Genomic DNA, 72089 nt, shown 5'->3' with positions numbered 1-72089 from the left:
AAAAAGACACCTCATGGTATTATGCGGTGCTGATCAGCATTTCTTCCAGGGGCTGTGAAATGATTGGTTCATGATGTAAATAACTTAGGAGACATCCCACAGACATTCTCTGGTAGAATCATAGCACAGAGATGCCCTGTGTTCTTTGAAAGCTCACTCTTTAACTATCCCCTGTCTCTGAAATACTAGAGCTATATAAAGAAAAATAAACCACCTTTCCATTGTGCAATAAAAGGTAAGTCTATTGTTCTACAATATGCCTCTTTTCTACTTTGGGTATAAGGTTTCCTTTATTATTATTTGGGAAAAAGAGACATTGATTATTCCTTACAGCCTCCATCATATGAGGTCTGACAATTAGCCAGGACAGGCTTTTTAAAAGAAGGAAAACACTCCATTAGGCTATAAAAATTGGACATAATATGCATTCATAAATAATTTCAATGTTCACCAAAAAGTGCTTTGTCTTAAATATTCTTTCTTATTTCCTCCATGAAGAGAACAAGAGTATCTCCTTGTGATTTATTTTGCAAAATGTAAGTCATTGCCCTTCACAATGGAAGAAAAAGATGTATTAAAAAAAAGCCATGAACACTATTCAAATTCATTGCCTCTTCCAGGTGTTTGTAATTGAGTTGCCTCAAGATCAATATGAAACTGCCTAGGATACAGAAAGTCAATAGCTACTTCCAAAGTCAGGCCTGTCTAGTGTAGGTGTCTGAAAAGAAAATTCCAGCTGCTGCTTTGGAGGGAACCTACATTTGCATACCAAAATTTGGAGGTGAATTTTATAAAGCTTTGGGTCTATAAAAATCTGAATTTTACACAAAGATACATCTTAGAAGACACCTGTGAAGCAAAAAATGATATTTGGATGCATTTGAGAATCTATGGAGAGACTGAATGAACTACATATTTGATTTCATCTAAAATGTAAAATTAGAAGGAAGAACTTCACCCAAGGTTAGCATCAATATGTTCTAGAATACTGGACACTGACTGATGGTTAAGGAAGCTCATGAAAGTCTGCCTTATTGTTCATGAAAATTAGTTACTTCATCTTATCTTAATGTCAGAAATATTACATTTTAGCATCTATCTTTTTAAACTAGAAGTTGAGAATGAATGTGACATTTTGAGCATCCAAAGAAAGATCTTGAAACTCTGATATTTGCTAAAAATTGGGTCATTTCTAAATATAAGGATACCACCACCTTCTTAATAAAAGGCATTCATCTTTGCAGGAAAAGCAAATCATTTCAAATGTGCAGTGATAATTTCACTCTGAAGTTATCATTTTGGGTCTTCTTGTGAACCATCGTCTTCTCTGTAAAGAGAGGAGATAAACAGCTGGTGTGTTTGTGTGTCTGCGTCCTGTGTTTTCAGAGACAGTCCTAATTCCCCAGTGGAGTCATACTTTTACAAAAGACAAGTCAGAAAACAAAGCAATGGGCCCACACTGTGACAGTATATACAGGCCCAACTACTGAGCTCCCTTTGGAGGCCCTTTGTTTCTATCTGCCTCTAATTTCTTACCTGAAGCTACACAGTCATGATAAAATATCACACTTTACTTTTTAAGTGTATCTCTGAAAGACACATGAGATTTTTCAAGTGACATATTTTATTCTTTTTTTGGAATGTTTATTGCATTATTACTTTTCTTCAGCCTAGGACTATCCTTTTTATTTTGTATTGCTTTAGCTTACGCTGACTTACAATATTACTTGAGGCTGCCATGGAAATCCTGAGTCTTCTGTCTCAATCTTCCTTGTTCTATATAATAGGTGAATATCATCAAACCGAGCTTCTATTCTCTCGGTTTTTGACACAATAGTTTCAGGCCTGTTTATGTATTTATTCCTTATATGTACCTTTCTTTATCGTGATACCTGTCTTGTATATGTTAATTTACTGTTTGAAGTAACAACTTTAAGCAATCAGGTTTTTACCTGTTAAAAGAGATACCATTATCAATGAGAACTACAGGCCTCTTTACTCTCCCATTCCTGGGAATAGATAAACCATGTCATCCAAGCTTAAGTGCCTTCTGCATTATAGTAAGGGCATCAAAGACAAAAATAGTTGTGATTAAGAGTTTTGAAGTAAATTGGGAGCATGGGTTCAGGGGCAGCAATGAAAGGGGAGAGAAGAGGAGGGAAGGGGTATGGGGATATGTATACAGTTCAATAAAATATAAATATGAGACCAATCTGTCTAAATATTTTGAAACAATTTTTGCTTTTAGCAACACATATGAGCATAGACTTTCCCTGTAATTTAATTGTAGTCAACATGGCATTATGAATTTTCATAATAATACTAATAACATACAAAATAGTTTTCCGTATTTACCTGCCTGAACAATAATTTGCATTACATTTATGTTTCTATTCAAAATAAAAGCATACTTTCATGGCAAAACATAAAGAGTTGTGGAGATGAATTAGTGAGTAAAGCCCTTGCTGCATAAGCACAAAGTGCTGGGTTCAGATGTACATAAAACATCAGGATGTGTACATAAAGCAACAGGACGGACATATTCATGCAATCCTGGTACATGATGGAGGAGATGGAGAGACAAGCAGGCTTCAGCATGCTGGCTATTCAGCAGAGCCGTTCTGTGAGTTACTGATTTAATGAGAAACATTGTCTCTAAACACTAAGCCTGATAGCAGTAGAGAGAGATACGCTGCTTTGGTAAGATATCCTACATTGACATCTATCATCCTTCCCTGTAAGCATGGTCACATGTTCCCGCACACAACTGTGTACACATTCCAAAACCACGCACACAAACACATACAAACTCACACACATACATACTCATAGACATACACACACACTCACATACAAACACACGATTCCTTTTGCAGTTTTTACTTTCCTGCCTCTTTACATATTACCTGAAAATAACAAGGAACAGTCGGAAGAGAAGACATTGCTTGGTATGAATCTTTGTGCATCAAAAATATTAATTTAAAATTGAATCATGAAAGCTCATTTGCTTTATTAGTTGGACTTAAATTAAAAAAATGCATCCTGAGTTTTTCGCCTAAATTACGAAGTAATATTAGGGAACAACAAAGTTGAGCTTAAAGGCAGCCTTTTTTGGGGATAAGAAAGACACACTAATGAGTTCTGGAATATAAGGGTGTTTTGGGAATATAATAAGAATCAAATTATCTTCATATTGTCTGACATGTGGGAGCCTAGTTATAAACTATGCTGAAAATACAGTGCCCTTTCAGGGGAGATGAGCCACTATAGCTACTCTTCTTTTTTCTCCTTTTTCTTTTTATTCTTTAATCGATACATTCTGACTGCATCCTCCTCTCCCTCCACTCCTCTCAGATCTCCCATCTCCCTTCTCCCCAAGACCCACTGCTCTTCCATTTCCTTTCAGAAAAGAGCAAGGCTCACAGTGATATCAACCAAGCTCTGCATAGCAAGATGCAATAATTCTAGTCACAAACACTCATATCAAGGATGGAGGAGGCAACCGAGTAGGAGAAAGGGGGTCCCCAGATCAGGCAAAAGAGTCAGAGATGGTCTCCAATCCCACTGTGAGTAGTCTCATTAAAACCCTAAACTGACCTATCGTTATGCATACGGAAGACATGCTACAGACCCATGGAGGTTCCATGGCTCTTGTTTCAGCCTCTGTGAGTGCCTATGAGCCCTGCTTATTTGATTCTGTGGACCATGTTTTCCTTGTGTCCTTGACCTCTCTGGCTCCACAATTCTTCCTTTGCTCTTCCACAATGTCCCCAAAGCTCAGCCTAATGTCTGGCAGTAGGACTCTTCATCTGAAAGCTTCTGTGATGACAATTGAGCTAGGCACAGCTTTATGAGCATAGCAGAATATCCTTAGGGATCATTTCATTGATTTTTTTTTGGTCAGTTGTGTTTAGTTCGACCCTTGGTCTCTGGAACATCCAACTTGTACTTCCTGACCATCGAGGTAGAGCTGGAACAATTAAACATCCACACAACACAAAACAGCTCAGTACAAACCTGCATTAGTGTTGCACATATATTCGTGAACAATCCAGGCTTGCTCTTGGGGAAGGGATCCAGGGGAAGTCACTTGTGAAACAGCACTATTAGAACACAAAGGATGACAATATCTATTAAATAAATTCCTCAGACTTCTCTCAGAATACCATGTTTCATGAGGTATAGGTCACTCTACTAGACTTTTTTCTGCTTTAATGATTAGCAGTTTATCCTCTTTGATAGACCCTGCCTATTATTTCATCTAACTTGAAGCTCTTAAACATGTTTTGATTTTCACACAAAAGTATAATGTTAAAAAATAATATCGTGTTTGGCTTTAGTGAGACAAATGGGTCATAAGACTGTAAAACAAAATAGAAACAATTATAAGAGACAAATGAAATAAAAGGAAGAAACATAATTAAATAATAAAATTTAAAATATTATAATATGAAGACAGTAGGCCTACTTTCCAATATAAACATTTACAGTAAATTATAATTTTTCAAAGACATTTTAAAAATAAATGACATAATTTTGTTGTATTATTGTATAATTTGATTTGAAAATTTTATCGCCAATATGAATCAGAAAGAGACAAAATTCCCTTCTTTATTGACATTATTCTTAATTCTTACTTCATTCTGTCAACCACACAGGAAACCCTAGAGACTATATTATCTTAAATATATATAATTAAAGGCCATTACTTTATCTATTAATTAACAAAATTAGGATTTATCAATACTGCAGTAAACATGATGTCTTTTTCTGAGGTTTTTACATTTGAATATTATTCATTTAAATCTCATGTATTGTAATTTTTATCGAATGTTAAACTCTTCTCTAGTTCCAACCCATATTTCAGAAAGAACAATGACCCACTGGTCCAAGAAATATCCTTCTCCTTCCACTCCATAGCATGGCAGTTGGTATTTTACCAAATTGTCTACATGAGAAATATACTTTGAGAGAAATATTAAGTTCAAGTATAATTCATATGTCTCATTTTTCCAGTACTGTGCTAATATACACAATATTTCAATAACTTATATTCCAAATAAGATAAGTGATCTACCAAGAAGCCATGAAAGCTGTTTCAGTCTGAGAATCAGAGGTTACCCATCTTTCCATATCACCCATTGCATGTCTAAGTTACCATCATTGGACTACATACAGGTAACACAGGGTTCTAGAACTCCAGGCAAAGCACTGTCCCAGCTAAGGGGAAGAACGATCTCAGCACCATTTTCATGGTAGCAGTTATGTGTCTCCATTTGTATTTCTTTACTGAACTGCCTCTGATGTGTTTTATGCTATTTCCACTGAAAGGTACTTCAGTATTTTAAAGCATATGATAAAATCCTCGCCTTGCAGCAATTTATTGACTTTTTAGTGAAATGATGCTTACATACTCATAGCCTGTAGGGAACAGCAGTGTCTTCTCTGATCTCGTTGCCACCTTTCTCTCATGGCCTGAATCCCCTTCACATTCTTCCCACAAAATCCATCTTCTTAAATACACCTTTCTCCCTGTCATTCTTCCCTTCAAAAACCTTCAGTCATTCTCTGGTGCCTAGAGCACTTTCTCCCCAGAGTGTTACAAAGGATTGTAAATCCAATGTAGACACCATGTACTGAAGATAGACTAAACAAATGTCTTGAACAAATGACATTACTACAGTCCAAGTAAATGCAATGGCATTAATTTAATATTAATTCTTTAAAACTGCCTAATTTTTATGTTTTTATTAGATATTACAATTTCCTCCAAAAGGAAAATTATTATTTGGGGTCTTTTATTTATTGAATGTTTGACAAGTCGTTTTTACACAGATTATCTGAATCTTCAACAAAACACACAAACTCAGACAGAAATATACCCTCTTAACACATGTCCAGGCAGACACAGCATACAGATATATACACAGTAGAATTGCAGCTGAGAAAGTGTTGCAAAGAAGTATAAGGATCACTTTGTTTCTCATATTGGTAGAAAAATCACTATGAACTTGTAGGTAATGCAAAAACTTAGGAGGGTTACATAATTATTTGTTTGACATTGGCCATGTATGCTATTAGCTTAACCTAAGGTCTTTGCATCATGAGTTAAGAATGTTTCAATTGTGACATGAATGAAAACACAAATAAAATTGTATTCTTTTGAAAATCAATACTATACCATAATCATAATTTAAATAAAAATCACAATATCTTAATTTGAATGGAAGTTTGCTTTCGTGTTAATTTAAAAAGTGTTCTATTTGCTAACATGTTTATTTGAATAAAATATTAGTCCTCTTATCATTAGGGGTGGGAGAAATTCTGAGAACCAGAAAGCAAGAGTATGCTCTAAGCCTCTGTCTCTTATAAATGATGTTGAAGCTCTACTGACTATACTTCATAATATGCCTGCATAAACAAGACAAGAGAACATGGGAAGGGAAAGCTTTACAGTGTTCCACTCCTAAACAAAGAAGTGTAGCTAGGGAATGCTGAGAGTAGTACAAACAGTTTTTCCCTAATTGGTTATCCAACACTCATTGAACAATACAGAATATAGACCAGCGATTCTTAACCTGTGGGCTGTGACCCCTTTGAGACCATCAGAAAACACAGATGTTTACAATACGATGTATACCAAACAGTCCAAGACTAAGTTAAGAAATAGGAACAAAATGTATGATTTATGGTCACCACAACATGAGGAATTGTATTAAAGTGTCACAGCACTAGGAAGGTTGAGAACCCCTGTCATAGATTAAAGAGATTGAGAAAGTTGTATTAATATATTTATGCAAATATTTAGATAGACACATGATAGATAAATGGTTGGTAGATGACTAATGATAAATGATAGATAGATAGATAGATAGATAGATAGGTAGGTAGATAGAGAGACAGACAACAGCATCAATTAAAGAAAAAGAGGCCATGATATTGAAAGGGAGCAAAGTGGAGAGGGACACATAAGGGACTATAGGGAGAAAAAGAGAGGAGGAAATAATGTATCTTTTAATTTAAAAAAATAAAAAATAAAGAAATAGACATGAAAATACTTATTTACATTTTACTTTCTAAATTTTGCATTATAATTGTCATAGGTGTAGTTTTTCCTATTCCATGAAACAAAAACTACCTGGTTTTCCCTTTCACTTTGCGCATTAACTAGGGGCTACCCTATGTAGCCCAGGCTAGCCTTGTACTTCTGCTGCTCCTCCTGCCTAGATCTCCCTGGCATTGGAATTTCAGGCACATACTCTTACCTATGGCTTCACTACTTCACATAATATATATTCAGTTTTTTTAAGCAAATAATTTTCTACTTAGATATGTTGATGGTAATATCTTATCAAAATGTTTACTGATGAGATGTTAAACAATATATGATTAATTTAATAAAGTCAGTGTTTCACCTCTTTTTTGTCGTTGATAGAATTTCAATTTAATTTGTTAGCACCTCAAATCTTTGGGATAAATTGATGAAATCTAATAACTATAGTACATCATAGCCAGTATGATAAGTAAAAACCATAAAGAAATGATGAAAACACCTTGATATTTTTGTTTATTTCAGATATCAGAATTTTCTTTTTTACTTTCAATGTAACTGATGCAATATAATTCCTTGAATACATTGGGTAAACCTATATTTTTCCTAAGAAAACACATTTAAAAGGCTATTGAAGCCTTTTCCTTTGTTGTTTCAATGTTGTGGGTAATAGCAGGCTTATATTGAAAAGCCTCTTAATACTTAAATCTAAGGAGACAGCAAATGGTCACTCTCTGCTTTCAGATTAATAGACGGTCTTTGCATGAAGAGGGAAATGCCACCCACATGCTATTGTCTTTTGCCTGCAGACTAATCACTCACTTGCATTGTCTTTCCTGATTGATTTGTCATTTGGTGGCAGTTGAACTGTGTGTTTGAAGCTCTTTTGTATAGATTTAATCAGGAGATGGAAATCGCACCTTTGATTGACACTAATAATTTATAATCATTTGCACTCCCTGGAACAGCTGCATCTCTTTAAGTTTATGAAAGGAAAAAAACCCTTTACATTTCCTGATCCTATTCATTTCAAATCAATTCAGGCAGGTAGCCATAGGGGAAGAGCTGACAATTTGGAATTACATATTACTGCATTTTAAAATTTCTAAATATCAATGTAGAAAACATTTCAATGCTAAGCATCAACATGACTTAAATTATTCCATTGAAATTTCAAAGTAAAATTTAAGGCTACAGTATTTGGGTGCAGGCTGCTAAAGAGTGCTTGAGAGTACAATATAAGGACAGTTTCAAGCTTCTAAAAGGTTGATATATATTGCAACTTGTTGTGGGTAAATAAAATGCAGACAAAATATAGACTGTTCCTAATGACCAAAATGTAACATGAAATTACCATTGATCAGTCAAAATGTACAACAAAATATTCTGCTAGGTATTTGCAAACTTCAGGTTTTTTTCTTTGTTTAGTAATTTTCCAGATGTTGAAATTGTCTTTATTTGTTCACTCACATATGCATAGTAAGTATATTTTTGATGGAATACAATGCTATATTAGGGTAGTATACATGAATCTGTTTGTCCTAGGAGTGTCTAGTTTAATCCAATGCAAATTGTCTTTGCTCTTTTGAGATTATAAGTGCATCTTTCACCCCTCCAAACCCTATGATTTAGCCCTCCTTCCTCTCTTTCATAGCCACTTTCTTCATTAATTATTTTATATGAACATATATGTGTGCATATTCATATATTTGTAAATATGTAAATTCAATATTATTGGTATGTTAAATGGTTTTGTATGTATGTTTTAAGTACTGACAATTTGGTATTGGATAACCAAATGGTATGCTTCCCTGAAGAAGATTGTCTCTCAATCTCAGCTTTCCTCAGGTCTATAATTATTTGTGGAGTGTTGTCATTTACTTTCAAGTTTATCAGAAAAATCCAGTTGTGTGGATTTTTGTGTGAGTTGTTTTTACAATGGTTTCTCCCAAATTTACAAATTAAGGGAGTTGTGAAATGAATGTCAATTTTATTATTTTTATTTTCCAGTTCACACTAATGCTATTTTTAAAGTAAGCTGATCTCTTAAGTTTTCCATTACACATTTTCTCTAGTGACATTTTCACGTGGCTGCACGCTGTCTCTGCAGATATTTGGAAGTCAATCTCTCTTCTGCTTCAAGGAACCAAGCACGTGTTTGGTTTAGTTTTGACTCTTTCAAGTAACATAACAGAGTCCTCTGAATACTGCAGGTTGGAGATACATAAATTTAAGCAATGATAACATCAATAATTCTGCAACAACTTGAAGGTTTGGAAATTTCCAGATTTCCAGATACAGTTGTGCAAAATCATAACAGCCCATGTCACCAGAAAGCTACATTAAATTGGACTAAATCCACTGCTTGTCAGCCCACACTGGTTGTCATTCCACACACAATTTAGAAGAGAATAAAGACTTTCTTATTTATTATGTACATGTTAGAATATGTCAGTACATATGCAGAAGGTACTCACCCTAACGTGAGAAGTAGAACCAATCTCTCTTCTTCTTTGGTCTTTCTTATTAAAAGATGAAAGATTAGCTGCCAAACAATGAGCAGGCAGGCATGATAAATTTGAGAATTGAAAGTGAATGCTAAAAATGCTTTCTATACTACAGGTGTAAGGAAATGTAATAAACAGTCACATACTTCAAAGTAACCATACACTCCATTCAAAAACCTTGTCAAAAGTTGCTTTTACTTAAATAAATTGAGGATATATGAAACATTAATAATTTTAATACATTTCTGGGTGTTTTCCAGACCTCTGTATCTGTGTTTCCATCTTTATCCTCTTTTCTCCTTGAAAGTATTTTTTTTTTTGCTTGAGAGAGAATGAAAGTCACACCTCATCTTTAATTCACAGATCCAGCTCAATCCAACAAATGTTTGGACTTAACAAAAATTATTCTTAGGTCCCCAGGCCTCTTTTCCACAGGGATTTGGGACAAATCTTTTAAGTTTCTGTATAAAGTCAATCACTTTTACAGTTTCAGGCAGTTTCTTTTTTTTTTTAATCTTTATTTCTCAGATAGAGAGTGTCTGGGTGATTTTCACCTAGTAATGTGAAGACAAAGCTATAAGAAAACAACCCATAAAAATACAGTTCAATAACTTGTACCAGCCTTCCAACCATCTTTCAAAAAACACCCAGTTGCCAGGAAATGAAATCGAGCTTAGCTGGATGTCGTTTTCAAGCCTTCCTTAATTAAGTATCATGTAAAAGCAGAGTATGATGGCACAAGAAGTAAACTGATATTAAAACATTTGAATGCAAAAAAAATCACGTCAGTGCTATGACCGTGATGCTGTTCTCTCCCAGCTGCCCTCATCTCTTTGCCCATCATTCACTTTTGTAAAAAATATTAAATATTAATTATTTCAGGATTTTATGTGTTATAGTTTGAGTCTTTTTACCCAATTTCAATGTATCCTACCAAATCTACCCTTGTATCATACCTACCCTACTTTGGGTCTTTGTTTTTAAACTGATTGAATTTGTTAGTGTACCTCACACACTCTTAGGCACATGAGCCCCACCTTGGCATGTACTAACCCTAACACAGGCTGCACCTTTTAAAACAATAATTCATTACTATCCCTATCAAGGGTAAACTTGAATCTCTTTCCATGTCTGACAATGTGAGAGTGTCACATAAATAACACCTTGTAGTTAATGACATTTTGAGCTGACTTTTCTGTACATATCATCTTTCCTGGAAGAGGCTCAACCTTAGGAATCGCTCTTTCAATTGTTCTTTCATATCTTGTTGCCCAAAATCCCTTCCTTTACTATTTCTTGTCTTGCATGAGGAATCCACAGGGTAGGTCTCTTACTACTGAATTCTATATTTTTTTCTTTATAGTGATAACCATATTTCCCAATTGCTTCTCAAAGACACTTTCTCTACTTACAGACTCCATGATTGTGACTTCTTTTCTTTCAATACTGGAAAAAATTTGTTTATTTGGGAAATCAGACATCTTGCTTTCCAACTGTACTGGCCTGTCCTTGGGGGTTCTGACAGGACACACCCTCAGCTGCAACCACCAAGAGCACCACCTGTGCACATTCACTAAGTTCCCTTTTCAAAGGGCCCTGCCCACCTCTCATCCTCTGCTCATTCTTTCTCTCCCTCTCTCCGTCTCTGCCTCTCTCTGCCTTTCTTCCCTATCTCTGTCTGCTTCTATCCCTAGATGCTTTTTCGCCTCCCCTTCCCCTTCTTATGATCTCTTTCCCTAATAAAGCATCCTTTAACTTGAATTCTATTCATGGCCTCTTTTCCTCTCACACTGCTTTTTAAAAATTACAACAACAGTACCCTTCCCAAGTATACACAAGGACTTTGGACTCCCATGAAACAATGTGAGGTGCACTCTCACCCTGAACTCTTGGGGAAGGGTCTAGGCCCTGCCCTATATGAAATGAAAGACTATGGACACCCCCATGGAGGGCCTCACCCTCCCTGGGGGAATGAGGGGATAACGGGGGGGGTTGGGGGCAGGGCACGGGAGGAGGGGAGAGAATGGGAGAGGGACCTGGAACTGACTTGTGAAGCAAGTCGTTTCTTATCTAAATTTAAACTGGAAAATAAAATATAAAAAAATTACAACAACAAACATCATTCATTGGAAATATATTTGCCTGCCCCACGCCTTCTACTTTCCTCTTGAACTTCTGGAGTGTTGAGAACTTCTTGATTTTCCTACAATAATACTCTCCATATACATACAATATGCACACACACACACACACACACACACACACACACACACACACACTTATAAACTCCCAACAGTGAAGAGAAAATTACACCCTTTCTACTCCTTCTTAACATCATTTATCTTTACTTATTTCCAAAATTGTTTATCCATGTGTTTTTGCAGAGTGAACATGTTTTCCTTATGTCTGTTGTCTTTTGAATATATATTTTACAAATTGTTTATGTAGAGAATCTATTGTCTTTCTAAAATTCACCAATATGTATATGTGTGATTATTCATGTATACTGTTAAGTTTCCAGAATTTTCTTATGTATTGTAGAAATAATCAAAGATTGTTTCCAAATATTTTCTACCTCTTTGTAGACACTGTGTTAAGGATGCTGAGACCTATCTCTTGGGTGTTTACTTCTCCATTGTTGTTATACAACACCATGGCCAAGACAACTATAGAAGAAAGAATATATTCTGCATTTTCACTTCCAGAGAGATAGAGTCCACTGTGATGGTGAAGCATAGGCGCCCGTCAGTAGCAAGTGACTGGTGGGAACAGCAGCAGGAAGGTTCCCATGTCAAACCCCAAATAGGAGGGAGAGAACTAACTGGAAATGGCAGGCATAACTGAGATAAAATTACAACACTTTTTCTGTCTTCCTTCCGGTCTTCTCAGGAAGACTTTTTAACCCCTCCTCTGCTATGTTTATTATTTTGCTCTCTCTCTCCCTCCCTCTCTCTCTCTTTCTCTCTCTCTCTCTCACACACACACACACACACACACACATACACACACTCACAAACACGTACATATATAAAATATAACCTGGTGAGTATAATTTTGGTGTTTATGTATGAATTCAGGGCTGACCACTCTACATTGTACAGCCAGTAAGGAAGCCCCTTCGTGGGAGAGGCTAATTCTCCTTCTCCCAGCAGTCATTGCTTGCCTATAGTTCTTTCAATAGAGGTGGATCCTCATGAAACTAACTCACTCCCACATTAATAGCCATTATTATGTTTTTTGTTATGTACCCAATTCTAGGAGACATGATTTTCAAGGAAAACTTACCAGTATTCTAGCCTTTAGAATATTTTGACTCCTCTTCTTCATGTCCCCTGAATCATAGATACAAGAATTGTGACATAGAATTATCCATTTGTACTGGGCTCCCCACAATCCACTGATTTCTGCATTTTGTCCAGTTGTTTTCTATGGTACTCTCCATTTTCTTAGAAAGAAGCTTCTTGAAGAGGGGTGGTAATGACACTTGCCAGTGTGTGTAAGGCTAGGATTAGAATGAAATAAACAATTATCCTTGTCTAGCAAGGTGGAGGTAGGAAATTATTTTATAATGTGAATGGGTGGACCTAGAAAATATTTATATTGAGTGATGCAATACAGAGCCAGAAAGACTAATACTGCATGGTCTCTCTAATCTTTGATTCCTAGCTCAGAATGATCAGATGTGTCCATTTAACCTGGAGTAATTTGGAAACTGGGAAAGCATGAAGGACCATAAATGGAGGTGAGCTTAAAAGAATTTCAGGATATAGGTGATATGGAGTAGGATTTGAAAAAAAACGGGCTAAAATCTTAATGGGGGACAAAGAGAGAAGTCAATATGGACTGAGAAGGGGAATAAAGAACATTTAAAATCATGGTTCTTTGATAAAATCTCAAAGAATCATATTATTTTATTTTTACCTCAAATGTACACTATACATATATGAATCATGAACCTTCAACACCCATCTTTAGTGATATGCTGCATTAGCAAAATCACACCTAATCCTCCCCAAACAACAATCATTTGATAACAAAGTATTCAAAGTCCAAAGCCTTAAGTTTGAAAATCTTTTTCAAATGAATATATCCTTCAGAACTGTAGTAGATTTTAGTATTTCCTTAGAGACAAGGGTCATATTTTCCAGAGAAGGGCAAAAAATAGAAGGGAACAGTAATATAGGAGGAGATATCAGTGAGCTGGCATGGGCGTGAACTAAATTTGTTCACTGAGAAATGAGGAAGATTTTTCTTATCCCCTGATGAGGTTTGTGGTATTTTATTACACAGAAATATGTGACCAACAGAGGCTATATATCTTGTCTTCGAAATGCTTGTGACAAGTATTTTGTGAGTTGGGATTGTCTCATTAGATTTTGGAGTATATAATATATGTGAATTTTATAACTTGAGACTGGGAATGAAATTCAAATACAAAGAATCACTATGGTCCATATACATCTCGTGTATCTAATTTTATGCATCCTTGTTTTGAAAGTGGTCTATCATGCAAGAGTAAATGTAATATTTTAAATGTAACATGATGTTGGTTCAACAAAACTTTGGGATTTTGGATCACTTCAGCTGAAAGATATTGTGGAAGGAAAAATCGTACCTTGATATCATGAGTGAGAGTTTTGCCAATGAAGCTTTTATGACTCAATATTAGGAAATTAGGAAATGTCAACCCAGGTATAGCCTACGTGTATAAGAAAAATCAGAAAAAATCTTAAAAAGACAAATAAAAAGATAAAAAACTCATTTGACAAGCCATCTAAAAATATTTCAGTTTTTTTTTGCATTCTGAATCTTTGATGCATTCCTACTCCATGGGACCAATTAAATATAGATGGAGAAACATCATAGCTTGCCTAATTAGGGGACAGTGATATTGCTTTCCAGTCATTGGTTATGTACATGACAATGTTGTTTCATTTCAGAAATAGATGCAGTAATTCTTCAGAATGTTTCCATTTTTATGCATTTTCTTTTTCTCCACACTTACAGACTCCTCATGTACTATTTATCCCTTACCACTGTATATGTAAAGTAGGGTATGTATTCCCAGTACACAGAATCACTATGGTACAAATGTTCTCTATGTGTAGCCTGACTTAACTCAGTACATGTCAGGATTTCTCTTTATGGATGCAGGTAAGAAATTCTGATTTTTATCAAAAACAGAGTATATATTTCTATTACTATATAAGAAAGATTTCAAACTTAGTTTTAAGATTGCAAACATTTCTTATTTAATATATCTGTTGGTTGTACTCAACTCAATTGTTCTTGCTAATAATGGTCTAATCACTTTCAGAGATTAGAAAATGATTCAGTCATCTGAAACTTTCACTTAGTTGGATAACCTGGTAAATCTTACTTACTAAATAAATAAAACACACATCTATTTGTTCAGATGGTGTGGAAAAATGTGGCTCCTTTTTGTCTAACACCCATTTTTGGTATATACATATCCTCACAAATTCGTGCCCGTGCTGTAGCATGTGAATAAATAACGAAGAGAACTTTAATACTTGATTATCTTAAGGAATTTGAAATGAGAAAGAATGCCTTGGATTATTAGGAAAGATAAGCATCCTTTACAGAGGTTATCAAGGCAATTAGGGAAAGAAAACTATATGACCAGGCAGTATAATTTGAAATTCTGCTATTAATAGAAGTTCACAAAGAGCCAAGAAACATATGACTCTAGATGTTTGAAAGAACACAGGTAAACAGATTGAACTATGAAAATCCACTGCAAGAATCAGCTCTATTGACATGTTGACCAGTTACTGATCTTTACTTCTGACTTTTACAATGAAAGCTAAGAAATTTTGTTACTATAAATCACTAAATTAACTGAATTGCTACATTAGCAATAAGGAACTAATTCTCCCTCTCTCCTTCCCTCCTCCCTCCCTCCCTCCCTCTCTCTCTCTCTCTCTCTCTCTCTCTCTCTCTCTCTCTCTCTCTCTCTCTCTCTCTCTCCCTCACTCCCTCACTCTCCCTATATCTCTCTTCTCTGTGAGGCCATGTGATAATAGTGGATATGATGGTTGTTTACTCCCAGCTTAACATCTTGGAAGAGGGAAATTCAGTTAAAGAATTCCCTCTATCCCAGTGGCCAATACACAAGTATGTAGGCTTTGTCTTGATTGGGACGCTCCTTCTTTACTGTGAATGAGGCCAGCCCAAGCAAAGGATCCTGGGTGGTATAAGAAAGAAAGCTGAACTTGTCATGGGCAGCAATAAAGGAAGCATCATGCCTTTTTTGTCTCTGCATTAGTTCCTTACTTATTTCAGTGACAGACTGTGATCTACATATGTGATCATGTCACCATCCATTGGAGAATAGACCATGCAGAATGAAGACTTTAGGTGGGAGTCAGGGTGGAGGAGGGAATACATATATTGTATAAGCCAAGGAGAATATCCTTAGAAGAAATCACATAGCTAAAACATTGATCCAAGGCTTCTAGTCTCCAGAGTTTTGAAATATTATATTTCTGTTAGCTTTCCCACCCAAACGATAGTACATCATAAAGCTGGCCATAGCAAATTAATATAGTTGGATAAAATAAATAATATAAGCCAAATACATTGACAGACTAAGAAAGACTCATGGACAGCTCTATGTCAGTGCCTGAGGGCCACAGTGATGCTGGGGCCATGCCAATCTGAGTAGCGTGCACTGCCCAACCTGGGACAATGGTGACATCCAATCCTGGCTGCTACTGAGAACCATGTCTGTGTTTGTGGTCTTATGGCAACTGGGGTCTGTGTTGCTACCATAAGTAACACAGAAACCAGAGGTAGGGCCACAACCTGCACCCTTGTTGGTTACTGGGGGGCTGTGCCACCACCAGAGTCTTCCTGATTTCAGTGGCCCATGATTTCTGCTGGATCCAGGTTGTTTTCCATGCATGAGCTACTGTCAAAGGCAATGTCTGCGTCCATGGTCCAGCTGCAGCGGGCCAGTGGTGATAACTATGACTGTGTCAGCTCAGGAGACCATAGGAACCTTTGGGTGATCAAAATAGAGGATCATGCTGAACTGCTCCTGCCCTTCTCTGGGCCGTAGAAAGTTGGCCTTGCCTCTTTTTGGACACTGCAGCCAGAAAGAAAACTGTCTATGACGTTCACAGGACAGCTGACCCCACACTTGGGGAACGCAGACGCACCCCTCATCACAGGTGAGGGAAAACAGACTCTGAGAACGTGGGGTAGGGGAGAGGGTTTTGCCCACTAGACTGAGTTCATTGGCCCTAATGTCCTGTACTGACCAAGGCCCAAAGCTTCCACCCAGGCCCACAGCTCTGCCTTGGGTTGGTCCACCCTAATAATTATCCTGTCTAGGATGTGCTGTAAGTAGTGAAGGGACTGGTCCTGTGGAATGAATCCTTCAGGATCTCCATGACTCCGTTCTGCCTCAGGCTATCTAAGAGGAGTGTCAGTGAGGATCCAGTGATGACAGGGTACCAGAAACCCGAGGCCTTGAACCAGAACAGTGACTCTTTGCAATGAGCATGTGCTAATAAAGCTGACTGGACAAAAGGGTGACCTGTGTGACACACAGCTCCCGATGCCATCAGGACAGATGGAGAGGTATGGAGAGAGCATGAAAGATGGATAAGAGAAGAGGGTTTTTGTTTTTCTTGTTCTTGTTTTTCATCTGTTTGTTTTGTTGTGGTTTGCTTTTTAAAATTTTTCTATTTTCCGGGGGGGGGGGTGTTGTTGCAAGGGAAGATAGGGTGGAATTTGGAGATGACAGAAATTAGGGTGTATGATGTGAAATTCATAAATAATCAATAAAGATGTTACATTGCACATTTCTAAATTTTCATTTTGGCTGAGATCTATTGCAGTATCTGATTAGGTGTAACTACTACCAACTTTGCAAAATATGCAGAGTAGCTTCAGCCCTTGTAGGTTGTATTATGGTCAAGATCGTAGAGCAAAAACTGAAATCAGTAATATAAAATTGGCTCTAAATCCTGCTGTGCTCAAGATAAATATATTTACTTTCAAGCAGAGCAGTCCATTTACCAGAAACTATCTTGTTTTCCAATACGAAACTGATTATGCTACAATATTTAACTTAGGAAAGGACAAATATGACTTCTTCATCTGAATGGTCTTAAACTGGAATCTGAAAGGTGGCTAATGGAACAATTTTCTATTTGTTGCATCGTGACCAAACCAAGAAAAAGGCCTCTATGGTTAGTGTTAGAGGCAGTAATCTGGAGATGGGTGAATGCTGTGAATTTATCATGTGGTAGTACAGGATTTACTTACTTTGAACTACTAAAAATCACAAGTTAGGATATTATATAGTAGCCCAAATAAATGAGAATGATGTAAGTAAAAGCCTTTGTTGCTGCATGACACTTGAATTTTACTTTACAATAAATGAAAATTTGCAATATTTAAGAGAGTGTATCTTTTAATAGGAAAAGTAATACTTAGTTAATTTTGTACGTTTTTATAAGGAACAGATTAGTTTTGTCTTACACTCACTGAAGTGGAAAATTAGCATGTGGTTATGAAAAGAAGGAAAAAAAGGACGGTGAACTAGAATGAAAAGAAATGTAATTAATTGGAACACTTTCCTTTTGCTTTAAGAAAGATAATGCACTCCACAAGAAAATAAGCTCTATGGAAAATAATCTGAAGAGTAAGGTCAGAATGACTATTTTCCTTCACAGTAATGCATCAAGTTTGTGATTCGAAGCAAGGAAAGATCTCAAGCTATGCAGTGCTGTGTGAGGAATATCCATCTTTTTTTTAAATTATCGTCAAAACGATTAGTTGTTAGTGTTCTTAGAGTACTTGTAACTATATGTTCATAGTCAATACTGAATAATTACATAGTAGGCTGGCAATATTATTTGATAAGCTACAAATGCACTTTTTGTTTTTGCAACATTGTGCAGAGAGTATGGTTCTGCTTAAATTGATGCACCAACACAACTATACAACTATACCCAGATAATCAATCACACATTGTTCTGGATGTTTCTGTGTGTGTGCATGTATGATTTTATATGGAAGTTAGTGAATATTGAATCAAGAATATTAACTTTTATTATGTTATCAATTACTTAGTTACAGTTTTAGAAACAAAATGTTGATCTTTGTCAGGCAAAGGGAAAATTATCCAGCAACCTATCAGACTTCATCTGCACCATTGGATTGGATGATTTTCATGCAGAATACCTTTGGGTTTAAGAACTGTTTTCTTAGTCTCAAGATGGTCAACCTCTTTCATTTAAGGTTGGAATCCTCAAACTTTTACAAAATTCATCTAACTACCTTTTATTTTTCATCTATCAGCTACCTGCTATTTATCAATTGCTGTCTATTCTTTCATTCATCCATATGTTCACCTATATAGCAACTTTCCAGACAGTATAAATCATTTTCCTAGTGCACAGTGGCTAATAAAAGAAGAAACAAGGATAGTTTCTATTGTCTCACATATCTGCTCCCAATTTTTGTTTAAAATTTAGAATCAGGATACATTCTTAAGAAACTCTCACTCTCCTTGTATTTTATCAGAGCACCAATAATTCTTGCTATTTCCAGCCCTTTTTGTTTATGATTTATAGTTGACATCCCAGTGTAATGGGGGAAATCTCACAGGCTTCTGCCATGGATGAAGAGGTAACAATTAACAATCAGCAATTACTGAGGGAGGAAGAATTAGTTTTCCCCAAAGATGAAACCAGATTGGTCGTCCTATACTAAGTGGTCATTCCTGGAAACCAGGGGATTGACAAGACTCAGCAGGTTACATTTATACATTGATTTATTTGCCTATGTGATGAAAATAGTTCAAGAAGAGCTGTCAATTTAGGAGAGAAGGAGGGAGCCAGTCTGGGGACTGGAGAAAGTAGGAAAGAGAAGAGAAATGATGTAACTATATTTTAAATGAAAAAAATGTGAAGAAGGGGCACTTACCAAGCATTTAGGCATAGCAAAGCATTTTCATATTGGTTTTCTTTTCGCAATGATTTTAAACCGGCTTAGACTAAATTTGATATAAATGTAAAAATGATACATAAAGCTTTTGAGACTAAGAAAATCAAGGTTGTTTAAATTTATTTGATCAATGTTGAAATTCACTTTTGGTCATCACAACCACTCTCTAATCTGGAGAAGTGCCCAACTCAGGGAATTCTATTTCAGAGCAGTAAAATGCAACACTCGATTTCTAGAAATTCCCATTAATTAGGGTTTTTACCAGTGTGTTTTTGTCTTATGGTTACTATAATAAACTTCCACAAATATAGTGCATTTAAATCAATCCTTTAGAGTTATATAATGTTCTGCCATGGGTCCCACTAGAATGGATACATATGTGTAGCCAGTGAAATTGAGGGTAATCAGTTTTCTTGCCCTTTATATTTGTAAAAGCTATGCACCTTCTTGATTTGTAGAACCTTCTTCCATTTACAAAGTCAACTCTATGAGTGAGCCCCACAAAGCTATCTGCCCTAAGGGTAGGGATAAGGAAATTTAGGACAGGTGGAGATAAAAGGAAGTGAAAGAGAAGCGAATCCCTCTTCTCCTCCTCTCTTCCTCTGAAAGACTGACACACTTCTGACCCCCCAGCCTTTTGTTTGTAAGTTCTTATTCTGGTAAACAAATATATTATATTCCATATTGCATTGACCTTTCACATCATCTGGTGTCAGAAGTGGGATAATTCCTGTTGTTTCCTTAGTAAGAACATCATAGACACTGATCTTAATAGGACTTTTTGTATTTGAGATAATATAATGATATCATTTGTTTTTCCCTCTTCATCCCTCCAAACCTTTCTATATACTTTTGCCTGTTCTCTTTATAATTCATGGTCTCATTTATTAATTGTTGTTAGATGCATGTATGTATACACACATATACCCTTGTGTAAACTCTTCATTTGTATGTTACTCATATGTTTGTGTTCAGGGTGAACCATTTGATACTGGATGATCATTTAGTGTGCTCTTCACTAGAGAAGACTATTTCTAATGCTCTCACTATTCTTTCATCACAAAAGGGTTTAAAACTCGCCTAATACTTAGATTTGAGCTTCCCAAAGGAGGAATCACTCCCACAGTTGATCATATAAATTCAATCCTTGGGTGACAGCTTTTTTTTTTTTTTTTTTTGGTTTTTCCAGACAGGCTTTCTCTGTATTGTTTTGGAGGCTGTCCTGGAACTCTGTAGACCAGGCTGGCCTCAAACTCACAGAGATCTGCCTGCCTCTGCCTCCCGAGTGCTGGGATTAAAGGCGTGCGCCACCAACGCCCGGCAGGTGACAGCTTTTAAGACATAAGTGTATTCAATAGCTTCCTGGAGAACAAAAGAGGTGCCAGTGTCTGTAACTCTCATCACTTAACTTTTTCTAATTAATCTATAAAAATATCTTTGGTTATTCCCAAATATTTGGGGAGTTATATTGTTCCTCCATCATATTGCAAGACAGCCATTGATAGTGATCAATGCTGATTTATCATTTGATAAGGAAGTTCCCCAAAAGAACCTGAATGGATCAAGTACGGATATAATATATTTGCAAGAACAACAATAAAGCAAGCTACTGAGTGGGTAAGTTGTGGGATAACCCACAAGACTTAAAGGAAGCATCCAGTCTGACTGAATTTAAGGTACAGTAATTTAATCACCATGCTATAAGTGTATCTCAGGATAACTCACTAGATATAACTATGGTCTGCCCTTCAATGCCAATTTGTTCTATTGATAAATGATACAATTTTATAAAATATATGGATCACCTTCATTTGACAATACATTTGAAATGAAAAAAATGTAATGACATGATGAGAATAAGAATAAAGTATCAGAATGTTAACTAAAACTTACAGAATTGTTTCAATTCCCAGTTTTCCTTTAAAAATGCTATAAACTTTACTAGCTAAAAAAAATTAAATAAAAAAATAAGTACCAAAATTAACCCTTCACAAAATTTGTGCAGCTCAATGAACAATAAAAATAGGCATTTAAAATAGAGCTTCACATAACATGTTACACTGAGTACTGGATATATTTTATATACTTTTCACCACTAAAACCAAAATATCAATGACATGATGGAAATAGAATGCCCCCCAAATTAGTTCTTTATCCTCTTTCATAACTCATGATCATTTTCTACAAACTGTCTTCTCCCAATCTCTTATATTTAGCTTTTCTTTCATTCATGTTGCACTGTTCCAATCTGGGCATTAGTATATATTGTATAATATATGTAATATATTGAGATATATTATATACAATGCATATAGAGAGATATATGATGGGGAAGTCCTCTGTATATGTCAATAAAGCACTATTGGCCAATAGGGAAGCAAGATAGGTGGGACAAGGAATCAAGGAGGATTCTGGGAAAGAGAAACACAGGGAGTCATCATGTAGTTTCCATAGAAGTACGATGTACGGACCCTTTCTCCGGTAAGGACACACTTAGATTTACAATTGTGGGGTAAATACTTAAGTCAGAGATAGCCAGTAAGAAACCAAGAAAATGGAAAACAGCTTCATAATTAATATAGCCTCCAGTGTATTCATTTGGGACTAATGTGGCTCTGGAACCAGGGAGGCAGTTATAGAAATCCTAGATTCCACATCTGAAAAAGAACATATATGTTTCTATCTCAGATTATATGATGTTGCTTAATATTAAATAATTTACATCCATACATTTTCATGAAACAATTTTTACTTACTTTTTAAAATAATTTCTCAGTTTTGCTCAAGTTGACTCATGATCTTTACTGCGATCTATCTGTCCAATTGAATATCCACAAAGATTTAATATAGAAGTGTAATACTTTGGTTGACATTGGCTGCAGAAAACATCTTCCTGTGTTTTGAGTTTATTTGTATTTGTTTTATGATGAATTACTTATCCTGTTTTGTAGAATATTTAAGCTGTGATGCAATAGGGGCTTGTCAATTGAAACATTTAAAATTACTTAATATGATCCACATAGCCAATATAAGGGTTTGGATGAAATGGAAAATAGCATAAATAAGCATATGCTTGATAGCAATTGAAATAGTAATGAACATAAATTTAAAAATGCATAAATTAGTGGAATTCATATTATCGAATGAAAAATAGTTATAACATGCTCAGGGTCATATGAATATATACGTTCTCACAACAACAGATAAAGATAGCATATCTGTGTTTGTGAAATAGCTGGTATAAATAATGTTTTCCCTTTTGTAACTTATATATATATATTCTCTGACATTAACTAAATTTGGTAATAGTGACTCAGGATTCAGGCTACAACAGAAACACTTCAAAAAATACATAGGCTATACAACTACTGTAATAGATGATAACCTTATATAGGGTCCCAGTTGTAACCTATAATCTATTGAATTAATTTACATGAATATTTCAGTAGACAAAAGGAGCTCTTATAACATACAGCATCAAAAAAGATAATCACTTAAATTCATTTATGTTTAAATGTGTTGGCAGATAATAGAAACATCAAAAACCACATTTAAATCTCTTTGAGAGATAATTGGCATTTCAATTTGATATAAGGGTGAATGGATTACCTTAAGAGATTTATATCACTTGGAATAAATAGCCTTTTACATAACAGTAATTTATTTGTTTTCCTCAGTAAAGGAGTCCCATGAGAGGAGTACATCAAGTCACTTAATGACTTCTGACTTCTCTGTTTTCTGCACTGTGGTCAATTCTTTTGACTCCATTGTTCTTCAATACCCTTGTGTGTAAATACCTATTTCTCCTTGACCTTTCAATAGTAGTCAACTGTGTTTGCCACAGAGGAGACATAAAAAGTAGTGTATCCAGATGACTGCAGCTTGACTGTGAGAGCTTTCTTTGTTAACAGTTAACAGGCCTCTTCTCCAGATTGCTTCATTTATAGAGGAAGTTTAGTGTGATAACTGGACACCATAGTGATAGATATTTTCTATTTTTCTCTAACCTAAAACAAAATTGGTCTGCAACATACAGCAGAAAGAATTTAATATTTATACACATGAGTTATTTTCCTGTATTTGACAGCTAGCTTTGCATTTAAACAAAAGTTGATGTGTTTTTTTTATTTAACAAAGGATGAATTTTAAATAACAGGTCAATCAAAATCATGATGTACTGGACAATGATAACATGTAAAAACGTATATTCAAGATAGGACCATGTTTTGTTTTTACATAAAATTTTCTTTTGATATAGCTTTAATTTTCATTTTTGTGTCATACATTGCATTAAGCAATTTCAAAACAGAATTTGGAATGTTACAAAAGAGAATTTGTAAATATGGAATGTAAACTGTGACAATTTACAGGTCACACCATGGAGGTTATGTACAGTAGTTTATTATATGTTCAGATTTGCAAGCATTACCATGTCAATTTCAGAGCATATTTATTATACACAAAGGTACTCCATATTCATTTGTTGTCTCTCCGACATCACTCAAGCCAACTCCTGTAAGTTTTTAATGCAACCAAAATTTCTCTAATTGCAGACTTAGTATCCTTATGTACAACACTCATGACCTTTCTGATTTCAGACATTTTTGTGTTTTGGAATATTTATATATAGAGAGTGAATTATTTTGGTAATAGGAATTAATATCCAAGTAAAATATTTATGGATGTTCATAAATGCACTGTGTTTGAGTACTGTAATTATTGTTATACATTATTTTAATTATTCCTGCATTTTGAATATGTTCTCCCTTATAAGCAGATTGTGTAGTTTTCCACAGGAGCAGTTTGGATTTCAAATTTTTTGGTTAGGGTGATTTAACATGTGTACATTTCCTTATTTTATAAATTTTATGTTGATAGCTTCATAGAAAGTTGTTTTTAAGATGCTCCTGTTTCCTGTTGTAACAATTAATCTTTTAAATGAATGCTGTGCTTGTTTTGGCATGTAAATGAACATTTATATGTGGATAGGCATGTATATTTATGTGTGCTTGTGTGCAGAGACCTGTAGTCAAAGACAGGAATCTTCTTCAGTCACTTCCCTTCCTTATTTGTTTTTCCTAAAATGAAATTCACTGATTAGCTGGATTGACTGGCCAGCAAGCCACATACATGCTTTCTTATCGGCCTGTAACTTGTAATCTTCCCTGACACTACCTGGGTCCCACCTTTGTCTCTGGTCCCAAATAACAGACAAGATACTACATTAATTATGAAGCCGTTGGCCATTTGTTATGATTTCTTGTTGGCTAGCTCTGACTTAATTATTAATCCATAACTGCTAATCTGAGTGTTTGCAACTGGTCTTCTCTTACCAGAGAAAGGGTCTGGGCCTCTTTTCTTGCATCCAACGTGATGCCTCCCTTTCCCAGAATCCACCATCTCTCCTAGTCCCTCCTATCTTGTTTCCCTATTGACCAACAGTGCTTTACTTACCAACCAACAGGATAAACATATACACAGAAGGTCTTCTGTCATCATCTACCAAATTTATCGATAGAATTATACTCAAGGGACTTCCTTAGGCATTTACTTATACACTGGTGGTCAAAACCGAGGGTCTCACACTTGAAAGGCAGGTCCTTAGTCAACTGCACCATTTTCCAGCTTTAATACTTCATTTACTTAACAGTTATTGTATTGCATACAACAAATGTTTTATTATAATCAATTTGAAATTCACTTTATAGTCCCAGGGAGAATTACTATTCATATACCAAAGTGTTATTTAGTTCATGTTTTTCACATATATTGTATTAATATTTATACAAAAACAATGCATTTCTATAATTATATATGAGGAGAAAACAATTCTTATAACTATATTTTACAATCCCAGGAAGGAACTATTCTTTCTATAAAATAGTCCTATGTGATTCATTTTTTCCACATATGTTTATATTCATACAAAAACAGTACATTTAAATAATTACTTGCATGTATATATTTCTCACATGTAGCAATGTTAAGAAAATAAAACGATTCTATACATTTATTTATAACTGTAAATAAGAGCATATAGTCAATTATTTTTATACAGTAAAGTTGCTATTACATGCTATTCCATTACCTTGAGTATATTCTTTCTGTTCTTATAAAATATAACACATTTTTCAGTATATAAACAAACATATTTATGTTTATTGTTTAAAATAATTTATTTTTAAATAATTTACTGAGGAAGGATGTATGTATGTAAGTGTGTGACCTTTACTATAAATATTTTCACCTTCACTTTTTCCCATGAGAGAGAATTGATTACCTGGTGTTACAAGCTTTCATACTGAAGCTTTTTTTTTGAGTAATTGTGGATGCTAAGTCAGTTGGCAACCGTTTTCTTTTCAAAACTTTTGAATATTCGTTACTGTCTTCTAACCTCCTATGTTTATTATAAAATTTCTATTTTTAATTTTATAGTCAATTATATGTAATAATATTTATAGTTCTTTCATTGTTTTCTCTTTTTTAGATTTCAGCAATTGAACTTATCGTGTGTGTGTGTGTGTGTGTGTGTGTGTGTGTGTTTATCAAGGCATGCTGGTGGAGATCAGGGAACAGTTTGTGGGAATCTCCCACAACCATGCATGCTCTATGAGCAGAACTCGGGTTATAGGACTGATCCTATAGTTTATAGGATTTATCCATCTCTGCAACCTTCAGTCCTTTTTTATTTTGATCTGAAGTACTTCTTTGTGTTTTTACTACTTTAAAATGATAAATCTTTGTGGATATTTACAGTACTGATTTACATCTAATTTTCTATCGTATTTCCCAGATCTCTTCTCCCTAGATCTTTCTTTCTCTTCCTCTCTGTCAGACAGTTTTCCCTTCCTCCCTCCCCCACTCCTGCCCATCATCCCCTTTTCCTCCATCTTTTAATTTCTCTCTAATTTTTAGGAAACCATGTGATTGCAGTTCACTAACTGCCATAAATTAAGAGTAAATTTTCCTATATTTGGAAAAAAATATGAAATACCAGAAAATCCCAAATGCAGTGAATGAACCTGACCATTTATATAAAAAATTATAAATAAGGGAACATTATTTCCATGTAAATAATTCTGTATACTCTTTTATTCTGACAATTGTTAGAATAACTTCATGTATTTAATGTCTCACATTTCCAATGAGCTCTGTTATTCTTTATTTTTTGTCTATTTACTATATATATGATATGTATTTATTTATATGTCTTAAAGTTTACTGTTCTTTCCTTTGAAAGTTCCTGGTGTTGTTTAGTTCCTCACAGAATTTTTAAACATATTATTCTAATTACTTAAAACTTATTGTATACGGAAATTAATTTTCAGCTATTGTACTTTCAACAATCCCATCTGCAGTTCTTTCCTATAATTTTAAAATATTTATCAATTCTCCAGATGTGAAGAAACATGTTGCATCTTTTCTACCTTGTGGAATAAAGCTATTCTATTATTTGATCACATGTGATTGAGAATAAATCTCTATTCTGAATTTTTGCTAGCTGTTCACCTATTTGTAAGGAGATCTGCTATCTCCTCCCTGTGAAGTTGAATAATTTAGCATATTTTCTTGCAAAAGTAATTATTTTACATCATATATGTCTTCACTGAGTGTTCTGCTTTAAGTATTACTAATATTTTTTAATTACTTAAGACATTGTTTTCTCAACTTCAAGGAAACCTAATTTCTATATGTTTGAAGCTTCCAGTGTTACCTTTTAAAGAATGAAAAATTAGGCAGAAATAGGTTTGAAGGCAGGGTTTAAATGAGTCCACAAGATGAAAGATGAGCAGGTATTTATTAGGGACCCATTTACACAACCAATAGTAAATAACTGTCACAGTCTCGCTGGTCCGGAAGATGCAGTCCTCACTGCAATCCACAAAAGGAAGCCAACCACTCCTCTTTCTTTAATGGGTCATGTCTAAACACCTAAAGCCACGCCCACAGGGTGTGGCCATCACTACAAGTTCACCCACTACATAGGCAAGAGGCCACTACATAGGTTCATCCAGAACAACAGTGATTCAAGGGGTCCCTGTGACTACTTCATGCCCTGATCGTCTCTACAGCTAGTAAGTTGTTCTATTTAACTTATGCCCCAAATTTTGTGTGTACTGTAGTACCACACTAAATAAAAATTACCTATTCTTTTCTGATTATTCTTTGGATAAATAAATCATTCCAGAGACTCATGGAATGAAATTTAGGTTGTTGGCAGTGCATCATGAAGTCAAGTCTTGAGGCAAGCACTGACATCATAAAGGCTTTTCTTAGCCATCTGTTTGCATGTTTCATTTCTTTAATTATACATTTTTAAAGGTCAAGTTTGCAGCTGTCAGACATCTTGCAACTACTTCCTACATAATTTCAAATGTTTTAAATTGTTTCCTTAATCTTGACTTTCTTAAAAATGAGTCAAATGAACACAGAACAGAGTGCAATATAGAATGCAATCACAGTGCCTTTCTCCTAAGAATTCTCTGTATTTTTTCTCCAAATCTGGTGGTAGGAATAGTGGTTCAGTTCCCTCAGAGTGGTATCCCTTCTTTATGGGTCGGTTACTGGGTTGGGGCAATGGTGCTTGGTCTTCTGATTTTAATCTGACCTTAATATAACCTGTTTTCTGTGATGGTGAAGTGACAAGTGTGACATGCGCAAAATTTCTTATTTTTTGGATTTACTAATTTTTTACTAAAATGGAATACTATACTTACAAGGGAGCACAGTCCTCTCAGTTACTTCATGGGGTAGAATTCCACTACTAGAAATATATAAAATTTATGCGATTAAAAACCATTTCATTTTTGGGAAATAACAACGATCCTAAGCTAGGACCAGTATAGCTTGGGACTGCATTTATTGACTACATTTGTTTAGATGGTATCTACTCTGTGACAGAAGATAGAAATAGCAAGTTATATCACAGAGATATCAGCGTCATGTTTGTTCCATTAAGTTTTAGCAAATTGCCTTATCTATTTGTCAGTTTTTCTTATTTTACTACATTAGGGAACTACAAATATTTTATGTTTGTTAACATGCAAAGAAATGAGTTTGGTTATTACACTTAGAAAATATTGTTCATGATAAACATCTGATTTCCAAATGTCATAAGGATTTTTTCTTTTCTTTTTTATATTTTTGTTTGCCCTTAGTATTTACAGTCATTTCCTTAAAGAGATTCAAACAACCAACATGATCAATGGGTACTGAACCATCAGGCAATAAATTGTAGGTTCCTCTATTGCACAAACACTCTGTGGGTTACAAATCATGACCCTAATTAACAGGAGAACTAATATACTGAACTACTTTACACCCCTCTGAGATGTACATGCGGAATAAATTTCGTATGAAGTTTTAATAAGAAAGTAGACACCTGGTGATAGGATTGGCAGAAAAAAAATTAAATAAGCATTCTTGTACTTCTTTTTAGTCTAGGTCAATGGGCAGTTACTCAGCTATATATGTAGCAGACAAGGAACAATATTCTACCTCAGATTGTATTCAAGTTCATTCTATCAATCACTGCTATGTTGCAATACAGAAAGAACCATGAGAGACAGGTGTTTATAGCCTACCAGAAAGAATGTCATTATATAACCAATGGCACTAATAATAGCTCTCTCTTTCACCTTCTCCCTATTTTGGAGGTTATTCATCTCTCTTTCAAAATAAAGTCAGGAAAAATGAAAGATTGGAAGAATATTATATAATTTTTGATAGTCAGTCATGGGTCATTTCAGAAGTTTAAGTAGATGTTTATTCATCATTGATTTGTTTGAAAATTGGCATGATTTTCAGAGCATGATGCTCCACCTACATTTTGATGGTATTTTAATAACCATAAGTATTTTATAGTCATTTTTATTCAAAGTTGTTCTCCCTTTTTAATTCAAAGTAGTATTTTAGCATCTCATCTGGATTTAGGCATTATGTCTACCACATGTATTATGATGCATGTTAGATAAGCTTAAGTATTGCCAGCTAACTAAGAAATATATATGTATTCATTCACGGTTAGTTAACCATTATTGATAGATGACTTGGTATCCATTAAGGTGATACAATAAATGGCAAATATAGAATTATCCAATCCAAAATATACGTTGTAGCAGAAACAATTAAAGCAATTGCTATTGCCTAATATGGAATTCAAGGTCCATTATTTCCTTAAGGGCTTTTAATTAATTTCTTAAATTGTAGAGGAAATAATATTAAAATTATATATTAATTTAATTGCCTAACATTTCCACACTTAATTCAACCACACCATTATTACTATATGCAATAAAACAGGTACTCAATACTTTTACATCAATAATAAAACATCTACTGGGATCATTACCTTAAGGAGTGCTCATTTAAATGCAAATCAATTCTTTTGAAATAAAGAACATTCAACAATTAAATACTACTCTCTGACAAAGACTTTATTCCAACATAATTCACTCACAGTGCATAGGGTCATTGTGTGGCTCCTGTAATCTGAGTGAATAGCTATGTTTAAAATGAATTAACTTAGTTATTTATCCAGCATGAATTTCCTATTTGATTGTAATAAGAAATAAGTGCTAATTTTCCTGATAGAATTAAACTTTTCTACCCATACTAAACAATATGCTATAATCTATAAGAAGACATTTACTGTTACTCCTTATTGTGCTTTATTGACATACACACAGGACTTCCCCCATCACATACTTTCATTATAATCAGTTTCTTATTTTCCTTCTGGGTGTTAGTATACCAGAAAATCGTTTAAAAATCATAATGGCAGACCTGCAGAGGCTGCTAGACCCTTCCTGCCACCAAATCCTGCATAGGGACCTGGAGGCAGCCCAAAGTCACCAGCATCAGCCATCATTACTGTCTTGTACTTACACCATCTGGGAAAGAGAACTGGATAGATCCTTTAACCCATACCCACTAGAAGAGGGAAAGACCCCACCAATACCCGCTGGAAGAAGAGATGGGAAGACAACAGTATAAGAACACATCCAGCCAGGCAGTGGTGGTGCACGCCTTTAATCCCAGCATTAGGGAGGCAGAGGCAGGCGGATCTCTGTGAATTCGAGGCCAGGCTGGACCGACAGCCTCCAAAACAATACAGAGAAACCCTGTCTCGTAAAAACAAAACAAAACAAAAAAGTACACATCCAACAGCATAAAGACTTTCATGACACCACTAGAGATAAGGAACTCTACACCACCAAGACCTGAACATCCCAGTGCAGATGAAACAGAAGAGAATAAGCTTAAAAACAACTTCATTAAAATGATAGAGGCCCTCGAAGAGGATATGAGAAAATCCCTTAAAAGAAATGGAAGAAAAAACAAAAAAATGCAAGAAATCAACAAATCTCTTAAAGTAAGCATAGAAAAAACAATCACACAGATGGAGTAAATAATTCAAACATTTCATGATCTGAAGACTGAGATAGAGACAATAAAGAAAACACAAACTGAGGGAATGCTGGAAATGAAAAGCTGGGTAAACAATTAAGAAGTACAAATGCAAGCATAACCAACAGAATACAAGAGATGGAAGAGATAATCTCAGGAACAGAAAATAAACTAGAGGAAATAGTTTTTTAAGAAAATCTTAAAGCCAACAAATCCTTAACACTGTGAAAAGACCAAACCTAAGACTAATAGGTATAGAAGAAGGCAAAGAAGCCCAGCTCAAAGGTACCGAAAACACACTCAACAAAATTGAAGAAGAAAACTTTCCCAACCTGAAGAAGGACATGCCTATGAAAGCACAAAAAGTTTAGTGAGCACCACATAGACTGGAACAAACTAAAGTCCCCTGCAAAGGGAAGCCTTTTCCTTAAGAGAAGCCTTCCCACCAGCCTGGTTCCAGAGCCGCATCAGTCCCAAATAAACACACAGGAGGCTATATTAATTATGAAGCTGTTGGCCTTGCTTGTTTATTACTGGCTAGCTCTAACTTAAGTATTTATCCCATAATTGCTAATCTAAGTATTTCTCTTACCAGAGAGGTTTCTGGGCTTCCCACTCCATAGCGTTACATCTTGACTCTCTGTGTTTCTCCTACCTAGAGTTCTCCTGGATTCCTAGTCTCACCTATCTTGGTTCCCTATTGGCCAACAGTGCTTTATTGACATATACATAGGACTTCCCCAATCAGTCCCCTCTCCACATAATAGTCAAAACACCAAACATACAGAACAAAGAAAGAATATTAAGAGCAGGAAAGGAAAAAGGCAAAGTAATATATAAAGGCAATACGACCAGAATTACACCTGATTTCTCCATGGAAACCCTAAATGCCACAAGGTCCTGGATAGATGTTCTGCAAACACTAAGATGCCACAGATGCCAGCACAGAATACTACACTCAGTATAATTTTCAGTCACTATAGATGGAGAACACAAAATATTCCATGACAAAACCAGATTTAAACAATACATATCCGCAAATCCAGCCCTACAGAAAGTTCTGGAAGGAAAACTGCAATCCAAGGTAGTCAACTATACTCACAAAAATACAGGTAATAGATATTCTCACTTTAGCAAAAGCCAGAAATAGGGGAACATCTCACAGACAATACCATTACCAAAAACAAATCTAAAACAAACAAGAATCAACAATCAGTGGTCACTAGTGTCCCTCAATATCAATGGCCTTAACTCACCTATAAAAATTCACAGTGGATACAAAGACAGAATCCCTCCTTCTGCTACAAACAAAAAACACGCCTCACCTTCAAAGACAGACATTACCCCAGAGTCAAGTTATGGGAAAGGAATTTCCAATCAAATGGCCCTAACAAGCAAGCTGGTGTAGCTATCAAATATCTAACAAATTAGATTTCAAAGTCAAATTATTCAAAAGAGATGAAGAAGGTAATTTCATGTTGATCATAGGAAAATGCATTAAGATGAAGTCTCATAGCAGCATTATATGTAATAGCTAGATCCTAGAAGCAACCTAGATGCCCCACAACTGAAGAGTGGAAAGAGGAAATGTGGTACATTTACACAATGGAGTACTACTCAGCATAAAAAACAATGGAATCTTGAAATGTGCAGGCAAATGGATGGCTGTAGAGGAAACCATCCTGAGTGAGGTCACCCAAACACAAAAAGACAAACATGTATGTACTCACTCATATATGGATTTTAGATATGGATCAGGGTAGTGTCAGCCTACAATCCAGCCAGGAGTCTGGGAAACAGGGAGGTTCCTGAGAGATGCATGATACCCCAGAGAAGTGGAATGAGGCAAGATCTTCTAAGCAGATTGGGAACATCAGGGGAGTGGAGAGGGAGCCAGGAAAAGAGAGGGGGACAAGAGGAGGGGAGAAGAAGGTATGGAGGAGGAGGAAGGTTGAGTCGAGGTAAGAATAGAGGAAAGCAGGAAGAGAGATATCATAATAGATGGAGTCATTGTAGGCTTGAGGAGAGAGCTGACACTAGTGAAATCTCCAGAGATCTCCAAGGATAACACCAACTGGCAAACTAAGCAATAGTGGAGAGACTACATTAAATGCCCCTTTCTTTATGGTAAGGTTGATGACTACCTTATATAACATCCTAGAACCTTCATCCAGTGACTGATGGAAGCAGAGTCAGATACATATCCACAGCTAAACACTGAACTGAACTCCTGGAACCTAGTGACAGAGATGGAGGAGTGATGAGCAAAGGGGTCAAGACCATGATGGTGAAACCCATAAAGACAGCTGACTGGATAAGGGGGGAGCTCTTGAATTCCAGACTGATGCCTGAGAGGCCAACAGGGGACTGATTAAGACTCCATGAATGTAGTCTCAGTGAGGAGGCAACAGAAATTATTGGGGCCTTGGGTAGTAGATCAGTGTTTATGATGATCTTTGGGAGCCCATTCCAAACAGAGGGATGCTCTCTCAGCCCGGACACATGGGGAAGGGCCTAGGTCCTGCCCTGGATAAAATGACAGACTTTAGAGATCCCCAAAGGAGGGCCTCACCCTCCCTGGGGAATGATGTGGGGATTGGGTGGGGGGCTGGGGGGCTGGTGAAGGGACAAGGGAGGAGGGGTGGGAAATGGAGTTAGGATTGACATGTGAAGCATTCATGTTTCTAACTTAAATAAAAACATTACAAAAAAAAAAGACTTCCTAGAATTCAAAGAAAATGAAGACACAGCTTATCTTTATTTATGGGACACTTTGAAAGAAGTGCTAAGAGAAAGTTCATAACACTAGGTGCCCACATGAAGAAACTGGAGAAGAGTCACACTAGAGAATTGACAGCACTCTTTACAGCTCTAGAACAAAAAGAAGCAAACTCACTCCAGAGGAACAGATGACAGGAAACAATAAAATTAAGGTCTGATACAAATAATCAATGTAACAAAGAGTTGGGTCTTCAAGAAAGTCAATAAGACAGACGAACCTTTATTCAAACTAACCAAAAAGCATGCGCACTTGCACACACACACACAAATACACACACACACACACACACACGCACACACACAGTGCTAATTAAGAAAATCAGAAATGAAAAGGGGGACATAACAACAGATACTGAGGAAATCCAGATAATCATCAGGTCATACTTTGAAAATCTATATTTCACAAAATTCAAAAACTTAAAGCAAATGGACAATTTTCTGGAAAATATCACTTACCAAAATATATGAAGAATAGATAAGAAATTTAAATAGATCTATCACTCCTAATGAAATAGAAGTAGTCATCAAAATATTCCAACCAAAAAAAGTTCAGGGCCAGGTAGTTTCAGTTCAGAATTCTACTAGAAATTCAAGGAAGAGCTAATACCAGTACTCCTCAAAATGTCCCACACCATAGAAGCAAAAAGGTCATTGCCAAACTCTTTTTATGAGGCTACAATTACCATCATACCCAAGCCACACAAAACACAACTAAGAAAGAAAACTACAGACCAATATCGCTCATGAACATTGATGCAAAAATATTCAATAAAATTCTGGTAAATCGCTCTTTCCAGCCAGTGCCGAGTGAGGGGCATCTCTCAGGACAACTGGCACAAGAGCTGCAAGACCAGGGGTAAGAGAAACCCATACCACAAGAAGTGGAAATATGAGCTGGAACGGCTGCTGCCAGCACCAAGATTGGCCCTGTCGTATACATACAGTCCGAGTTCAAGGAGGCAATAAGAAGTACCGTGTCCTAAAATTGGATGTGGGAAACTTTTCCTGGGGCTTTGAGTGCTGTACCCGCAAAACAAGGATCGTTGACATCGTCTACAATGCATCCACTAGAGCTGGTCCGCACCAAGACCCTGGTGAAGAACTGAATCGTCTCATCGACAGCACACCGTACCGGCAGTGGTTTCCCACTACGCACTGCCCCTGGGACACAAGAAGGGGGCCAAGCTGACTCTCGAGGAGGAAGAAATATTAAACAAAAAAATCAAAGAAAATTCAAAAGAAATATGATGAAAGGAAAAAGAACGCCAAAATCACAGCCTTCTGGAGTAGCAGTTACAGCAGTGCAAGCTTCTTGCTTGCATTGCCTCGAGACCAGGCCAGTGTGGCAGAGCAAATGGCTATGTGCTAGAAGGCAAGGAGCTGGAGTTCTGCCGGAGGAAGAATAAAGCCCGGGAAGGCACATAAACCATCCTTCACAGCTCATGTAATAAAGGTGTTTATTGTTCTATAAAGAAAAATACAGGTAAATCGAATCTCAGAACACATCAGAGAAATCATGCAACATAATTAAGTGGCCTTCATGCCAGGGATGCAGGGATGGTTCAAAACAGGTAACCCACAGATTGGGAAAATATATTCACTAACCCCACATCTGACAGAGGACTGATCTCCAAAATTTTCAAGGAACTCAAGAAGCAAGTCTTCAAACACCAAAGGATCCAATCAAAAATTGGGGTACAGAACTAAATAGAGAATTCTCAGTAGAGGAGTCTAAAATGGCTGAAAGACACTTAAGAAAGTGCTCAACAACCCTAGCCCTTTGGGAAATGCAAATTAAAACAACTCTGAGACATGATCTTACTCCTATCAGATTGGCTAAAATCAAAAACTTCAATGACAGTTTATGCTGGAGAGGATGTGGAAAAAGGGGAACACTCCTTTACTGCTGGTGTGAGTGTCGAATCATATAGCTACTTTGGAAATCAATAGGGAGATTCCTGAGGAAAATGGGAATCAGTCTACCACAACACCCAGCAATTCAACTCTTAGGCATATATCCAAAATAGAGCAAAATCGTACAACAAGGACGTCTGTTCCACTATGTTCATAGCAGCTTTATTTGTAATAACCAGATCCTGGAAGTAACCTAGATGCACCTCAACTTATGAGTGGATAGAAAAAATGTGGTACACTTACACAATGGAGTACTATTCAGCTGAAAAGAAAAAACAATGGAATCTTGAAACTTGCAGGCAAATGGATGGCACTAGAGAAAACCATCCTGAGTGAGGTAACCCAGTCACACAAAGATAAGCATGGTATGTATTCACTCATATATGGATTTTAGAGATGAACCAGGGGAGTTCCAGCATACAATCCCACTATCAAAGAGTCTGAGAAACAGAACCTTCAGGCAGAAATGGTGGAAGCAGAGGCAGACACCTACAGACAAACACTGAACTGAACTCCTGGAATCCAGTGTCAGAAAGAGAGAACTGATGAACAAAGGAGTTAAGACTAGGCTGGTTTAACCCACAGAAACAGTTAACCTGAACATGGGGGAGCTCTTAGACCCCATATTGATGGCTGTGTGGATAGCATAGGAATGACCCAGATCCCTTGAATGTGAGTGTCAGTGAGGAGGTCTCTGTAATCTAAGGGGCCTTGGGTAGTATTTATGCCTGGGGTACAAATAGACATAGTGCCAATGCCACAATTAGGGATGCTCTCTCAGCCTGGACTCATGTTGGAGGGCCTAGGCCCTGCCTTGGATGAAATGACAGACTCTGGAGATCCACCATGGAGGGCCTCACCCTTTCTGAGGATCTGAGTGGAGACTGGATGGGGGACTGGGGACCTGCTGGGAGAATGTGGGTGGAGAGGAGGGAGAGGGAGCTGGTATTGGCGTGTGAAAACAGCTTGTTTCTAACTTAAATAAAAAGAAGGAAGAGGGAAAAAAAGAAAATCTATCAATGTAATTCACCATATAAAAAACTGAAAAAGAAAAACCACATGATAATCTCACTAGGTGCTCAAAAAGCCTTTGACAATTTTCAAAATCCCTTCATGATAAAGGTTCTGGAGAGATCAGGGATAACAGGAACATATCTGAAAATAATAAAAGCAATATACATTAAGCTAACATCCAGTATCAAACTAAATGGGGAGAAACTCAACTCAATCCCTCTAAAATCAGGGACAGAATAAGACTGTCCACTCTTTCCATACCTCCTCAACGTTGTACAGTAACAATAGCGACAGCTATAAGACAAGAAAAGGGGATCAAGAAGACACGAATTGCAAAGGCAGAAGTCAAACTTTCACTATTTGTATATGACATGATAGTTTACATAAGTGACCTGAAAAACTCTACCAGGGAACTCCTAAAGATGATAAATACTTTCAGAAAAGTGGCAGGCTACAAGATTAACTAAAAAAATCATTAACCTTACTATATACAGGTGATAAATGGACTGAGAAAGCATTCAGTGCAACATCACCCTTTACAATTGCCACAAACAACATAAAATATTTGGTGTAACACTAACCAAACAAGTGAAAGACCTGTACAGCAAGAACTTTGAGTCTTTAAAAAAAGAAACTAAAAAGATATACTAGAAAATGGAAGATCTCCCATGCTCTTGAATAGGTAGGATCAACATAGTAAAAATGTCAATCTTGACAAAAGCAATCTACATATCCAATGTAATAACCATAAAAATACTGCCACAATTCTTCACAGGCCTTGAAAGAGCAATAATCAACTTTATATGAAAAAACAAAGACCCAGGATAGCCAAAACTATCCTGTACAACAAAGAAACTTCCAGAAGCATCATCATCCCTGACTTCAAGCATTATTATAGAGCTTTAGTCCTGAAAAGAGCTTTCTATTTGCACAAAAATAGACAGACAAATGGAATCAAATTGAAAACACTGATATTAACCCACACACCTATGATCACCTAAATTTTGACAAAGATGCTAAAACTATACACTGGAAAAAAGAAAGCATCTTCAACAAATGTTGCTGGCATAAATGGATGCTCACATGTAAAAGACTGCAAATCAATCCATGTCTATCGCCAAGCACAAAACTTAAGTTCAAATGGGTCAAAGACCTCGACATAAATACATCCACACTTCTTAGAAGAGATAGTGGGAAGTACCCTTGAAAGAAATGGTATAGGAGATTGCCTCCTAAACACAACACCAGTAGCACGGACACTGAGATTAACAGTTAATAAATGGGACCTCCTGAAACTAAGAAGCTTCTGTAAGGCAAAGGACACAGTTAACAAGACAAGAAGGTAGCCTACAGAATGGGAAATATATTCACTAACCCCACAACTGACAGAGGGCTGATCGCCAATAAGTACAATGAAATCAAGAAGCTAGTCACCAAAACAACAGATAATTCAACTAAAATTGGGGTACAGAACTAAATAGAGAATTCTCAATAGAGGATTATAAAATGGCAGAGAGACACTTAATAAAGTACTCAACAGGCTTAGCCATCAGGGAAATGCAAAGCAAAACAACACTGAGATACCATCTTACTTCTGTCAGAATGGTTAAAATCAAAAACACCAATGACAATTTATGCTGGAGAGGATGTGGCAAAAGGAGATCACTCCTCCACTGCTGATGGGAGTGCCAACTTGAATAGCCACTTTGGAAATCAGTATGGTAGTTTCCCTGGAAAATGGAAACCAGTCTACCTCAAGATCCAGCAATTCCACTCTTAGGCAGATAGTGAATAGATGCATATTCATACAACAAGCACATTTGTTCCACTATGTTCATAGCAGCTTTATTTGTAATAGCCAGAACATGGAAACAATCTAGGTGCCCCTCAACTGAAGAATGGATAGAGAAAATATGGTACATTTACACAATGGAGGACTAGTCTGTGGGAAAAAAACAATGGAATCTTGAAATTCGCAGGCAACTCGACAGCAATAGAAGAAACCATCCTGAGTGAGGTAACCCAGACACACACACACAAATCATGTACTCATTCATATATGGAATTTAGACATGGAGCAGGGGATTTCTACCCTACAATCCAAACCACCAGAGAGGCTTCGTAACAGGAATTACCCTAAGTCAGACATGCATAACACCCTGGAGAAGGGAATGGGGGGAGGGGAGAGGAACCTGTGAGAAACAGAGGGGGAGAAGAGGAGGGTAGAGGATGAAGTGGGGAAGCAGGAAGGTTGAGTCTGGGGAAGAATAGAGGAGAACATGATGATAGATACCATAACAGAGGGAGCCATTATAGGTTTGAGGAGAGATCTAGCACTAGGAGATTTCCAGAGATCTACAATGATGACACCAACTGGCAAACTAAGCAATAGTAGAGAGGCTACCTTAAATGTCTTTCCCTGATAATAAAAGTGATGACTTCCTTACATGCCATCCTAGAGACTTCATCCAGTGGCTGATGGAAGCAGAGGAAGACACCCATATGTGAACATTGAACTGAACTCCTAGAACCCAGTTGCAGAATTGGAGGAGTGATGAGCCAAGGGGTCAAGACCAGGACGGTGAAACTCACAGAAACAGGTGACCTGAACAAGGGGGATGCTCATGGACCCCAGACTGTTCGCTGGGAGGCTAGCATGCAACTGATCCAGACACCCTGAAGATCGGTGTCAATGAGGAGGTCTGGGAAATCTATGGAACCTCTGGCAGTAGATCAGTATTTATCTCTAGTGTTCCAATGGACTTTGGGAGCACATTCCATGTGGAGGGATTCTCTCTCATCCTGGACACATGGGAGGGGAGAGCTAGGCCCTGCCGGCATATGATATGATGACAGACTTTGGGGATCACCCCATGTATGGCCTCACCATCCCTAGGGAACAGGGGGGTATTGGGCGTGGGGTTGTGGATGGCGGGTTGGAGGGGAGAGAAAAGGAGCAGAGATCGACATATGAGCAAGCTTGTTTCTAATTTAAATAAAAAAATCAAATTAAAAAATCAAAATGGCTCATATCTGGGAAAACAGCATAGGACTATTCCAGAACCCCTAAACGAGGATGTCAGTTTGGTGATCTGGTTAATCTATGGGGCCTCTGGCAGGGTATCAATATTTACTCCTAATGCACTAATGGACTTCAGGAGCCTACTCCACGTGAAGGGATACTCTCTCAGCCTAGATGTAAAGGGGAGGGTCTGGGCCCTGCTCCAAATAATATTACAGAGTATGAGTACCCGCCATTGAAGGCCTCAACCTCCCTGTTGAGCAGAAAGGGATGGGATGGGATGGGGTGTCCATGGGGGCAGGGTAGGAAGGGAGGGAGAGGAACTGTGACTGACTTGTATAAGAAGCTTGTTTCTAATTTAAATTTAAAAAGGGAAAAATTATAACAGCTAAGGGAAAGCTGTATTCTGAATATGATTTTTTATTTATATATGTAATACTAATAACCAAAGAAAAGGACGCTATCAACTTCCAGCAAATCCTCCAGTGTCCTCCACTGTGGGAGGAAGTCTGTATGCCGCCATTAAACATGTGACTTACTAGAGGCGCATACAGATGAGGTAATAAAAGGGCGGTTTACCACACCGCTAACCATACCCACTTTAGGCATGACTAAAGACATATAAGGCCGGACATAAAGACGTATACGTACTTAGGTGGTGAACTACATCACTAGCCAGGCCCACTTTTGGGCATGGCTAGGGGGCGTTACGGGGAAAGGCATAAAAGACAGCACACAGGAAGTCTCGCTCTCTTTCCCGGAGTTCGGCTTTCGGTTCGGCAGCGGAAAACTACTTGGCTCATCTGGGTTACTTGTTTGGTATCTTGTGAGTAATTTCTACAATAAATACTTAGTTTTACTTTCAGTAAGTGTGTGTCGCTTATCGTTACAGCGTCCTTTGGAGCCACACTCTACTGTCAAGTTGATAGCTTTCTTTTATTTGAGAGAGAGGCTGAAAGCAAAGGGAGGAGGGAAAGTGATGGAATTCTATTTAAACTTAAAACATTAAAAATAAATAATATTTAAAAATTAAAATGATTCCTTATGGTTAAGATAGGGAATTTCTGGTTGTTTTCATCTCCTTTTTCCTCACACCTAATGGGAAGCCACGGGGGAGGGGAGGGGCAAAAGACTCTTCCTCTGGTCCAATGTGAATGCTGGTAGTGTATTGTAAATCTGGAAACTGCATATAGAATTATTTGTGAATTTCTGAATGTGTAGCAAAATTACAAGCAAAAGTACTATCTTTAAAGATGGTTCAGAAATTTTAAGTTCTTACAATATTTTTGTCCAAACACAACACATATTTTAATTCCAAGTATCTACATATTGAAGGATGAACTTACTACTTAATATTATATATATATATGTGTGTGTGTGTGTGTGTGTGTGTGTGTACAAAGAAGAAATCCATTTTAACATAGTGGCAATATGTCATATTTAGTATAAGAAACTAAATTAATATGAAACCTCCACAAGAGAAATTTTTAGGCATCCTTACTTTCTATAAAATAAAATAAAGTCTGGATCTTACTACTTCTGAAAAATTTGGAAGAGTTCTTGTGATAAGTCATAAAAAAGTTTCTTTGCTGTACTATACCCTACATAACACTCATTTTTTTTCAGTCAGCATAGCCACTGTTCTTCCTGTAATGAACAACAAATCTCTACTGGTATGTAACATGTAGGAAACTCAAACAATTGCTTAACAATCAATGATCTGTCATGTCATTGGGTTCTCCTTGGCCAATGAAAAGTGTGTGTGTGTGTGTGTGTGTGTGTGTGTGTGTGTGCAAGTATGTTGGGAGAATCATCTATGACAATGGAAAGAATATGGAGACTGGACATGGGAAATTATGCTGTTTTATCATGAGAGAGTATGTGTGTATGGCTGTTAATGTCCTCATGATTCTGAAATCATTTAAGATGACCCCAATGTTCCTTTGTTCTTGGTATTTATATTGCATCTTATGCTTTTGCTTAATTTTTCTCATAACAAATTGCTTAGTAGAATTAAAAGTATCCTATAAATACATTTGAGTCATAGTTGGGATAAACATACTGAGAAACCTCCTACATAAAAATTAAATCCCATATTTAAATATCCCACAAGCCAAGGTGAAAGACTCAATGAGAGTCTCTCATGTTCCCTCATTAAATCATGAGACTCCTCGGTGAAAGAACCCAAGCTTTAGCAACAGTTATGGAGAGCTATGTGATTTATATACATTATCTAATTTTCCACTTATGCCTTAATCAGATCAGAAAGCTAAGTCAGTTCCAGGAGAGACTATAACATGTTCAAGGTCACGTATCTAGTAAGTAGTAAAGTCAAAATTAAAACACAGTTCTGCCAGATTTCAGAGTCCCTGCTTTCCTCATAATGATGAGCTATTTTCTTTCAGAAAGTATTATTTAATGACAAGACTCCTGCAAAAGCAGTATTCAATTCAATTAGGAAGAAAATTACTTCAACTGGAAAAAAAGTGGTGAATGTTTTCAGGGTAAAAACAAAACTCAATTGTCAATTCTACAGATTATATTAAGAAGAAAAGACCTTTATCATTATATTTCTAATTGAAAGCTTAATCACTGTTCGTAAATTGTATTAAACAAAACTTGGGTATCATCAGTCATTTTGTAAACCTTATATCATTTTTAATAAACAAATTCCAAAAATATAACTAGGTGTTGGAGACATAAAAAGGTTTATAAAATTTTCTTAAATCTTTTTCTTAAAATCCTAATCCCTTCAGAAAAATAACATTAATATAATTGTGTCATTAAATCAAAAAAACTGGAAATTGCATTAACAGCAGGATGCTATATTTTATTGAGGGAAACCAGCAGAGTTGCTGCTAATGAGAACATCATCAACTTAGGAAAAGGTCAGTCTAAAGAGCTCCTACCCAACATCATCCTAAGAGTTTTATACTTTCTCCTATGATACAATACTCCACTCTAGAGTCAGACTTGGCTAAGCAACTCAGTCTCTAATATGAGAGTAAATGCATCATTACAAGATATATGTTGCATTTGGTGTCCATTACTAAGAAATTCTTTCTCTATAAAGTGTATTAGTATCTGTTTGAAGATGCAATCTTGTTGTTCAGATAACATTACATTTTGGTGTCTTCCCCAATCAGATTATTCCAAAGTATAATTCTATTTTGACTAATGAATGAGAAGCTGGGTTTGAATTTAGACAGTCTTAAGAACAAAAAGACTTAATTTTTACTGCTAGTCTATTTTGATTGGTTCCTACTTACAAAAAGATAAAATAGTGATCAAAATAATAGGAGTAATTTTGTGTGACTATTCTCACTTTTACACTATATTAAGTGTTTAAGATTATCTCTAATTTTAAATTCATGAGGTTGAAATAATTATAATTATTAATTCATTTGCTCTTTCACATATTTGAAAATGGTCTTGGAGTTCCTAGAGTTCACTAAACATTTGATTACAATTACCTTACTAATGACACTCAGTAGTTACACTACAGTATTTTGAATGAAGACAAAGGGAACTGTTGATTATACGCCAGATAATTTGTTCAGAAGAGCAAAGAAACATTCATATAAATAGTATTACAAATAACAATACTAATTTGCAAAAAACAACTTCCTGGTAACTCATTATACATAGTGGACATATTTACTGAATGGTTGTTAAAATTAAGGATTCAAGAAACTTGCAAAGATGCTAAGAAAGAGAAAAAATAATTCATATTTTACTTTCACAACACTGTGGTAGTTAATTTTGTTTAGAGTTTGCCTTGCCTATGACACTATGACTTTGATTAAAATGATGCTGTAAAGGTGTTTTTAGACAGGACGAATATTTAAAAATTCATAGACTATTTACTAAATCAGAGTGCCCTCTGATGTTGTCGAGGGGTCATTCTTGGTCCACACCTTTGCCAAGAAAAGTAATTACAGGATAAGAAATTTGTATTTATAACACGCAGCTAGGGTATATTTATAGTGAAAATAACACTCCACTGTCAGCACATTTGTTAAGCAAAATCCTAAGTTAGAAACAAATAATAAACAATAAATAAATAGATGAATTAATGAATGAATACCTCTTTCCAGGTATGGTTTCCATAATGTTCCTACCCAAATGTTTGAGTAGATCAAGAGAAAGATCCTCCCTTGAGTGACATGATATCTCAACTCTTTAACGGTCTTGACTGGGACACTGACTCTTTCTCATCTTCAGCCTAAAATTAGACAATGGCTAGTCTTGGGTTTCAAGTCTTCTGACTTTGAAAACGGAATGATACTGCTAGCTATCATGGGGCTTCAGGTTCTAAGGGGCTTCCAGACTCCATATTTTCAGAAAATATTACCTCATAATTTTTAATTTCCCTACCATCCATCATTTTATTTTCTAATCTTCCATCATTGCCTTCTCATCCATCCTCTTGCTGTGAAGTCTTCTCCTTACATCTTTCCCTCATTTTCCTTTCCTAACATTGGCATTTATACTTTACTTACAAATTGGAATATGGTTTCTTCAATTACTTGAAGACAATTAGGTGTTCCATTTAAGTCAATTAAAATACTCTCTTTTTTTCTAAAATATAAACTAATATATTTTTCAGTTTGGGCTAACTCATATTTTATATGATCTTCCTATGTATACTTATTCATTCTATTTCTTTTATATATCTTTGTTTTTAATCAACGATATGATTCATTTTCAATGTGTGTAAAGAACAATTCAGGACATATGCAGGTTATTGAATCAACAAGTCATCCTACAGACCAATGCTGACAGGGCACAGAAATGTGTTGCATTATGTCAGTGAACTTGGCTCTTGGAACAACCAAAGGAAGTGCTATGATTAATTTGGTGTTTGAAGACACTGAAAATAATATATATCTTCCCACACTTGTTAGTATTATGTTTTATAACTCATTCAATCATCAACAAAACCAGACATACTCAAATTATTTCCTTACAAAAACATATTTAAAAGTGGATAGAGATTGAGAAACAAGCAAATAAATAAGTCTAAAGAAAAAATAAAGAAAAAATGAAGTACCAGGAAGATACTAGGTTGGGTAAATTATGCATGACACCTGGTATTTGTCATTATCTTTATGTGCACAAAACAGTGAAGTTCCAACCCTCACCAGAGAGTCTTATTTATTCAGGGATGGTGGATAATATAGAGACTTATACCTGTCAATTGCTCAGCCAAAACTGAGACATCTATATCACCCTCCTTTTCCTGAAGGTTCATGGAACATTTTACAAGAAGGGGGAAGGCACATTTTAAAAGCCACAGGTTTGGGAGGACTGGTGGGAAACAGTTTTTCTAGACATGATTAAAGTGTTGTACACATGATCTCTTAGTGCCTGTGATTGGACACACAGAACTTGCTCAGGGTGAAGACAGTCAAACACCAGCAAAGAAGGCAGAAGAGTTCATGAATCCTGGTTCCTAAATTAGTGAAACCATCCGTTGCTAGCTGCTGAAGTGTGGAAGATCAGTTTTCTTTAGGGATTTGGCAAGTGGTAGGTTGCTTATACTCGAAAAGATGATCCAGTGTCAATGTGCATAAGGGCAGCACCAATTGTACTCAGAGGGCTGAAAAATAGAGGACACAAATTTGGGTAGAAAAAGTGGTGGGGTAGATCTGGAAGAATTGGCAAAAGAGATTTGGTCTGGATTTGATCAAACTGCTTTGTAGCCATGTACAAGACTACAAGATTGTAGCTAGAAGTTTCTATTCCACCTGGACCCACAGCCGATTTTAATTAGAATCTCTTTGGCCAATGGCTCAAGCCTCTTACTGGCTAGCTCTTTTTAATTATTAACCCATAACTACTAATCTATGTATTTCTACATAGCCTTATCTTACTGGAAAGAAGTGCCATCTTCCAAATACCCCAAGTTATAGAATTCTATCTTCATGACAGATTATGATATTTAGCTGCATCAACAATTCTGCAGGATATGGCTTGAATTCCATGGTTCACTCTTACTTTGCCTTTTTAAAATAATTCTGGGTGGACCCTACTTCCATAGCTGGTCATGCTCTAACCAGTGTTCTTTGCGATGACCATGGCATATTATTTGCCTAAACTTCATTATTGTAAATTAATTATTGGTGTACACTAGTGCCTGATTGGTAATAGACAATTGATAGGTGTTTGTAGATTTGAACTGATCTTTGGTTGATCAGAATTTAGAACTAAATTAGGATTAGTCTAATTAGACTTTAAAGAAAATAGAAATGATAATATTTTATAACTGAAATAAGTATCTGACATGTTATTCCTTCAGTAACTATGTGGCATGATTCTCTGGCAGCTTCTCTCAGCTTTCTTCTCCCCAGTATTCTTCTCGTGGGGTAGACCTGGCTATACTTCCAGCCTGACTACTAGACAATCATTGTTTTATTCATCAACCAATAAGAGAACATATATACAGAAAGAAATTCCCCCATCAGAAGATATTAAAATGCATTTTAAAATGCAATCATGTAAAGCTCTATGGAATGATTTTTTTTTCCTTCATGAAGACAGTCTTATTGATCTGAGTCATGTGGTCAGGCTATTGTGCTAAGCACCTTTACTGGCTGACCCACCTCGAAACACACTTTTCATATTTTTGTGAGGATTTTAATAGCTATTATTTGTAGAGAGCTGCGAAGTGCTGCACCCTTAAGATGGTGCTGGCTTCTGCCTTCTGCTTGCCTGACAGCAACTGCTCTCTGTGATAAACAACTCCTTTTTTGGTCAAGGCTGGATATCAGGCTTGCTTCCTCATATGTGGACCTATCTGCTGTTGCCACATGGCTTACCGGGGTTGGCCGCCCAAGGGCCTTTTTAAGCTGTGGGCGGGCACTCCCTGGGGTCAGAAGATTTTTTTCAAGGTCCTGAATAAACTGCTTGTGAGAAGAATTCCTGAGTCGCATCTTCCTTGCTGGTCGAGGTGGTCGTGACAGTTGGTGGCCCGTACGGGGACGCTCGAACGAAGAAAGGAATTCAGAACTCACAGCGGTCAGGGGGTGCACCAGTAAGTCCCCAGGTAAGGCGGGGATCCGCGAAAAGAGCGGGATTATTGTTCTCACCCGTAGAGAAGGGGAGAACGGTCAGCAGAGCCGCGTCAAAGCGGACGGGACAAAAAGAAAAGCAGCAGAGCCGCGTCAAAGCGGACGGAGTAAAAGTGAAACAGAGGGTTGTATGGATTATTATTTTCTTGGCCCTTTGGGCGGTATTCAATTTTATTTTTTGGGTTTTCTTTTCACTGTTTGTTATTAAAACATGGGTAATTCCACATCCCACCCAATTTTTCTGGCACTCAACGAGTTGCTGCGATAAAAAAATCTTAGACTAAAAAAGGGACCACAACAAGAGCGGGGCAAAAAAAGGACTGGGACAAGTGCAGTTGGTTTACTCCTCTCTGTAGGTAAAGAGAGAGCAGGACAAATGGTTCGTGGAGCAGAGAGAGCAGGACAAATGGTTCGTGGAGCAGCGAACCAAAAGTAAAAACATTGTTAGCTTGGCTAGCAGGGAACCCAAAGTAAAAGCAAAAAAGAAACATTAGAAGCTTAAAAGAAACATTGTTAGTTTGGCTAGCAGCGACCGGAAAGTAAAAACATTGTTAGTTTGGCTATGGGCGCTTCTCAGTTGCACCCAATTTTTTGGCTCTGAATGAGCTGCTTCGTTCTAAGAATCTAAGATTTTTGAAAGTTAGGGAGAGATCTTGATTTTTGCATGGGACTGAGGAGCAATATGGAAAATACACAGAAATTCTGGATACTGTATACTATTGTGTTTTTCAGTTTTTTGATTGCTCAGGAAGGAACAACTGCTAAGGTACACTTGATGATAAATGCTGAATTATTTCAAATGCTCAGAGGTGGTGTTCGGCCTGTCTGGAGACTAGTAAAAAGTTCCCTTGAGGATCAGAAATGTAGTAAGGCAGTTAAAAAGGGGAGAAATGCTTTAGAACAATTACAAGAGGAGAGATCAGAGCAGGCAAATGGTGAAAAGGGAGGAAAACAGAAAAGAAAGATGTACTCAGCTCTAGAAGACTCAGAGTCTACGGACTCCGAGGAGGACGAGGAGGATGAGGAGGAACTTCAAGCTATTGTCATGATCCCCATTGTATGAACAGTGCCCCCTTCCAGCAATGAAAAGGTAGATTTGCAAACATGCAGACAGGATATCCAGGACAGGTGTTTGAACAGGTGGATCAGATAGCCATTAAGGCTTGGAAAATCACTGCCAAATTAAGGAGAAGTGAGTGGCAATCTTGGCACCTGGAGGCTGCGAGTGGAAAATGCAAGGATTATATGTGTTCCTGTTCAATATGCCAATTTTACAAAAGCTACAAATTTGTCCAAGTATTTGTCCAGTTATCTTTTACAGAATTGGTCACTTAAATTTGAAGATACTTTGAAGGAGTTGAGGCTGGCAGTGGTCCATGTGAATTCCACCAGAGTGGACCTTTCCTTTGCATCGGGATTATCGTCCTGGCTGACTTCTGCAATGGACCATCTTAAGGAGTGGGCGGGTATAGGAGCATTAACAGGTCTCTTGGTGTTGGTCTCCCTGGTTTGCTTGTGGATTCTATGTAAGATTAGAGTCACACAAAAAGACACAATGCAGCCATGATCATTCAGGCCTTTACTGCTATTGAAGCAGGATAGTCCCCCACAGACATGGTTAGCTACCTTAAAAACTAATTAAATATGCTCAGGATGCGAGGCAGACCACTGCACTCTGAGTCAGCTAATAATGACCCAGAGAAGAGCATGTCTGATTGCATGCGGGTTGGTACCCAAGTTCTGTGATGATTTGTAAATAAGATATGGCAGGAAATAAAACCCAGACTAGCAATGTTACTCGCGATTTCAATTCATAAATAGTATGTAGAAATATTTTATATATTTTATGAACATGATATGTAATATGGTAATTTTTTAAATGTAGTTTTGTACTTTTAGGCTTTGTCAGTGCTGGAGACTAATCCATATTACAGTTAACAGATGCAGTGGCCTTGAAAACAGAGATTCAGATATGGAGTGTGTCAAATAATAGTTCAGTTTTTAAAGAAATATTAAGACTCCAGGCAGTGGTAGTGAACACCTTTAAATCCTCACACTAGGGAGGCAGAGGCAGGTAGATCTCTGTGACTTCAAGTCTAGCCTAGTCTACAGAAATAGATATAAAATAGTGAAGGCCATATTAACTCTGTCTCAAAAACAAAAGAAAAGAAATATGCTTTGTACAAGTGTTTTGATCTTTAGCAAAGATTTGAGGCAGTTTTTCAAAGCAATATAATAATTTTATAATCTTTGTGTAAACATCATTATCTTTTTTACTAGTAGAAAGAACTTTCACCTTGATGGTGTGTGAAAGGAAAACAAATATTCAAGATTCCTACCTAAGGCAATAATTGCTAACTGTGAGGTGTCATTTGTGAGATGCTTCGTGAGCTTGACAAAAAACAGACCTATTTTACAATTCTTGGGAATACTCTAAAAATTTTGATCTTTCAAAATCAAAGTTAAGTATCTACTAAAACAGAGCCAGTATAATAACATTGGTTTGATTGCAAATTATCTTTCTTTTTTATTTGGTTTAAAAGATAAATTTCAACCATGATTTTGATTGATACTCAAAGGTAGTGCTTTTGAGATAAAAACAATTATGTTTTTGTGAGATGTCAGATACTTATTTCAGTTATAAAATATTATCATTTCTATTTTCTTTAAAGTCTAATTAGACTAATCCTAATTTAGTCCTAAATTCTGATCAACCAAAGATCAGTTCAAATCTACAAACACCTATCAATTGTCTATTACCAATCAGGCACTAGTGTACACCAATAATTAATTTACAATAATGAAGTTTAGGCAAATAATGTGCCATGGTCATCGCAAAGAACACTGGTTAGAGCATGACCAGCTATGGAAGTAGGGTCCACCCAGAATTATTTTAAAAAGGCAAAGTAAGAGTGAACCATGGAATTCAAGCCATATCCTGCAGAATTGTTGATGCAGCTAAATATCATAATCTGTCATGAAGATAGAATTCCATAACTTGGGGTATTTGGAAGATGGCACTTCTTTCCTAGTGGGTACGAAGTATAGGCATTGAACAAAGGAAGACTAAGATTTAATATAAACTTTTACTTTAAAGTGATTTAAACTTGTACTTTTCATATGAGACAAGCTTTAATTTCTGCTGTCTTGTTCTGACCATATGAACTCATCAACAGTTTCTATAATGAATTAAATTCTAAAAATATAATATTACACAAAATGGGACTTTGGGAGGCCATTAGACCTTTCAGAACATTAACATCCTCATAGGAAATTCTGATAGAACGATTTTAAACATATAAGTGCAGAAGAACAGATAAATAATCACCACTGATGAGTTGGCCAAGAAATCTATTCTTTACTTTATCTTGCATTTTCAATTTCAGTTCTCTAGACCATAAAAATAAATCCTTTGTTTCTGAATGACAAAGTTTGTGATGACTAATTTTGCTAGCGTGGGTGGATTAAGGCACATACCATCACTAAACACATCAAGAAATGGATAGAACTGAAGTGGTGAGAAACCGTTTCAACCTCATTGAGATCAGCGATGACTGGATAACTTTGAGTCCTAGAGTATCTCTGTGATCATAATAGGAATCCCTTGTACAGTAATGGATAAAATGAAAAGAATATAAACAAAAGTATAAGGAAGAATGACAATAGGTGTGCCAAAGTGCATGGGGGAAAGACCACAAGGACTCAAGCCTACACAAAGAGCTATAGGAGACTAAGGAACGTTTGGAGTGGGAGAAACATTTTCTAGGGAAGAGCAGAGTAATTGGTCATCTGATACCAATGGATAAGCTCTGAAATATACATGTAAGTAACATTATACAGACTGAGAGGTTATATGTAGATATGCACAGGCATATTTACACATGTGTGTAACAACAATCAATGCAAAAAGACTCTGTAGGCTTGAAAGAGAGCAAAGAGGGGATTATGGAAGGATTTCTATGGAAGAAAAGGAAGGGAAGTTTTATGTAATTATATTGTACTCTCAAAAATAAACGAAAAATACTATTATTTGGTGGTAATACAGTTTTAAACTTTTTGTGTTATCTTCGTCTCTTCACTCATCCAATTAATCATAATATATAGGAATGATTAATAGATACTTTCATTACTGAAAAATAGCTAGTAAATTAGTGGTTATAATATAAAAATATTCTCTTTATTCTCAATACACTTTTGAAGCATTATTTTTAGTGAATTGAAATTAGGATGCTCTACAGTCTTCCAAATTCAGTAGTAAAGTGTGATCTGAATTTCAGTTACGTGAAGAGATAACATATTCTGTCTTTTGTGATTCCTCTTCCTGAACATCTTTTATTCAGTTCAACTGAAGGACAGAATGGAATGAAAGAGATAATGAGGTAGCTATGCATAACAGCAAACCTTCTGAATAATAAAAATACATGTGCTCCCTTAGGTCATGTTTTAACAAAAAAGGCATGTATCTATATAGTCAAAGAAGACACAAGAGATCTCTAAGCGTAAAAAACAAAAAATTCCTAATGCATTACTAGTACAGGAAAATAAGTAACTTGCTAGAGCGCTTTACTACATTATAGTAGTAACTGAAAATCTGGGTTGTAATGTAGTAGATTTGAATTTGGAAATAGTGACAAAGAAAAAATTAAAAATGAATTGACAAGATGTCTTAGAACTTATAGCAGCAACCTGCATCCTAACATAAAATAGAACTTTGTCAAATTATTAAGATTTAAATCCACAGCAAATGGGTCATAGATGAATATCACAGATTCCTTATGACATATCAGAAGTAAACAGGATTTGCTTAACTTTTAACCAGAGGTAAATACTCTAAACATAGGCAAATGATATAACAAAACAACTTGTAGAAAATTCAACAGTGTAAGTATTATTTAACCGAGGAAGCAACAAATAAAAATAAATTGGTTTTTATTGTTATCACTTGATTTTTATGAGACAAGCTTTTCTTAAGCATCCTAGATGTAGTTTATGCTAGCTTTAATTTGAAGTTGTGGTCTTCCATCAAATTCTCATGTGTTGGATTGTATCCTCATGCTAATTAACACAGGTAACATATGATATTTTAAGGCCTGTAGTTATTTGTACTGGAAATGCCACATGTCCACAGTTTTACAAAGTAGGACATTAAGCTGGATTATGCATTCTTCTATAAAGGATCTTCAGTTTTATTTCTGGCAAAGTTTACAGTACATCAGTATATTTTTAATATAATAAATTAGTAAGATTATGAATAGTGAGTAACTAATTTTTCTGTGACAAAATATTACAAAAGGGTGCATTTAAAAACATGTCTTATAGTGAGTAGATTCTCAAAGTTATTTAAAGGAGAAATTTGTGTCACAGCAAGGTCAAAAAATCCCTAGCAAAATTAAAGGAAAACCAAGACTCTAGTGTCATTTTTCTTGCTAATACTCTTTCTGCTCATGATTCTTATAGAGACTATGAATGTGAATAATTTATAAATGTATATGTAGGTAAAATATTCATAAAGAAAAATTTGTACCCCAAACTTACATTAGAAAGTGCCTGAGTTGATTGCATTTCTGTCCTGAAACAATTAAAATGGTGTTCTATGAAACTGATTTTCATTTGAGAATATCTAGAATGGAAGGAAAATTGAAATAGATATGAAATCTGAAGTAACTAAATTTTATGTAAATTTATGTATGAAACAAAAACAGCATAGCAATGAAATCTTCTGGGCTTTAATTTGATTTGAGGTCTGAAACATATTTTGACCATCTTTTCTTCATGCACAAAGGAAAATACTCTAGATAGAACAAGTCATTGACTGCTTAATGTACATCAATCAAACTTGCTAACTTAGGATACTGCCCCAAGGTATTTGCTCTTTGGTAGTCGTCAGAAATATAAATGGACAACGTGGTGTGGGAGTGTTGTGCAATGGAGCAGAGAAGCATGATATTCGGTATGCCATATCTCTTCACTTCAAACAACTAATTAATGGGCTGCTATACATCCTGTTTCTCAGGGGTCAGAGGTATTGTTACGAATCTTCACTGTTGCCTGTTTAAATTAAAAGAGATGACAGACAGATTCATCTAGTGTGTTAAGCAAGAAGGGAGGGAAAGGCCGTATCTGTCGAGAAAGATCCTGCTTTTGACTCTGAGCAACGGAACCCAGAGGACTTGGTTCTCTTAACAAATCTCATTTATTAAACTTTAACCTCTTAAACAAGAAAAATTAAAGGTAATTTATTCTAAGAAAATAATTAATTTGATATATTATGTCTGAGAAGCCACTTTCCCGAATCAATTTCCTGATTAAACCACTTGTAGTTTAATCAACAGAATAAGTTAAAAAGAAATCACATTTCTCAGAACCCTGTGTCCTCCTGCAATTTTTTTCTCTTGGCAAAGAAAAAATGAATTGTTATTGTTTTCAATTCAAAATATTTGTAATTTAGAAGATAAAAGTTTATATTATTGTGTTAGAGAAAAATAAAACTGAATTCTGAATTGAGATTATATAGCTAAGGATAAGTTGTTAATATTTTCATACGGTTGAAATTGTGATTGGCTATATATTAATCATTTTATCTGCTGGGTTAGTTACTAAAACTGAAAAATTTCCCCTTCCTTACTTTATAACACTCTTCTTTTAATGAGAAGACAATTGAGAGGAAACTATATAAACAAAATCAACAATTAAATCAATGCTTAGGAATTAATAGAAACTTAGTCATCCTATGTAATTAAAGAATGGACCAATAAATAAACAAAAATATCTTAAATAATTACTGATTCTAAGTCATATGAATAAAAACCGGGATCTGAACTAACAAGACCTGAAACTTTGCTTAAATTTCTTTTCTTAAATTGAACTCAGTCTTTGTAGTTTCGAATAAAAACCAGGAGAGAAGTTAATAGACAGTTCACTGAGGTGTTGAGGATGCAAGGTGGAAGGAGGGAAAAATAGGTGAGGAAGAATAGTATGTATGGGAAACAATGAGGAGTCTCATGAGAATATGAAAGTGAATGAATGATAATGTCAAGTCTTCTAAGTAAGTGGAGATTATATAAACCATCTTTTATTTTCCCTCTGTAACAGAATGGTAGCCATTAGAATGCACATGAAAGAATGAAAGCATGCTAGAATTATATCCATGAGTCCACAGAGGTTAGTTTATAACAAATTAGACGTTCAATGTGTAAAAAGGGGAGAGAGTAGAGGGAATTGTGACTACCTAGGAGAAGCAGGAAGATGATACTGTATTACTGAACTTTTCAGTTATACTTACTGGTTCCACTAAATTAACAGCTGGAGTAGCTTATGGTTAATTAGAAAGTTTCTTATGTAATTACCAGACAACTCAACAAAACATGGCATATACCCTTCATTCCACCTGAGGTTTGGGGATGGTTAAATAACTCAGTATGCATTACATTGTAGTGCAATAAGCATAGACATGTTTAAAGGAGGAGAGAGCCAAATTCTGTTTCGTGAATTTCTGTTCTCTGTTCTTCTCTATTCAAGATATTGCATTAAAACACAGACATACGTATGTATCTATATTATATTTTCTTGGAGAGACAGACTGAGTGTGTGTGCATTTTTCTACAATTTACTTTTATCTGACATTTTCTTGATGTTGACCTTCAATGTTTATTTATGAATAGAAAAACATTAGAAACAATCTTTGCTTTATGTAAAGTTCATTCATTCTTTCTCTTAATTTCTTGTTGCCTCTTTTCCTCCATAGCATCTTTCCTTGATTTCTTTAATTATTATTTATTGTACTTTCATCAGATACCAAAATACAAATTTAGATGAAAATATAATGATAATAAGAGATTTTAGAAGTGAAAAATAAATGAAAATCACTACTTTATTCAAAATTAATTTTACTCTATTACTAATGAAAATTTAATATTCATTAAATACTATGTATTATATAGCTATATATATATATATCGTTAACTTTTTCATTATAGTTCTTTGGATTTCATCACACTGAAAGATGAGTATAAGTAGTACCCTTCATTGTGCCCTATATTCCCCCTTCGCTTTTAATTTTTTTTCTTTCTTTCTTCATTTTTACTTGTCAATCCCAGTTCCCTCTCCCTCCCCTCCTCTTGCAACCCCCACCATCCCCCCACAGCCTCCCACCCTATTGCCAATTCCTTCCACATAGGGGATATCTAGACTCTGTCATTTCACTCAGGATAGGGTCCAGGAACTCCCCTAAGAGTCCAAGCTGAGAGAGCATCCCTCTTTGTGATATGGACACATGATGTTTGTTTGTATTCCAGGGATAAACACTGATCCACTGCTCAGAGCCCCATAGGTTGCCCAGGACTCCTCACTGACACTCACAGTCAGGGGGTCTGGATCAGTCCCATGCTGGCCTCCCAGCTGTCGGTCTGGGGTCCAAGAGCTCTCCCCTGTTCAGATCAGCTGTCTCTGCTGGTTTTGCCAGCCCATTCTTTGCAAATTTGCTCATAGCTCCTCTCTCTCGGTCACTGGGTTCCTTGGGTTCAGTTCAGTGTTTAACTGTGGGTGTTTGCCTCTGCTTCCATCAGTCACTGGATGAAGGCTCCCAGATGGTTATAGACATCAAGTTCATTATCAGGAATGGATATACAAGGTGGTCTCTCCACTATTGCTTAACTTGCCAATTGGTGTCATCCCTTTATATCACTAGAGGTCACACTGGTGCCTGATCTGTATTCTAACCTATGATTCCCTCTTCCCCTATTATACCCCCCCACTCAACCTTCCTGTTCCCCCATGACCTACTCTCTCTTCCTCTTCTCCCCCTCTCTTCTTCCCAGCTCCTACTCCCCCCCCACCCCTCGCCGTGTTCCCCTTCTGTTCAGAGGATCTTGCCTCATACCGCTTCTCTTGGGTATGATGCATAACTTTTAGGTTCTTTCCTGTTTCCCAGACTCTCTGTCAGTGGAAGTGAAGACTGGCACTATCCCGATCCATGTCTTAAATCCATATATGGGTGAGCACATACCATGTTTGTGGTTTTGTGACTGGGTTACCTCACTCAGAATGGTTTCTTCCAGTACTATCCATTTACCTGCGAATTTCAAGATTCCATTGTTTTTTTTCTGCTGAGTAATACTCCATTGTGTAAATGTATCACGTGTTTTCTATCCACTCTTTAGTTGAGAGGCATCTTGGTTGCTTCTAGGTTATGGCTATTACAAATAATGCTGCTATGAACATAATGGAGCAGATGCCCATGTTGTATGAATTTGCCTCATTTGGATATATGCCTAAGAGTGGAATTGCTGGGTCTTGTGGTAGATTGATTCCCATTTTCCTGAGGAATATCCATACTGATTTCCAAGGAAGTGAAAGACCTGTATATCAAGAACTTCATGTCTTTAAAGAAAGAAATCAAAGAGGATACCAGAAAATGGAAAGATCTCCCATGCTCTTGGATTGGTAGGATCAACATAATAAAAATGGCAATCTTGCCAACAGCTGTCGACAGATTCAATGCAATCCCTATCAAAATTCCGGCACAATTCTTCGCAGACCTGGAAATAAGAGTAATCAACTTTATATGGAAAAACAAAAGGCCCAAGATACCCAAAACAACCTTATACAATAAAGGAACTTGAGGAGGCATCACCATACCTGACTTCAAGCTCTATTATAGAGCTACAGTCCTGAAAACAGCTTGGTGTTGGCACAAAAATAAGCTGGTAGACCAATGGAACTGAATTGAAAATGCTGATTTTAACCCGCACACCTATGAACACTTGATTTTTGACAAAGAAGCTAAAACTATACAATGGAAAAAAGAAAGCATCTTCAACAAATGGTGCTGGCATAACTGGGTACTGGTATGCAGAAAACTGAAGATAGATCCATGTTTATCGCCTTGTACAAAACTTAAGTCCAAATGGATCAAAGATGTCAACATAAATCCAGCCACACTGAAGCTTTTAGAAGAGAAAGTGGGAGATACTCTTCAACGAGTTGGTACAGGAGACCACTTCCTGGACATAACACCAGTGGCACAAACACTGAGATCAACAATTAACAAATGGGACCTCCTCAAACTAAAAAGCTTCTGTAAGGCAAAGGACACAGTCAACAAGACAAAAAGGCAGCCCCAAGAATGGAAAAAGATATTCACTAACCCCACATCTGACAGAGGGCTAATCTCCAAAATTTACAAAGAACTCAAGAAGCAAGTCTCCAAAACACAAAAGGATCCAATTAAAATCTGGGGTACAGAACTAAATAGAGAATTCTCAGTAGAGGAGGCTAAAATGGCCAAGAGACACTTAAGAAAGTGCTCAGCATCCTTAGCCATCAGGGAAATCAAAACAACTTTGAGATACTTACTCCTGTCAGAATGGCTGGAATCAAAAACACCAAAGACAATTTATGCTGGAGAGGATGTGGAGAGAGCGGAACACTCCTCCACTGCTGGTGGGAATGCCAACTCATTTTTGCTTTTTAGTAATCCCTTTCACACATGTCATTGTTAACAATACAGACTTGCTCTCTTACTCCAGTTTGAGGGATAAAACTTTAAGGGGTTTCTTTTCAGTGGGACCTTACAGTGTGTGACTTCTGGAACTTTGGTTCTTTCTTTCAGCATAAATACTTTGAGATTCAAGTCAGTTTCAGGAGACAACGGCTCTTTTCTTCCTGCCTTATTACTGCTTATATTCTGAGGCTGGTTATCCCCAGTTACTCTCTTTCCAGCACACTAGTGATATGCTGTCAGTGATGATGAGCCGTGTTACTGTCCTCTCTTTCGTGTATTCATATTTTTTGTGCCATCTCCTTCACAGAAACTAATGAATTTCTTGGATAACTACATGAGTAACTATACAGCCAAACTTGGTTTCCCCTCCCAGAGCCACTGTTCCAGTTGACACTCTGCCGCATTTCAATGTGACATTCATTTATCTTTTGTGTTATGACTATGGCCTCTTACTTAGCCCTGGCTGAAAACTGTCTTTTCAATTTTTTTTTTACCAAATGTTACACAGAGCAAGGTTTTATATGGAATTAATAATTCATTTATAGTTAAGATTCTATAAGATGTTCTATTAAAATTTGTGTATTTAAGTATTATTCATTGTTCTATTATCTCTGGTGGAAAATATCTTTACAATTAAAAATAACTAAAATGACTCTATGTTTAGACCTAGGTACTGTCCCACTGGCCAATTTATTCTTTTGCCAGTGCCATGCAATCCTAATGGTTTTAAGTCCAGAACAGAGTAATGTCTGTATTTTTCTGAACAACCTTGTTCTCTATCAGTACTGTTTACATAGTTTACTGTTCAAGTCTTACAGATTTTGCTAACATACCTTTAGTCATATGAGAGGAATTTAGCTCTACATAATAGATAACATAATCTATTATTTTATGGCATGGCCTGTTATTTTACTGGTATTACTGCATTGAACTACAAAATAAGTTACTTAAAATGACTTATTTTTATTCCATATTACATCATTATATATTTCTCACATTCAAAAATTTTATACTTTAAGTTGCTGAAAGCATGAGTACATATCAATGCTCTTTAAAAGCATTAAGTTTGATAAACATTTGAATACTTATCAATTTTTCAAAATCAAAATTATTTTTCATAGCTTTTATTACAAAATTGTAATTGTTATTAAAAGATCTTAGAACATACTAATATTCAAATATAAGGCAGGAATTATACAAAGTAAATTAAAGATATTGCAATGATGACTATATCACAAAAATGTTTATTTTTTGTCACTAAAATAAGAGGATTTGTTTTGGATACTTCCTCAGAGTTCTAAAGGACTTAAAAATGAAAAGGGAATAATTATGGACTTTCATTTAATGCTCTCTTGTATTTTTATATATAATGATAATACCTCACAGATTTATGAGAGTGGATAGATCCAAAGTCTACTTAACATGTCGAGGTGCTCAATGGTATAATGAATCCAATAAGTCTTGCCTGCTATTATTTTTCTCGGGTTGTGTGTATTTTATGGTTTTGTCATGATTAAAATACAAATAAGGGGTTTCAAAATGTTCAACAAGTATCAGAGAAAATACTTATGCCTGGGACATTCAGTTTTTCATCCCTTGAAATCTTGTTTATATCAGAGATAAAGGAAGTCACTTTAAATTTGCCTTGAACTCAAACCTTTCAATCTCTCACAGTTTTCATTTCACAGCAAAGATAAATGAAGGGGAAGAAATTGTAGCATAATGTCAATCGTTTTATCACTGTCAACTGAAAACAAAATCATTTACTTAGGTTTTGTTGAAAGTGTAATTAATTATATTATTTTATCTTGCCTACTAATAACTAATTGCTAAAATGTATTCTGACATCAGGCTGTATATCAGTGGAAGTTTACATGAGATTTTATGTTAAATAGAATTCAAATGTTTCTTCTAAATTTCCCTTTATTCAATTTATTTAATTTAATGAATATTCTCAATATTCAAACTTTCATTTGAACGAAACAGTAGTTATTAATTTTTAGTATCTTCACTCATGTGAAATGATATTATAGAACTGACAAAGCATATGTGAAAGTAGCTAATGACTAGAAGGAATAAATTTTCTACATAGAATGCTCTCAGCTAAACCCTTATTTCACTTTCCAACTTCTGTTTAAGTTCATTATAATAAAAGGGAATCCATTTATTAAAAGTTTACTACTACAAGGATGAATCAGAGTATTAATAGAAAATAAGTACATGTACTTACTTAAACTTCTAGTGAAGCCTCTTTCTGCTTTTAAGAGAGGAGGGAGGGGAAGCTGTAGTTGGGATGCATTGTATAAGAGAATAATAAATTTAAAAAATAGTAGTAATAATAATAATGAACATTTCTACTGCCACTCATAACATGTGTTCAGATTATCCTCCCAAGTGATGGGTTGTTAAACTGTAGGCATCATGCAGCTCTACTTGGTAAAGGCTACAGCTCTGCTCCTTCCATTATAAAGCCCCTGACCCCATGCACAAGATTTTCAGTCTCTACCCATGACACCCATCCCTGGGGTTCTGAGAGAAGGGCACTTCCGGAGCAAGGAAATGAATGGTGTCTTTCTGATCTCTAGTGACATGACTGGTTGAACTGTCAAGATCAAGTCCTCTTTTCTCCTGTGAAATAGACAGGAAATCTTTGGCATGGAGTCATCGGGTTCAGCCTGAGGTCAGGGAAGGGGATTGGATCTGAAACCCTTCTCAGGACTCTGTCAAAATCTTTCGTCATTTTAAAAAATTAGTGGAAACAGACAAACACTGAGTGGGAGACTTCTGTCCTCACTGAACGAAGTTACCTGCTTCAAATCCCTTGCACAGTGAACAATCTGAGAGTCAGAATCCAAGGGACTTACTCCTGTTTACTGCATTCTCATCTCCAGTGAAGAGGAGAGAGAAGCCTAATAACAGATTTGGCGTGCTTTATTGCATACCTGATACAGAACACACATTGAAACACATATCGTCTCCACTGAATAACACACACACACACACACACACACACACACACACAAACACTACATCATTGAACTCATAAACTATGTGATGAAAGGTTAAATATCTCTTAGGATCCACTTGAAATTCTGACAAGTTTAAAAGTAATAAAGATATACCTGTATGTATCTTAAGCTTTGCTGACTGTGAACAGAAGTGCTGATAATTGTTTCTGGTTGGTGGTGGATTTTTTTTCTCAGAACAGAATCTGGTCCATGCTAATGGATTTTGTCATATGTACAGAGCACCATTTCTGCACTTCCATGGTTTCTTAAGTTTGAGATGTTTTCTTGAACGTTACCCTTCTGTATAGAAAGAATTTTAAAATTAAAACTACATAATGAGTTGATTTTCTGTACTATCTATCCTCTATCATGTAAAATATATTTAACTGTTATATATTAAAAATTTTCTGGACTGGCTAGAGGCACATTTTTCAAAACATGACTTGTTTTACTTAAGTTTATGAAACAAGAGAAACTATGCTTGACATATTGTAGAACTTTGCATTCTAAATGAAACAAAGCTATTTGAATACAGGGGTCTGTATATTTATAGATTTAGAAATGTTTCTTTTTTTATAATTCTTCAAATTTTATTTGTTCAATTTTCTTTTTAAAATGTATTTTTTTCATGTGCATTGGTGTTTTGCTTACATTATGTCTGTGTGAGCATGTGATATATCCTGGAACAGGAGTTACAGAAAGTTGTTAGCTACCATGTAGGTGCTGGGAATTGAACCCAAGTCCTCTGGAAGAGCAGACAGTGCTCTTAACTGCTGACAGGGATCATTTCTATAGTTCGTAGAAATGTTTCTTGAGATGGTCTCAGTCTCTTCTACCAGGGAATGCGTAGTTCAGAGTGACCTCTTTCTTGGCTTTCTCTTTTGGTTTTTAGAATTCATATGCACCTGTTTCAAATCATTCTGCCTTTCTTTCCTGTTATCTCCCACTGGGCCCCTTTTGGAGCTCAACATCACCTTTGTTCCCTGCATTTCTTATCATTAACCACCTGCACCATATTTTGTGCAGATAGTGAGTTTCATCTGAAATTTCATAGTGTTACATTTTATTACTGTCATCAACTCTCTCTTGTCTCTTACCCTTTCTCCTGTATCTCCCTTTCTTCTCTCCTGCCTCCATTATCATTACATTCTGCTCACAACTTTGTCAATATAGTTGGGAAGTTACTATTGAAGTATGTGTGCCATTTCATAGAAAAACGTGTTGAGGACATTTATCTAAATTTTCTTTATGAAACACTAACTTTAAGTCTAAAATAAATCATAGCAATTCTGTGGTTATTTAAAGCCATACAAAATAATCCCATTAGGGTAATAGGTACTTAAGTAGATAGTTCATTAATTTTATCAAATTTGTATACTTAGATATCACTATTTAATATATGTAGTTTTCAAATTACTTGAAATTTTCTTTTTGTCCCATTGCAGATGTCCCAGGATTATCACTGTCCCTAGATTAGGCAACTACATTGCTGCTTTCCATCATGGTTAACTGTATTAGCTTTTCCAGAATCTTATCAATGGTGTTTCAGAGGTGTTAATTTGTGTCTGACTACTTTTCATTCAGCATCTTGTTCTTGAGAATTATTCATGTTTGAAGCATCAGCAGCTCATTAACTTTTATAGTTTATGAGTAATCCAGATGGCAGACATGATTTTTATGTATAGGTGCCTACTGGAGCCAGAAGAGGGCTTTGAACTCCCTTAAAGCCAGAGTCACAAGTAGTTGTGAGCTTCTGACTTGGGTTCTAGAAACTGAATCCTGTACTTCCGCAAATGCAGCCCAGCCATCTATCCAGGCCTTTTACCTATATTTTATAAAAAGGCTCTTATTTTAATTTAGTTATTTTTGGTAAACATTATATTGACTGTGTAAAGAAATGTATTTTGCCAGCAGGATACATCACATCTATCTATGCATTAAGAAATCTAAACATTCGTCTATCACTTTAATGACTATACAAATGAATGCATAGGTGGCAGTCTGAATCTGTTTGTAGATCCTAATGAAAAATCTAGGCCTTGTAAATTTCTTTGTAAGGAAAACATTTCTTTGTAAGGAGATAAAAAGACCTTACATTCCATACTTATTGCATTAACCTTTTTGGAATATTATAGAAATATGGACTTATTTTCTTTTCTAATGTATATGCCTCCTATGCCAACAAGTTAACTTTACTGCCAGATTTGTTCTTGGAAGATAGGGGGCATAATCCTTTACCTTAAACCAAGCAGGATATATGAAGAGCACATTCCTTTGTTCACAGCTAAATGAGACCTGCTAATCAGTGGTCAGATGGTTACCAATGAAACTGATGGTATTCATTCGAGTTAGTTTTTCCTTTCTTTTCTTTTTTATTTAAATTGAAAACAAGCTTGTTTTACATGTCAATCCCAGTTCCCTTTCCTTCCCTTTCCCCCTACCCCCAAAGGCCTTCCAATCCCATCCCCTTTCAGGTCCCCAGGGTGGGTGAGGGCTTCCATGGGGAATCTTCAAAGACTCTCATATCATTTGGAGCTGGGTCTAGACCCTCCTGGACTTTGGGAGCCCACATAGAGGGATACTCTCTCAGTTGTTTTCATTTTCTTAGCAACCCTGATACCTGCACAGCATCTAATAGCTGTTTTGACTGTTATTGGTGGTGGGTTGACAGGTTCTGTTACTTCTTTATGTTCTTTACAGGGTATTCCGGCCAGTGAGAGTAAAATGAGTCATTTGTTCACAAACCCTGTATTGTCATATTATTACATACATTTTGTAAACAGAATGTTCAATTAAATGAAAAAAATGTTTATACTTTTGTCTCTGAATGAAACCTTTCGCAGAACACTTACTGAGATCTGGTCATATCTTTCAGGACTTTTCTTCCATCTTGTCAATCCTGGAAATAGAAATCAGCTCACCAGGATTGATGGCAAACATGTTTATGCACTGAGCCATATTGCCATCCCGTGAACACTTACTTTATACTGATAACACCTACCCAATATCATAGATCTATCGCATACTGTATTTGGGCTCAAATTCATCAGATTATTTTTTTTTACTTCAAACTGTATTTGTAGATACCATGTTTCCTTCAATATAATACTTTTAAACATATTATGCTTACTTTATTGTGAACAACGTGAAATGAAATACCATTTTGTGAATTTTTATTTTCCATTGAAGCATATATATATATTTTTTTTATATATAATTAAAATATAGTCATTAAAATACATTGATACAGAGAATATCCCTTGGTGAGAAATTGAGGATAATAAATGTATACATGGCTAGAAAAAACTGGAGAGCAATGATTAATATTTATTTTTCTGAGCAATTAATAAGCTTTGGAAATTTGTTATTTGGTAACATGAGAGAGATTTTATTAAGTCAGACTTTAAAAGTGATAACATAAATGAGAATAGACAGATTTAGAGGACACCTGGCATTTTTAATCTTGCAAAAATAAAATTGAATTGCTCATCAAATTATTTCTGTCTTGAAGGAAATTGCTGTTATTTAATCTAAGAAGAGTGACTTATGTCAGTAAGTCACTTTAAAAGAGAATAAAATATGAGCTGGGAGACTAGATGAAAGTAAAATTGTGCAGCCACTTGGCAAAGAGATATAAAGGTCACTAGAATCTCCAAGAAAGAACACTAAAATCCCCACAGTAATATGCTCCAATCCGCAAACTATAATTTTATAACTAAGTCATATAATTTAATGACTCATCAATCAGAATGAATTTTTTGAATTAATCATTCATAAATTTATAAAATTCTAACAAATGGAATTTCAAGAGGGCTGTTATTTAAAATTCACTCTTACTAGAACATTCAAAGTAATGAAGCATAACCATTTCATAATTAAAAGGGCAAAATCAAAGATTACAAATAACATTTCAAAGACATGTAGATAGCTAATGTAACTGGAGAAGATTTGTAAGATATCTTCTGAGTCCACTCATCCAGGATAAGGGGACATATCAGTTAAATGGTGAGAATTCAAAACATTTCCACTAAAATCAGGAATAAGACAAGGCTGTTCACTCTCTGCATACTTATTCAGTATAGTTCTTGAAGTATTAGCTAGAACAATAGGACAACCTATAGGAAAGATATGAAAAGGAAGAGAGGGAATCAAATGTCTTTATTTGGACAGACAAACTGATAACTCCCATACACACACACACACAATCCTAATATCCTACTTAGCATTTACAAAAGAAAACTGACGAAGATAGATATCAGGAAAACACCACTACCACAATAGTCTCAAAAATATACAATATTTTGGAATAAATTTAGCCAAGCAAGTGAAAGACTTGCATAGTACAAGACCACTACAGAGATATATAGTGATAAAAACAGCATAGTATTGACACTAAACAGACATGTTGATCAATGAACTCAAAATAAAGACCCACCCATAAAGTTACACATCCCTAGACACCTGATTTTTTTGTTAGTTTTTCGGGTACTTTTGCCTTTTCTTTTTATTTATTTTATATGTACATCATGTACCTTGATCCCATTCATGTCCTTTTCTCTTTGTATCCCCCCTCAACCTCTGTACCCGCTCCCAAATAAAAAAAAGAGAAAATCATTTTAAATGGGAAAAACTTAAAAATCTCATTATGGAAGCTACAGAGTGACCCAGTGAGTCATTCTGTAAACTCCTTTGTCCATACATCTTTACGGACAAGTTTTCATTGCAAAGATTCATTGGTGTGGTTCCAGGCCTTTGGTTTCTACTACACTATCAATGCTGGGCTCTCACTAGGACTCTTCTGCAGATTTTGTTGTTGCCCTGTGTTGTGCAGGTCCTGCAACTTTGGTTCTGTGGGTTAGGTTCCTTCATGTGCTCTGGTAGATTGTAGATGAGGTGAATGAGCACCTAATTTTTGATAAAGAATCTAGAAATACACAGAATTTACAACATAATAGTTCTGGTCAAAAGATGTATGCATTTAAAACAATATAAATGTATCCACTATGGAAATGAGTGTGTCAACTACCCCATAAGAGGGAAATTGATCTTCATGATTCAGCTATGTTGCTCTTGGGGGCATACACCAAAATCATTATTACAGGACACTTGCTCAATGGTGACTTGCCAGAAAGCTGTACTGGTACAGTAACGGCACTAGCTTAAGAGAGTAACAAACCAATATCTAATTATTAAGGCTCACTCCATGAGATAGAGTCACTACCCAACACTACTTGGATGACTAAGAATGTGAGACTAAGTAGACCATGGACCTAGGGGAAAGCCAAATGCTACTGTTCTGCTAAAGGAATGTAGCAATGAAATGTGTCTTAATGACATTATTCTGTACATATAGATCAGTGGCTGGCTCAACTATCATCAGAGAGGATTCCCCCAGTAGTAGAAGAGAAAAAAACAATGATCTTCAGCCAGATAATAGACAGAATAAGAGAGACCTGAGAACACTCATCCATCAAAGGGATATCAATTATCGCATTTCAGGGCTCAGAGAACACTGTTAAAGAAGAGGCAAAAAGACTCTAAGAGCCAGAGGACTGGTGGAGCACCAAGAAAGCAAGGCCTTGTAGACTCAAGAGGCTGGTGTACATATGAACTCAGAGAGACTGAGGCAGCATGAACAGAGTCTGCATGGGTACAGACCTGAAAGAGTCCTAGCGTGAAAAGGGGAAGCAAACATCCCACCCATACACGAGAAGGTATCTCCATCTGATAACCACTAGCAAATGAAAAACTTTCTTCTCCAAAGGAGTCTTGGTTTGGGAAACAAACAACTTTAGTAGGAGCTCCATGCCCAGCATTTGACAACCAACACAAAGTGAACACTATGATATCTTTGGAGGTTCTTTGTCTAATAAAATTAAGTCACTGGTTTTTGTTTCATTTGCTGTCTTTCCTACTTTACAGGTAATTTTCTTATGCATTATGGATTCTGGCGTTGTTTTTCTGTGGGATTCCTGTGTGTGTGAATGTTTATCTATGTATTTATATGCATTTCTTGTGATTTTTTTTCTTTTGACTCTTTTCTTGTTTAGTTGTTTTTTCCTGTTCCGATTTGTTTGACTTTATCTTATTTTATTGCTATTCTTTAGAAACCTGTTTGTTTTCTAAGGAATAAAAATGGGTGTAGATCAAGTGGGAGGGGAATTAGGGAGGGAAAACAAAAATTCAGCATCAAATCTGTGTAGTGGCGCTGTATAATCAATAGTTCATCTCAGTTGTTATATTGACATCAAAATTAGAAGCTACTATAAAGTGCACCTGTGATTCTTCACTGTTAGACTCCTACTTTTTCACTAACTACATGGGCAATCCATTTTATGTTATGAGTATTTGTTACTACTTATTCATGTTTATAAGAGTATGTACATTAATATATACTTAAAAGGTCATGAAAATCAATAAATGATTCATTGAATAGAAATGAAATATGTAGTGCTAATTTAATAAAACATGCTTAAGCATCATTAAAGTCTACTCATTTAATTCTGAGACTTCTAGTTTATGCAGAATGTTTTCAGAATATTCAAAACATTAATTGTCTGTTCTTAATGAAAATTGAACATATTGGCTTCATCCAACAATTTGATGAGGAACTTTTAAGAATATTTCTTGAGGAGAAATTTCTGAGGCTACACCGATCATAAAAACTACTACCTTAAACACAAATTTCATTCAGAATTGTGTGGACAGTTGGTTGTTATTTTGGATACGTTCTTAAAATAGAATGCGTGTACTTTCTATATAGTTGATAAAACATGAAGCTGCACAAGGAGAGTCATTTCAGTGAATAGGCTAATGACTGACAAATTAACATTTTCACCTCAATTACCACTGCAATGATCACACAAACCTATATCAAAGAAGGCTGAGACCTGCATTCATATTTGAATAATCTGAGATAAATTCTTCCACAAATATTTATAAAACCTCTGATAATAACTCAAAGACAAAAATGTAGACCATTCAAGTCATTCAATTGTCTTATTGGTATGTCACTGAAGAAAGCTTATTTGTGTGTGTGTGTGTGTGTGTGTTTGTGTGTGTGTGTGTGTGTGTATGTGTGTGCACGTGTGTGTGTGTGCATGTGCATATAGAGATAGAGCACAGGTAAATATCACGTATCATTGTTATGTACATTCGAAGTAGTGTTTGAAGCAAGGACTGAAAGGGCCTAATGCACCCCAAGTAGGCTAGTCCAGCTGGCTAGCAAACTCCCGGCATCTTCCTGTCTCTGCCTGCCCAGTTGGAAGATTTCAAGTTCATGCATTAATCATGGATTTTTTGTTAATGTAACTTCTGGGGACGAAATTCAGCTGTTCGTATTTTTACAGTAGCACTATACCAACTGACTTAATCCTCAATCTTCTGTCAGATTGCTTCACTCTAGAATCTGTTTTTCTTATTTCTATTTTAAAATCATATTGCCAATAATAAAAGCTTTTGTTAAGCGACTCTTCTGTCTTAGCTTTTCTGGGAAATTATTAAAGAACATGTTATTATTCTAAGCACAGATGACTTTATCAAGCAAATTATACTATATGTAAAACCTCCCATCTAAAATAAAAAGGAGTCTAATACTCTTCAAATTTGAATTCAAGATATTGGATAAAGAGGTGTGATTAAATGTGGGAATTTGCAGAATTACTTCTGAAATATTGCTTTATACTTCCTGCATTACTTATTCTTGATTTATGGTTTAAGTAAATGAAAAGGGTTTGCAAAAGTAAATGAAAAGACATCCATATTGTCACCCAATACAACATTTCAGCCCCTGTGCCTTTGTGCTTCGTGGTAAGGAAATATATTCATGTTATCCAATAGTGTCATACCACACTAGATGATTTATCAAGAAAGATATTGACTTCATATATTATCTAAATAGTGGTATTCTACAATGCAGAAACTTTCAAAACTAGATATCAATTATCTGATTTTCTCCTTTTAATTTATTATAGCATGTCTTACTTCAAATTGAAATGGAAAAGTACCACTCTCTTCAAATAGCTGTAGCTTTTTACCTAATGATCCGATAAATTAGTGCTTGTTTGATGGCTGTTTGTACTGCATCTCCAAACTCAATAGGAAGTTGCCAGGGCTTTTATGGAGAAGCAATATTTTCTCTTGTTCTGAATTTCTCAAAGGATCAGCAGCTAATATAGTATTTTCTGTAACAATTAAATTGAAGTGCTAGAGATTTGTATATCCATATGTTCAATTTGTTTGATTAAGTAATGCCTTAAAGGCTTGTTTTAATAAGGTAAGTGCTTTACCTGCATGAGCCAGGCTTTACTTGCTAAGCGGTGAGTGGCTTCCTGCCATTACATTTTCATGCAAAAATGACAGGAGTATACGCCTTATGCTACAGGAGAAAAAACTAAGAAAACACTTGCATCTCCATAGGCTAATTCTCAAAAATAATAATCAAGAAAGTGCTTGTGTTATTATGAAAAGTGATGTGACTTAAATTATAGAAAATGAGTTTAGTAAACTAAAGAAAGCTAAAGGTTAGCATTTATGAGTCCAAAGGTTGAATGAACATAATGTGTATCATTGTCTGAAATATAAGTCTATATAATGTTGTATTCAGTTGCAAATTAATAGTGCATTTTATAAAAGTTTAAGGGAATGCTGTTACTCCAAGGAACAGATAATAATTACTTCCTCATATTGTAGGTTATTAACTTACAATTCCAACCTAATATTCAATAATGTGAAACGTTCCTCTTAAATGTATGTGTGTGATTGCTGATAAAATTTCACTACAGGGGAGAAGACTGCTTATGGAATACATCAGTTAAAATTCTGTTTACGGGCAGGATGGGGTTCTTGGTATATTACCATACTCCCTCAATAAAGAAGTAGACAAGTTACAAAACAGCTTTTAAAAATACAATTAATGTTAACGAGACTACTGTGATGAAGAAAAGAGAATCATTTATGAATGCCTGATAAAGTCAGTTTCTCCTCATCCTTCTGCCTAGTTGTTGCCTCGATTTACAGTGCATAAACAGCTTCACTGATTCCGGATATCATTAGGGCTTATAGTGTAGGCACATTTGATAGTTTCGCGGGTATACAAGACCAGAGTGTCCGATGGTATTGTGTGGAAGAATTTTCCTGGGGAGACTCCCCCACAGATCTATTCATTCCAGAAAGGAAACTGGTGCAGTCCAACATAATGATAGCACCAAGTGCAACTTGGTGAACAAGAAAGTTATGGCAGAACTCACTAATAGTTGGTGTGAGGAATTATTTACAAGGACAAATAATAACTCAAACATAGCTGTATCACTTAAAATCCCACCTTAACATTGGCAAAGACTCATAAAAGGTAAAGCCTGGAGCTCTCTGCACACTCTCAGGCAGCTAGCCCTGCCTTCTGGCTTCTCAGACTCTCCTTTTCTGTATTTGTTTATTCTTGTTTATGATATGGAAAAGGGCCCTCAAAAATCTTTCAAGTTTATATTCTCCCAGACTTTTTTTATCTTATTTATCCTCCTGAACTTAATGAGCTGTCCTCTCACTACTAAAGAAAATGTTGCAATTCTTAAAGGGAAACACCCTTTAGCAGGTATAACGAATACAAAAATATCCAAGGAGTTAAAAGGATTTTCCTCTGGGTCTTTTGTAAAGTGATGAGCTGAGGATAAGAAGTACATATCCTTGTTAGGATTTGGCAAGACTTGGAGATTAGAAATTTGCAATTTGAAAGAGAAGACATTGGACTAAGTTACACCATGATTTTCTGAAGAGTTAGTTACGGTATTCAGTGAATACCTGGTCTACAGTGGGCTAACAAAAAATAATCTTTGGTAAAGTGTAAGCAAACCTTCACAATCATAATTTTAACATAAATTTAAACACACAGTAGGAACTGAGAGTGCAAGGCAAAGACAGGATGATTTCAGAGGCCCCCAAGGTCACCCATGAAGTATCAGCTTCTGCAAATAATAAGCAGCAGAGGTGGCAGACTTAATAAAACATCTGCATTTTATAAACACACTTAAAGTCTGAGGTCTGAAATCACCAGCTTTCTAAGTGTGATTGGCCCTGGAGGAAGAGTGGAAGCAAGAGGCAGAGGCTGATTAAAGGAAACACAGTAAGAAGAGTCATCCTTGCCATCTTTGTTCTTGATCAGTAGGAGTAATGACCAGCAGCAGCCAGGGACTGATAGGCATCTCCCAGCAGGATTCTGAAAACACCAAATCACACTGATCAGAGTCCATCTTCTCTGAGCAAAGATGGATGCTTAGAGATAGAGTTGACTGAGAAACAAGTGGGCAGAACAGTGGAAAGCAGCGTGGAGCAAGAATTTTGAGAAGCTGCTGGGCACCTTAGATTTTACAGGGAAAACAAAGCAATTTCTTCTAAGAGCTACAGGGATTTAAACCAGTTAGATAAAGGAGTAATAAATCCCGGAGATTGATTGCTGCCTACATTTATTTAACTCCCTGGAGGCGTGAAAGAAGATATATTTCCATCTGACATGAAATACAGCCTTAACCATGTCTGTAGAGTAATTTGTACATAATATCTGCCACATCATCAGAAACCGTGAGACACAAAATTAAGCAAGATTAACCATCCACTGTGAGAGATAAATTGGTCAATTCAAGCAAGGACAGGTATATTCGAATTCTGGTAGTGCTGTCAGTAAATTAGCAGTAGTAAATTTGGTAAATGATATAATAACTGCAGTGATTATTATATCACAGTGACATTCAATATACACAGTACAAATTCAGATGCTTAAAGTGAAAAACATAATATCAAGAATTCCTTTGATTGAATGATCAACATACTGAATATACCAGGAGCAAGAATAAGTAAATTTGAGGAAAGTCATGAGAGATATTAGAAGCTGCATCATCTGAGATAAATGTAGGAAATAAAGGTACAAAATTAAAACATGACTGCTCAAATGTGAGCTGAACAAGGATGTTGCCAATTTAAACACTATAGTGGATGAAGGAGGTCCATGTGGTCTCAGCTTTACACAAAGAACTATAGGTAACTGAGGGATGCTAGGGACAGGAGAAACAGACTTTCTTAAGGGAGAGCACATCTAGTCATCAAATGGCTATCCAGTAGCAAATGTTTTCATTTCATTTGATGACCAACCAAATGTTTCAGGTCATCCCTGAAAACATACATGCAGGTAACATTACACAGATGTATAAAGTGCTGTGAATTATTTTCTATATTTAATGTTCCATGGCAACCATACAACTCTATGAAGAGAAACTAAACCATAATACTTAGAAAATATTTTATAAGTGGATATGCTAAAAATATTTTTTAAAAAAATCACTGAAGTCATTCAAAATAGTAAATACCTCTGTAAAGGGATACTATTCTTTGAGGAATCTGCAAGTTAGGTAGAGTCGCTGCTTTCATGTGTTATCGCTCATGTTATGGTAGGAATTTTGTTGGCACATCTGCTTTTCATTCAAGTATGTTTCTGTAATCAAGCCCCTCAGCCACATGCCTACAAATAACAGCAGTAATTGGCTCACTAAAAAAATAGGAGTCACTATTTTGGATGTTTATTTATGGATGGATATGTGTATGCCTGAACGAGTTTCCTTGTGCCCTATGTGTACAGGTAAGATTAGAGGTTACTAAGAATTACTTAGTAATCCCCGAAAATGGAGTTATAGACAAGAGAGAAGGGATATTCAATATACTCTAGTTCATTTGTACCACAGCTGCATGACCCAGCCAGGAAGCCCAAAAGCTCCTTTTGTTAGCCAGCTTGCTCTGGTGATTCAGTCTCCATCTTCAATGGCATGGATTCTAGATAGGCC

General features: G+C 36.0%; 1 pseudogene; it reads left to right on the top strand.

Annotated features, from left to right (window-relative positions):
* Window positions 1–16516: 16516 nt before the first annotated feature.
* On the top strand, window positions 16517–35157 carry LOC101842820 (annotated as a pseudogene).
* The last annotated feature ends 36932 nt before the right edge of the window (window positions 35158–72089 follow it).

This window comes from Mesocricetus auratus, unplaced genomic scaffold (genome assembly GCF_017639785.1).
Source record: "Mesocricetus auratus isolate SY011 unplaced genomic scaffold, BCM_Maur_2.0 Super-Scaffold_100008, whole genome shotgun sequence".
NCBI lineage: Eukaryota > Metazoa > Chordata > Mammalia > Rodentia > Cricetidae > Mesocricetus > Mesocricetus auratus.
Note: the sequence above shows the minus strand (reverse complement) of the source record. Positions and strands in the feature narration are given on the sequence as shown.